The sequence below is a fragment of the Anoplolepis gracilipes genome, unplaced genomic scaffold (genome assembly GCF_047496725.1).
Source record: "Anoplolepis gracilipes unplaced genomic scaffold, ASM4749672v1 Contig24, whole genome shotgun sequence".
NCBI classification, from domain to species: domain Eukaryota; kingdom Metazoa; phylum Arthropoda; class Insecta; order Hymenoptera; family Formicidae; genus Anoplolepis; species Anoplolepis gracilipes.
In genome coordinates, this window is record NW_027328672.1 from 110,343 (window position 1) to 182,431 (window position 72,089).

The following is a 72,089-nucleotide window of genomic DNA, read 5'->3' on the forward strand; positions in this document are numbered from 1 at the left end:
GCCGGTGGCGACGATGACGGCGGCGGGTGCGGCATAAGTCGCACCAGCCGGACCGTCACCGGACGCAAGAGGGGCCCGGGTGGTAAGGGATGTTGGGGTCTCCTGCCAGGAGCTTTTCCTTTCGCCCGTCCCGGTCTACGCTCCCTCTCGGCGCTTTCTTTTTGGCCCATGATCGCCTCGCAAAAGGCGGCCACGGCTTTCCAGTTGTCCTCGCTTCCGAACATCTTGACGACGACGCTCGGCAGCGCCAAGTCGTCCCCGATAGTCCGGGTTAGGACATCGCGCTCGTCCCTCCAGGCTGGGCATGCCTGAAGGGTGTGTTGCGCGGTGTCCTTCTGATGGTCGCAATGGTGGCAGGCCTCGCTTGCCTCCCGTCCGATGCGTTGCAGGTACTCTCTGAAACACCCATGTCCAGAGAGCACCTGTGTCATCCTAAACGTACTGTTGCCTCACGCCCTGTCCAGCCACTCCTCCAGACAGGGCAGGACGGCCGATATAGTCCTCTCCCCGGATGTTGGGGGGCGCTCGTGCAGCGACGCGATCCATTGCTGCTCGAGGGACTTTTTTTCCTAGAGCTTCCAAGTGCCCAGTATCCGGGATCTTGGCGACTCTTCCCCTGCGTGCCGCGGATTTCCGGTTATACAAACGTCTGTATGAATCCGCGACCATATGCAGGGAGGGGAGTCCGGCCAGGATGGTGGCCGCCGCGTGCGACACCGTCCTGTAGCCTCGGACGAGACGAATGGCCAATCTACGCTGGACGCAACGCATCGCGTCCTGTATGCGTCTGGTGGCCATCGCCTCGCCCGCCCACACCGGTGCTGCATACATTATTATGCTAAGGACGGTGTGCGCGTAGACGCGGCGCACCCGACCGTCCGGCCCTCCGAGATTTGGCAGCAAGCGGCTAATCGCTGCCGCCGCCTTGTCCGTTCTCGGGACCAGGCGGTCAAAGTGACCCGCGAAGCTCCATCGGCCGTCGATGTGGAGCCTCAGGTATATAATCTGGAACCCCACGAGGACAACAGTGCCGTCCACATCTAGTCGGGAGGTGGGGGAAGGCTCCCCAGCGGCCCGGCGGTCGTAGAAGTAGACCGCCTCGGTCTTGCTGGGGGCCACCCTCAGGCCAGTCCGGCTTATGGCCCTCACGAGGCCTGCCACCCCTTCGTTGGCCCTGTTTAGGGCTTCCCCCCAGTTGTCCCCCTCGGCTACCAGCAGGGTATCGTCGGCATACCCGATGACCCGACAGTCGAGGGGGAGGGCGGTATGGAGGACCCCGTCGTACCCGAGGTTCCACAACAGCGGGCCCAGCACCGAGCCCTGTGGAACTCCGCAGTACACGCGACGGGTGTGACCCTGGCCGTCTTGGTCCTTGTATTCGAGCCTACGGTGACCGAATTAAGCCCGAATACCCCTCACGAAATATTCGGGGACGCGGTGGGTGATGAGAGCGTCCCCAATTGCCTTCCACGGGAGGGTTAAAGGCGTTGGACACGTCCAAAGCGACGGCCAACGCCTCCCGCGTTCCACAGCTGACTCCGTGAGGGCTCTGACGCGCAGTACGGCGTCCACCGTGGACCTGCCCTCACGGAAGCCGTATTGTTCCTCGTGAAGGGAAGGGACCTCATCGCGCGCCAGATGCTGGACGAGTCGGCGAACGAGAATCCTCTCGTATATTTTGCCGACCTCGTCCAGCAGGCAAATCGGCCGGTACGTTGATGGGTCACCCTCCTTCTTACCGCCCTTGTGGAGAAGAACCAACTTGGCTCTTTCCCACATTGGGGGGAATTTCTCCTCCGCGAGGCATCTATTGAAGATGCCTCTAATCCACCCGGATAGGTTTGCCTCCTCCAGGGCGAGCTTCCAAACACGCCCTGGGATGCCGTCCGGGCCAGGGGCCTTGTTGTTCTTGACCTTTCGGACGGCATCCCTCATCTCCTCCTCGGTGATTTCGAGATCCCTGGACCAGGCCTCGGCAGCGCCGGTGTTCGCGCTGCGCCAGTCGAGACCTCGAGGGTCGGGTTTAGTCGGGAACAAAGTCCCGACTATTTGGTCCAGGGATCCCGAGGGGAGGGTTTCCGTCACGGGGGGCGCCCAATGACGAAGTTTGTTCGTCACTATCTTGTATGGGCGCCCCCACCGGTCGGCGTCCAGAAACGCGATCAATTCGTCCCACGATTTCACCCTGGAGGAGCGAATGGCGACACTCAGAGCCACTCGAGCGGACCGGTAGTCGCTGAGTGCCTCGGCTTTCCAGGCCTCGTCGCCACGGCGCTGGGCGCGTTTGAGGGGTCTCCTGGCTGCGACGGAGGAGCTGCGAAGAGACGCGATCTCCTCCGTCCACCAATACGCAGCCCGGCGCGAGTGGGGCCTGCTTTTGAGCATGGAGAAGTCGCACGCCTGTGTGATCGAGTCTACCAGGCGCGCGACATCCTTCACTAAGTTCCCCACTCCCTCCTCTGGCGGATGGTGTTGCCAAAGGATGGCCTGGACGGCCGCCATTAACCTATCCGGGTCTAACTTTCTCAGATTTCATCGCGGCGGTGGCGCACCGCCGGTCGGGCTCCCGGGCTGGAGGGTGGTACAACCGAACTCGATATATCGGTGGTCCGATAGAGTCTTTTGGTCGACCACCCCCCACGACCAGTTTAGGCGTGCCGCGGAGGTGGTTATCATAGTGAGATCCACTATGGACGCCCCCCGCAGCAGCCGGTCGCACGTAGGCTCGTTGCCGGTGTTTAGCAGGCATAGCCCAAAAGCCCCCATCCAATCCAGTAGGACCTCTCCCTTGGGAGTGGTGAGCCGGTCTCCCCACGCTTGCGCTCTGGCGTTGAAGTCACCGGCCACCACCACCTCCTGGGGGAGCATGCTGCGTATGCAGTGCTCCAGCTCCTCCAGATACAGTTCAAATTGGGAGAGGCCCCAACTAGGCGGTGCGTAACACGCCACCACCGCGATGGAACCCCATTTCACCGCCACGTACCCCCTTCCTGACTTGAGTAAGGAACAGGGGGGGTTGTAATTGTCCGTGCCGCGTATGACTGCGACCGTGCCAGAGCCGTCCACCCTCCAATTAGGATGGTTTGATGGGGGTCGGTACGGCTCCAACACGATCGCCAGTCCTATACCACGCTCGGCGATAGTCTGCAGGAGTAAGTCCTGCGCCCGCCGAGCGTGGTTAATGTTTGCCTGTATGAATTTACATGCCCTCATTGATGTCGGTAGAGAGGGCCTCCGTCGACTCAGACCCCGCACCACGTGGCCGTGGAAGGGGGGCTCCATCCGCGTTCGATGGCGCATTACCCACGGGCTCAATTTCGCCCGGGGTAAGGGTGTCTCCTTTCACGTTACCACGCTTAGGGTCTAAGCGTGGCTTCCTTTGGGGCTTGGGGGAGTCGGAGCAGAGCTCTTTGCTCCCCGCACCCTCCTCGTTTCCTTCTCTGATCGAGTCCGCGCGCCGCTTGCGACACTCCGATGTGTCCATCGGCGCGGGCGCAGACTCGGCTGAAGCCGTTTGGTTCGCTTGTGGGATTTCTCCTACAACGACCTCCATCAGGGACGGAATTGGGCTCTTGTTTTCGATTCCCCCCTTCTCCCCTCCTACTGACGGGGTGGGTTTTTGGAGGGAGGAATCGATTTGGCCTTTTTCCTGTTGAATTTTTTCGGGGGGTGACAATTCATGCCCCCCATCCTGTGCCCCGCGGGTGCCCCGAAGTCAGCACAGAGTGCGCAGTGCACTCTTTGTTCTGTGCAAAAGTTGGCCTTATGGCCCTCTTTGCCGCATCGGAAGCACAGGTTGGCGCAGGATCGGTCGTTGCCGCATTGCTGCTGCACATGCCCCTCCTCCATGCACTTAAAGCATCGGAGGGGGAGCCACGGCAACAGCTTGATGGGTGATTTGTACCACGATATTGGTACCTTTCCCATCTGTGCCAGTTTGTTGGCCGCGTCTATCGGGCACTGCACCAACACCGTGTTAAGGCCGGTGTGGGGGGCCTTCACGAACGCTCCCACCTTGACGTCCGAGAACCCGCATTTGCCCTCCCCGGAGATTGCGGCAACAATCTCCGCCCGGGTAATGGAATCCTCCAGCCCCCGAATGCGGAGGTCGGCCATTTTCTGGGGGCACGTGACTCGCACTCCTTCGTTGTCCCCGGTCACCTCTCTTACACGCTCGGCGAGTTGCCCCGCCTTGCGTGCCTTGTTTTCGCCAGAAATTTCCAGGATTAAGGCTTCGGTAAGACCTTTTCTTATCTTGGGGTTTCCTTCCTCGATTCCCAGTTGGTCTAGTTTAACCTCTTTTCTGATGGCGGCCATGTTCTCGCCATATTTTCCTTCTGGGCAGGTTATCATGACCGCCGAGGTTTTGAAAACCTTCCTTCTACCGGGTTTCTCTCCCCCCGCTACCTGCCCCCGCTTCTGCTTACCCCGTTCACTGAACGGTGACCGGGCCACAGCAACGGGTACCGTTTTGGAGGGAAGGGGTGTCTGTCTTACCTTTCTCTTTCCTTTACGTCCGACCACCACGCTCCACGGAGTTTCGGTGGTCGGAGAGGGGCCATATGTCCCGGGGTCTGTCGACTTCTTGTCGAAGGGCCCCGGGCCTAATGGTCCTCCGTCAGAGGGTGGAGCCCCAGAGGGTTCCGCATCCTGGCGAGATTTCCTTCTAGGTATTCTCATCCAATGCGAATGTCGGCAGAGGAGGAAGGGGAGAGATCTTGGTGTTCGCACGAACCTGGCTTTCTCCCTTCTTCTTTCCCTTCTTAGCCACCTTGTTCCTTTGGCTGTTTTTGGGAACAATATCCTGTGTCTTGGGCTGAGTTGGTGAGGGGATCTCAGCCTCGGCCTTCTTCCCCATTGGCGACTGGGTGTGTGCGTTCAAGGGAGCAGATTGGACCGCCTCCCCCTGTCCGTTCGTTGCTTCGAAGAATCGCAGCATCCTCTCCCTCAAGTCAACACCGATTTGTAGGTGTTGGTTGAGAGCTTCATACAGGATTGCGAACTCATTTGGACTGGTGGGCAAGTGATTGGAAGAAGGGATCGAGGGGATCCACTTAAAAAGGGCCCCTGTGCCTCCGTTACGCTCGCGGCCTGCGGTTCTACCTCCATGCAGGGGTCACCAGCCAAGCCCGGGGACACGCATGCCGGAGATAGTCCGCCCCTCCTCAAGGCGGTCTTCTTAGGGGAGACATTTTGGGGCGTCCTCAGCCTGAGAGAATGCCATTCCCCGCTGTCGGAATCTGAATCCCGGTCAGATTCAATGCGGTTCCGTCCTCTCAGGTTCCTGCCCCCCTTCTCCTTTTCACTTTTTGTGATGCTTCCCTCTTCGATCAGGCGAGTACTGTGCTGGTTCGTCAGCACTTTTACCTGATCGGCGAGTTCCGCCATCTGCTTTTTGAGCTTGCTCGTCTCCTTTTCTCTCTCGGCTTTGAGGAGCTCCAATTGGTGCCAAAGTTCCTCCGCTTCAGCGTTGCTCGGAGAGGACTGTGTAGTCCTATCATGAAGGACTGCTGTGGCAGCCATGATGGACGCCACAGCCTTCTTCATCTCTTCTTCTAGTGGACCCTTAATGTTCTTTGAGACCTGCAGACTCTTGAAAATGGTCACGCAGTTTGCTATGGTATCCGACACCACAGCCGGTGTCGGAGAGTGGCGGAACATCTCCCTCGCTACCCTCTGGTTGTCCCGGCATCTCTCCCAGGCCTGTCCATCGGGCATTGAGGCACCCAGGGCCCAATCCGTGTCCTTTCTCTCTCTGGCTTCTTCCCTCGCTCTGGCCCTTGCCTCTCTTTTTTCCCTTGTCCCTTCACCCGTGGTGATGGGCCTTCCTCTGCCTCTTTTGGCGGGGGTGAGGTCGGACTGCTCGTCCTCCAAGCCAGCATAATACGAACCAGCGTGTGATCCTGCTTCGTATTCGTCAGGATCACCCGCCACGCTACTGGCGCGTGATCCCGCTGGAAACTCTAAGTCCTCGTCACTAGGAGCGGGAGTTATACCTGTAGCGGTATACTTGCTCCTTTTTCTGCTCACACGGCAGCTATGACATATATGCGTCGCGTCGTGGGGGCATTTGCTTGTCTTTCTGGCCATTGGAAATTGGAGGTATCTCTTTTCCAACGCCTCTCTCGCTGCCGTACCATCCTGAATGGCCGTGATGGTGGGTTTGCCGCCAGATGTCGATGGCCCTGGGTACGAAGGCATATCCTTCCCCGCAGGGCCCTCGGGTATTTCGGGGACCTTAAAGGTCTCCCCAGTCGCTCCGTCCGCAGACAATTCTGCGGTAGGTTCCGCCTTGGTCTTCTTATGTGTTTTTGTTTTTAGAGAATTCATTATTTTGAATAATCCCGCTCCCCGCTGCGACTCCGTCACCCAGGGTGTACTCTCATCTGCCGCAGAGTGTCCCGAAACATGACCGGCAACACTCCACGACAGGGCCCCAAGTTCCCCCTAAGGGGGTGACATACGACACGGGCCGGGGGATATTTCCCTTCCGAAGCGATGCACCGTCGGGGCCCTTTGACGGGAGGTAACTTCCGTCAAAGGCGCGTGCAAGCTGGCCGCCATGGCGGGTAAGACTGGGCCGGGAAGCGGCGACCCAGTCCCAACTGTCCATGGGGTCCCCCGGGTGGCACCACCCGCTGCGGTATCCCGGAGGTCGGAGGCCGGGAACCCCCGAAAGCCCATGGAGGCGTCAAAACCTCCATGGGTGAGTAAGGGGCTGGGGACCAGTACCGGGGATGTATATCCCCCGGCCCGTGTCGTATGTCACCCCCCCGGGGGAACTTGGGGCCCTGTCATGGAGTGTTGCCGGTCACGTTTTGGGACACTTCGCGACAGGTGAGGGTATACCCTGGGTGACGGAGCCGTAGCGGGGAGCGGGAATTATCAAAAAATGGAATCAACAAAAATAAATATAAATAAGGAGGTGGGCGTAACGGGAGGCACTGCGAGTCTCGCGGGAAGAAGAGGAAGGATAGCCTCGGTCGGGGCGGCCGCTAGTGTCCCTGTGGTCAGGGGACAGGTCTGCTCTGCCAGGGGAAAAGAATAAAGCCTGGAAAAAGCTAAAATCTCAAAAGAAGATTGAGGAGGAATTAAAAAACTCTCCGGCAGCTGATGTCTGCGCAGAGATTCTCACCGCAACACAGGCGGTGGAGACGGTGACGAAGGTCTCCAAGAATCTCAAAGGAGACCTCGTCAGGCTTCTTAAGGAAGCCGTGCTGGTGACCTCTGCGGGGGCGGTTACCCTAGCCAGTAGGGGAAGCATGTCCTCCGATGAAGTAAGGAGGCAATTGGAAGAGACCAAGGCTCAGTTTGGGGCCCTCATTAAGGAAAATACCAAACTGAGAAGGGACGTCGAAGAATTGAAGGGAGCGAGCGGTTCTCTTCAGCGCCAAATAGAGGAGTTAACGCGGAGAGAGACCGCGCTTAAAGAGGAGAATGTACTCCTAAGAAAAAGAGTGGAGGAAGGGACACCCATCAGGAGGAAAGAACCTCCCCTGGAGGTGGCTTCAAATACCCCTACCCCTGCCCCTCGTACAAGGAGCAAAGAGGGTATGGGGGTAATTAATTATGCGGAAGAAGGCTCCTGCGAGGAGATGGAAACCGAACCGCTCCTGGAGAAAAGGCCCCAGAAACTGACTCGGTGGCTCCCAAATCCATGGGGACAAACACATCCCCCGCGGGATCATCAAAGAGGGGAAGGTCTCAAATATAAAAGAGGAGGTAAGACTGGACAAAAGAAAGGAGGAGGAAAAAAAGGGTGCGGCGAGGAAACTGGAGGTACCGCAACCCCAAAGTAAAAAACCGCCAATCTCCCTCTCGCTCATGGAGGAGAGGGAGATAAGAATTAAGGCCAACCCCGAGGTGGGCTGGAATGTGGGGGAGGTCGTGTCCAAGGCCCTTAAGATCATCAAAGGGCGGAAGTATCTCGGAGAGGGAGACCTGATAGAGGTCAGGTATGCCGAAAACCTCGCCTCGGGATCGACCTATGTGAGAGAGGATCATGGCTCCTTCAGAGGACAAAAGGAAAGAGGAGCGGGAACTAAAGCCGCCCTGCTTAAAGGCGGGGGAGGACCCGTCCCAGGGCCGTCGCGGGCAGCCGACAAGGAGCGGCTCACATATGCGGCGGCACTGGGAAGGAAAGGGAAACTGAGGATCAGGAAGGAGACCGCATTCCTGGCACCCCCGACAGGCAAGGTGAAGGGAAAGGAGAAGGGGGAGAAGAAGAGACCACTGCCACCTGAACTCCATGATGGGGGGAAAAAGAGAGCTGGTGCCTCCAGGCCGATAAGGGTCCCCCGCACTGCGGCGGTTGTCCTGACATGCCCGGATGGGCAGTACAGCGAAATGGTCCGCCATGCGAGGGGCCAGATCGACCTGACTGAGCCCAATATTACAGAGATCAGGAACAGGAGGGCCCTGACAGTGGCGATTATATATGAAGTGGGAGGGGAGAGAGCCAGCCAAAAAGCTATGGCTCTTGCCTCCAAACTTAGGAAGGCGTTGGAGGGGGTGGAGGGAGTTAAAGTGTCCCTCCCTACCAAGACTGCGGAGCTCCTGTTCCGAGACCTGGACGACGTAGTCCAGACTTCGGAGGTAAGGGACGCAATCGCAGAAGTCGGTGGATGTGCTCACGGGGACATCAAGGTGGGGGCGATTCGAAGAGCCCCCAACGAGATGGGGTTGGCGTGGGCCAAATGCCCTGCAGCTGCCGCCAATTTGGTGGCGAAAGCTGGCAGAATCAGGGTTAGATGGGCCCACACCAGGGTTGAATTGCTGGAGGAGAGGCCCCTCCAGTGCTTTAAATGCCTGGGTAGGGAACACGTACAGTCTAGATGCACGGCAGCCGTGGAACGGAGATTCGGTTGCTTCCAGTGCGGGGAGGAGGGACACCGAGCGGACTGTAGGGCGGCGCCCAGATGTCCCATATGCGCGGATAGGGGGAAGCCGGCAAGACATAGGGCAGGGAATGCGGTCTGCCCCATAGCGCAGGGAGGCCGCATGTCTGGGCGAACTGCCGGGGCCCCTAGTGGGGAAACACGCAGGCCCGCAGGAGAGAGCCCTGGCGGAAAACCCTCCTCTATAAAGGGAGAAAGACCGGACGCGTCAAAGAGGGCAATGGATGTGGGAACTCCCACGCCTCACGGCGCGTCAACCCCTAGGTCGCAACCGAAGAGGAAAAAAGAGGGAGAATTGGAGAAAAAGGCCAAAGACCTTAACAATTCTTGCTCTTCACCCCCCAATAAGCAGCTAAAGGAGGGGGGGAGGAAATGGAGGGGAATGAGGAAACGAAGTGTGTCCCCGACATCAAAGAAGGGGAGAATACCCTGGAGGGGGTACCGCCGGTAACCGCCGGAGCAGCGGTAGCTGGGATGGTGGGTGAGACCGAGGCGAAGAAGAGAAACAAAGGGGAGGATGAGGATAAAATTTTCTTTCCCTTAGAGTACCCCCCTGAAGGAGAGGGTACAAAATGAGAAAGGGGCCCCGAAAGCCCCTTTTCTTTAAAGGAATCGGAGGCAGGCCCGAGTCAAAATTTAAATAATAAATAAATGGCGGCTTAGGTCCTGCAGGCAAATCTCAACCACGCCCGTCAGGCGCAAGATTTGTTTGTGCACACTCTGGCAGAGCGTAATTGTGGTTTGGGCATTGCTGCGGAGCCGTACCAGATCCCCGAGCACCCTTCGTGGGTGGGGAACGATTTGGGCTCCGTAGCAATTACATGGAGGGCGGATGCTCCGGCCTCACTTCCCGCCACACTGACGGGCAAGAGCAAAGGGTGGGTGGCGGTCAGGTGGGGACCCGTTTTGGTCGTCGGGGTCTACCTGCCGCCTAGCCTGGACCTCTCAGGATTTGCCGAGAGGTTGGACTCTCTTTCCGCTATCATCAGCGGGAGTGGAGTGGGACGGGTGGTAGTCTCGGGGGACTTTAACGCAAAATCGATGTCGTGGGGTTCCCCGAGAACGGACCGCCGAGGTGTCACGGTCGAGGAGTGGGCCGTGACACTGGATTTAAGGCTGCTCAATGAGAGAGAAATAAGCACCTGCATACGGGAAAGGGGAGAGTCGGTGGTGGACCTTACCTGGGCATCCCCAGCGACCCTCAACAAAGTGCTAGGGTGGAGAGTGGCCACTGAGGTCGAGACATTGTCGGACCATAGGTACATAGTCTACGGCCTCGTGGTCACACCTGAGCAGGTGCTCCAGCGTCGACAGCTGAGAGAGACGCGACCTCTCCTAGGCGCTGGAGCACAAAGAAAATGAACGAGGACGCCTTTATGGCCTCGATTTTCTCAGCCACATGGTTGGGGAAAGGAAAACCGAAAGAGGCCAGTAAAGACATCGACCAGGAGGTTGAGTGGATCCGGGGCGTCATGTCTGAAGCATGTGATGCGTCAATGCCCCGGATCAAGGCTGGTCGACAAGGCTGTAGAGCGGCGTACTGGTGGAACGGGGAGATCACGGAATTGCGACAATCCTCGGTCCACCAAAGGAGGATATACGCCCGGGCCAAGAAGAGGGATAGGCCGGTAGAGGTAGTGATAGGCCTCTACCAGGCGTACAGAGTGGCCTGGGACGCCCTACGCCTAGAGATCAAAAAGGCGAAAGCCAGGGCGTAGGACGAGCTCCTAGTGCAGTTAGAAGAGAACCCTTGGGCACGACCTTACCAGATGGTTCTCGGGAAGCTCCGCAATAGAGGGCCACCGGCTACGGAGACCCGGAAGCCCTGGACCGGGTGGTCGGAGGGCTCTTTCCCCCGTGCGAGAAGGAGGATACCCTCTCCCCCATCCTTACGGGGGAAGGACCCGAATGGTTGGAGGAGCTGAAGGTCTCGGGAGACTAAATGAAGAGGTGCAGGAGAAGACTCCGCGGCACCAAGGCCCCCGGACACGATGGCTTCCCTAGGAAAACGTGGAGTGGAGCCTTTGAGGTGATAGGTGGGCATCTCTCGCACCTGTATTCGGAGTGCCTCAGACTGGGAATCTTCCCTGAGAGGTGGAAAAGGGCCAATCTGGTCCTCTTGCACAAGGAAGGCAAAGACACGGAGACCTCCTCGTCGTTCAGGCCCATATGTCTGCTCGACGAGGCTGGCAAAATCCTGGAAAGGATAGTCGCCAATCGTTTCGTCAAGCACTTTGAAAGCATAGGGCCGAACTTGGATGACCGGCAGTACGGCTTCCGCGGTGGAAGATCAACCGTGGACGCAGTACTGAGGGTGCGCGCCTTTGCGGAGGCCGCGGTGCGGGAGGGCAGGGTGGCAATCGGCGTGTCTCTTGACATCTCGAACGCCTTTAACACCCTGTCCTGGAGGTGTATCCAAAGAGCCATGGCCTGCTTCGGCGTGCCGGGATACCTCCGCCGAATCATCCAATCGTACCTCAGCGACCGCTCCCTGCATTACACCAACAGGGATGCGGTAGAGGTTACGAGACGAGTGGGGTGTGGGGTTCCGCAGGGGTCGGTCATCGGACCACTCCTGTGGAACCTGGCCTTCGACGGGGTAATAAGGACGGCCATCCCCCCCGGCTGCACGGTCGTCTGCTACGCGGACGATACGATCGTGTTAGCCGAGGGAGAAAACGGAAGGGAGGCCTCGGCCCTAGCCACGGTAGCGACGGCGTGTATTACGCGGGCTATCAGGGAGTTGGGCCTGATGGTGGCGCCCCAGAAGACTGAGGCAATCATGTTCCGGCCAGGTGCCAGAGGTGTGCCGCCGAGCCTTCGGGTTATGGTGGAGGGAGTGGAGGTAAAGGTGGGAAATACCCTCAAATATCTGGGGCTACTCCTGGACAGTGGGTGGCGCTTCGCCGCGCACTTCGCCCAGTTAGCCCCCCGTCTGGAGAAAGCAGCTGCCGCGCTGGGCCGTCTACTTCCGAACCTGGGAGGTTCATACAGCCTCCTGACGGTCGAGTCAGGAGGCTGTATGAATGGATGGTCCACGCTATGATGCTGTACGGGGCACCCGTATGGGCCGAGGATATCAGCGACAACCAAAAGACTCTGGGCATTTTACACGGGGTCCAAAGGAAAATGGCATTACGGGTGGTACGTGCCTTCCGTACAGTGTCGTTTGAAGCGGCGACTTCTTTGGCGGGGATTCCTCTCGTGGAGCTTCTCGCGAGAATGTACACCGATGTGTACCGACGCATGCGAGGGCTCCGGGAGGCGGGGCGGAACATCGTCTGCCGGGCGAGGAGTGCGGTGGGGCGGCAACACCATAAGAAAATGCTGGAACGGTGGAAGCAGCAGTTGCTCTCTCCGTCTGGCAGAGCTGCGGGGCGTAGAGTGGTTGAGGCCATAGGGCCTCACTTAGAGGCCTAGATAGAAAAGAGAAAGGGAGGAATGACCTTCCGTATGACCCAGGTGTTTACGGGGCACGGCTGTTTCGGTGAATATCTGGGCCGTATTGGGAAGGAACTTACGGGCAAGTGTCACCACTGCACCGACCCCCTGGACTCGGCGCAGCACACCCTGGAGGTATGTCCTGCGTGGGTAAAAAGCCGGGCGGAATTGTCCTTGGCCGTGAAAGAGGATCTAGCCATAGTAAAGACTATGGTAGGGGGGAGGATAAATGAAAGGCGGTGGCCTCCTTCTGTGGAGTAGTCCTCAGGACAAAGGAGGAGGCGGAGCGAGAAAGAGAGCAAAAAAGACGAGAGAAACGCCGGGAAAGGGAATGTGAGACTCCTCCTCCATCTTCTGGAAATTCGGGCGAGAACCTCCAACACCAGAGCCCCACCCTTGGAAGTCAACCACTAGTAAGTGGGCAGACCTACGGGTTGAGGCAGGCAGTAGGGTGGGTATCGAAGTAGGACGAAGATGACGATAAAAGGGGCGACACGATCATCTTTCCCCCTAGGCATCTCTTGTGTGGGAGAGACGCAGAGACGGAGGTTGGGGTAAGAAACGGATATTCCACCTCCGTCAACTGCAATCTGAAAAAAAGAACGTGGGTGACGGAGCCGCAGCGGGGAGCGGGATTATTCGAAACAATAAATTCTCAAAAAATCAAATCCAATAAGAAGACCAAGGCGGAACCCACCGCAGAATTGTATGCGGACGGAGCGACTGAGGAGACCTTTAAAATCCCCGAAGTACCCGAGGGCTCTGAGAAGAAAGATATGCCTTCGTACCCAGGGCCATCGACATCTGGCGGCAAGCCTACCATCACGGCTATTCAGGATGGTAAGGCAGCGAGGGAGGCGTTAGAAAGGAGATACCTCCAATTTCCAATGGCCAAAAAGACGAGCAAGTGCCCTCATAGCGCAAGGCATGTATGCCATAGCTGCCGAGTGAGCGGGAAAAGAAGCAAGTATACCGCTACAGGTATAACTCCCGCTCCTAGTGATGAGGACTCGGCGTTCCCAGCGGGATCACGCGCCAGTAGCGTGGCGGGTGATCCTGACGAGTACGAAGCAGGATCACACGCTGGTTCGTACTATGCTGGCTCGGAGGACGAGCAGTCCGACATCAGCTCCGTCAAGAGAGGCAGAGGAAGGCCCATCACCACGGGTGAAGGGACCAAAGAAAAAAGGGAGGCAAAGGCCAGAGCGAGGGAAGAGGCCAGAGAGAGAAGGGACACAGATTGGGCCCTAAGTGCCTCAATGCCCGATGGACAGGCCTGGGAGAGATGCCAGGACAACCAGAGGGTGGCGATGGAGATGTTCCGCCACTCTCCGACACCGGCTGTGGTGTCCGACACGATAGCCAACTGCGTGACCATTTTTAAGAGTCTGAGGGCCCACTAGAAGGGGAGATGAAGAAGGCAGTGGCGTCCATCATGGCTGCCACAGCAGTCCTTCATGATAGGACTACACAGTCCTCTCCGAGCAACGCTGAAGCGGAGGAACTTCGGCACCAATTGGAGCTCCTCAAAGCCGAGAAAGAAAAGGAGACGAGCGAGCTCAAAAAGCAGATGGCGGAACTCGCCGATCAGGTAAAAGTGCTGACGAACCAGCTCAGTACTCGCCTGATCGAAGAGGGAAGCATCACAAAAAGTGAAAAGGAGAAGGGGGGCAGGAAACGGAAAAGACGGAACCGCATTGAATCTGACCGGGATTCATATTCCGACAGCGGGGAGTGGCATTCTCTCAGGCTGAGGACGCCCCAAAATGTCTCCCCAAAAAAGACCGCCTTGAGAAGGGGCGGACTATCTCCGGCATGCGTGTCCCCGGGCCTGGCTGGTGACCCCTGAATGGAGGTAGAACCGCAGGCCGCGAGCGTAACGGAGGCACAGGGGCCCCTTTTGAGTGGATTCTTTCGACCCCTTTCTCCAATCACTCGCCCTCCAGTCCAGGGCGAGTTTGCAATACTTTACGAAGCCCTCAATCAACACCTACAAATGGTGTTGACTTGAGGGAAAGAATGCTGCGATTCTTCGAAGCAACGAACGGGCAGGAGGAGGCGGTCCAATCTGCTTCCCTGAACGCACACACCCAGCCGCCAATGGGGAAGAAGGCCGAGGCTGAGATCCCCTCGCTAACTCAGCCCAAGAAGCAGGATACTGTTTCAGCCAAAAGCAGTCAAGAGAAGGAAAAAGCGTCCAAGAAAAGAAAGAAGGGAGAAAGCCAGGTTCGTAACACCAAGATCTCTCCCCTTCCTCCTCTGCCGACACCCGCAGCCGCTAAGAAACCTGGAAGGAAATCTCGCCAAGATGCGGAACCCTCTAAGGCTCCACCCTCTGACGGAGGACCATTAGGCCCGGGGCCCTTCGACAAGAAGTCGACAGACCCCGGGACATATGGCTCCTCTCCGACCACTGAAACTTCGTGGAGCGTGGTGGTCGGACGTAAGGGAAAGAGGAAGGTAGGACAGACTCCCCTCCCCTCCAAAACCGTACCCGTTGCTGTGGCCCGGTCACCGCCCAGTGAACAGGGTAAGCAGAGGCGGGGGCAGGTAAAGGGGGGAGAGAAACCCGGTAAAAGGAAGGTTCCCAAAACCTCGGCGGTTATGATAACTTGCCCAGAAGGGAAATATGGCGAGAACATGGCCGCCATCAGAAAGGAGGTTAAACTTGACCAACTGGGAATCAAGGAAGAAAGCCTCAAGATAAGGAAAGGCCTCACCGGAGCCTTAATCCTTGAGATTTCCGGTGAGGACAAGACACGCAAGGCGGGACAACTCGCCGAACGTGTGAGAGAGGTGACCGGGGACAACGAAGGGGTGCGAGTCACGTGCTTCCAGAAAATGGCCGACCTCCGCATTCGGGGACTGGAGGACTCCCTTACCCGGGCGGAGATTGTTGCCGCAATCTCCGGGGAGGGTAAATGCGGGTTCTCAGATGTCAGGGTGGGAGCGTTTGTTAAGGCCCCCCGCACCGGCCTCAATACTGTGTTGGTGCAGTGTCCGATAGACGCGGCAAACAAATTGGCACAGATGGGTAAGGTACCGATATCGTGGTACAAATTACCCATCGAGCTGTTGCCGCGGCTCCCCCTCCGATGCTTTAAGTGCATGGAGGAGGGGCATGTGCAGCAGCAATGCGGCAGCGACCGATCCTGCGCCAACATGTGCTTCCGCTGCGGCAAAGAGGGCCACAAGGCCAACTCCTGCACAGAACAAAGAGTGCACTGCGCACTCTGTGCTGACTTTGGGGCACCCGCGAGGCACAGGATGGGGGGCATGAATTGCCACCCTCCGAAAAAACCCAACAGGAAGAAGGTCAAACAGATTCCTCCCTCCAAAAAACCCACCCTTTCGGTGGGAGAGGTAAAGGGGGGAATCGACAACGGGAACTCAATTCCGTCCCTGATGGAGGTCGTTGTGGGAGAAGTCCCACAAGCAAAACAAACGGTCCCAGCCGAGTCTGTGCCCGCGCCAATGTACACATCGGAGTGTCGCAAGCGGAGCGCGAACTCGGTCAGGGAAGAAAACGAAGAGGGCGCGGGGGGCAAAGAGCTTCGCTCCGACTCCCCCAAGCCCCGAAAAGAGCCACGCTTAGACCCTAAGCGTAATAACGTAAAAGGAGACACCCTTACTCCGGGCGCAATTGAGCCAGTGGGTAATATGACATCGGACACGGATGGAGCCCCCTTCCACGGCCCTGTGGAGGGGAGACTAAAACGACGGGGGCCCATCCTACCGACATCAATAAGGGCCTGTAAATTTATACAGGCAAACATTAACCACGCTCGGCGGGCGCAGGACTTACTCCTGCAGACTATCGCCGAGCGTGGTATAGGAATGGCGATCGTGTCGGAGCCGTACCGACCCCCTTCAAAACACCCTAATTGGAGGGTGGACGGCTCTGGTACGGTCGCGGTCATACGCGGATCGGACAACCACAACCCGCCCTGTTCCTTACTCAAGGCAGGAAGGGGGTATGTGGCTGTAAAATGGGGATCCATCGCGGTAGTGGCGTGTTACGCACCGCCTAGTTGGGGCCTCTCCCAATTTGAGCTGTATCTGGGGGAGTTAGAGCACTGCATACGCAGCATACTCCCCCAGGAGGTGGTGGTGGCCGGTGACTTCAACGCCAGAGCGCAAGCCTGGGGAGACCGGCTCACCACCCCCAAGGGAGAGGTCCTACTGGATTGGATGGGGGCTTTCGGGCTATGCCTGCTAAACACCGGCAACGAGCCTACGTGCGACCGGCTGCTGCGGGGGGCGTCCATAGTGGATCTCACTATGATAACTCCCTCCGCGGCACGCCTAAATTGGTCGTGGGGGGTGGTCGACCAAGAGACTCTATCGGACCACCGATACATCGAGTTCGGTTGTACCACCCTCCAGCCCGGGAGCCCGACCGGCGGTGCGCCACCGCCGCGATGGAATCTAAAAAAGTTAGACCCGGATAGGTTAATGGCGGCCGTCCAGGCCATCCTCTGGCAACACCATCCGCCAGAGGAGGGAGTGGGGAGCCTGGTGGAGGATGTCGCGCGCCTGTTAGACTCGATCACACAGGCGTGCGACTTCTCCATGCCCAAGAGCAGGCCCAACTCGCGCCGGGCTGCGTACTGGTGGACGGAGGAGATCGCGTCTCTTCGACGCTCCTCAGTCGCAGCCAGAAGGGCCCTTAAACGCGCCCAGCGCCGTGGTGACGAGGCCTGGAAAGCCAAGGCACTCGGCGACTACCGGTCCGCTCGAGTGGCGCTGAGTGTCGCCATCTGCTCCTCCAGGGCGAGATCTTGGGACGAACTGATCGCGTCCCTAGACGCCGACCCGTGGGGGCGCCCGTACAAGTAAGTGACAGATAAACTACGTCACTGGGCGCCCCCCGTGACGGAAACCCTCCCTTCGGGATCCCTGGACCGAATTGTCGGGACCTTGTTCCCGCCGAAACCCGATCCCCGAGGTCTCAATTGGGGCAGCGCGAACACCGGCGCTGCCGAGGCCTGGTCCAGGGATCTCGAAATCACCGAGGAGGAGTTGAGGGATGCCGTCCGGGGGGTCAAGAACAACAAGGCCCCTGGCCCGGACGGCATCCCAGGGCGCGTTTGGAAGCTCGTCCTGGAGGAGTCAAACCTATCCGGGTGGCTAAGAGGCATCTTTAATAGATGCCTCGCGGAAGAGGAATTCCCCCCAATGTGGGGAAGAGCCAAGTTGGTTCTTCTCCACAAAGGCGGTAAGAAGGAAAGTGACCCGTCATCGTACCGGCCGATTTGCCTGCTGGACGAGGTCGGTAAAATATACGAAAGGATTCTCGTTCGCCGACTCGTCCAGCATCTGGCGCGCGATGAGGTCCCTTCTCTTCACGAGGAACAATACGGCTTCCGTGAGAGCAGGTCCACGGTGGACGCCGTACTGCGCGTCAGGGCCCTCACGGAGTCAGCTGTGGAACGCGGGAGGGTGGCGTTGGTCGTCGCTTTGGACGTGTCCAACGTTTTTAACACCCTCCCGTGGAAGGCAATCGGGGACGCGCTCAACACTCACCGCGTCCCCGACTACCTCGTGAAGGAAATTCGAGCCTACTTCGGTCACCGTAGGCTCGAATACAGGGACCAAGAAGGCCGGGGTCACACCCGTCGTGCGTACTGCGGGGTCCCACAGGGCTCGGTGTTGGGCCCGCTGCTGTGGAACCTCGGGTACGACGGGGTCCTCCATACCGCCCTCCCCCTCGACTGCCGGGTCATCGGGTATGCCGACGATACCCTGCTGGTAGCCGAGGGGGACAACTGGGGGAAAGCCCTAAACAGGGCTAACGAAGGGCAGGCCTAGTGAGGGCCATAAGCCGGATTGGCCTGAGGGTGGCCCCCAACAAGACCGAGGCGGTCTACTTCTACGACCGCCGGGCCGCTGGGGAGCCTCCCGACTAAATGTGGACGGTACTGTTGTCCCAGTGGGGTCCCAAATTAAATACCTGGGGCTCCACATCGACGGCCGATGGAACTTCGCGGGTCACTTTGACCGCCTGGTCCCGAGAGCGGAGAAGGCGGCGGCAGCGATTAGACGCTTGCTGCCGAATCTTGGAGGGCCGGACGGTCGGATGCGCCGCGTCTACGCGCACATCGTCCTTAGCATACTGATGTATGCAGCACCGGTGTGGGCGGGCGAGGCGATGGCCACTAGACGCATACAAGACGCGATGCGTCGCGTCCAACGCAGGTTGGCCATTCGTCTCGTCCGAGCCTATAGGACGGTGTCGCACGCGGCGGCCACCATCCTGGCCGGACTCCCCCCCCTGCATATGGTCGCGGATTCATACAGACGTTTGTATGACCGGAAATCCGCGGCACGCAGGGGAGGAGTCGCCAAGATCCCGGCCAGGATACTGGGCACTTGGAAGCTCCAGGAGAAAAAGTCCCTCGAGCAGCGATGGATCGCGTCGCTGCACGAACGCCCCCCAACATCCGGGGAGAGGACTATATCGGCCGTCCTGCCCTGTCTGAAGGAGTGGCTGGACAGAGCGTGGGACAACAGTACGTTTAGGATGACACAGGTGCTCTCCGGACATGGGTGTTTCGGAGAGTACCTGCACCACATCGGACTGGAGGCAAGCGAGGCCTGCCACCATTGCGGCCACGAGAAGGACACCGCGCAACACACCCTCCAAGCATGCCCAGCCTGGAGGGACGAGCGCGACGTCCTAACCTGGACTATCGGGGACGACTTGGCGCTGCCGAGCGTCGTCGTCAAGATGCTCGGCAGCGAGGACAACTGGAGAGCCGTGGCCGCCTTTTGCGAGGCGGTCATGGCCCAGAAAGAAAGCGCCGAGAGGGAGCGTAGACCGGGACGGGCGAGGGGAAGGGCTCCTGGCAGGAGACCCCAACCTCCCCCACCACCTGGGCCCCTTTTACGTCCGGAGACGGTCCGGCTAGTTCGACTCTCGCCGCACCTGCCGCCGTCATCGTCGCCACTGGCGACGGCGCACCCATCGACACCCATGGGAGCGCCGCCGAGATGACAGTAAGTGGGGGGAGGGAGCAGACTGGTTATGCTCGCCCGTCCCTCCCTTAATTACCCTTCTTTTTGCCCTCCCTTTTGAACCCCCCCCTTCCCAGATGAAATGAGGGTCGAGATCTCTAAAGTCTCGACTCTTTCCCCCCCCCCATCAGGGGGAAGAGAAGACACGACGGGAGGAGGTAGTGGCCTTCCCGTCGCTGAGTAAAAGTTTGATTCGGAGAGGAGGGGAGTATAAGATATATTTTTTTCTCCCCTCCCTCCCAGGAAGAACTCCAACTAAGGAGTGCGGCAAGGGGAGGCTCCTGAAGTATTGCATCGCTAGTTCCAGGAGTCTCCCCTACAATCGCCGAAAATGCCACTCGTGAGGTTTTTATTGGGTATGCCCTTAAATAGGGAGAGTCCCACCCGGATATCCACATTCCGGGGGGATGCGTAATGCATTTTCCTCACGTAAAAAAAAAAAAGGTTAGGTTAGGTTCCTCCTCAATAATGCGCCACCTTGACGTGGTGGGGAGGCTCTGTCCTGAAGCCCCGGGAAACCGGAGTGGAGGGAGCTAAGAGCGCATCTTTAGCCGGATTTTCTCTTGGACCCCGGCTCGGGCAGGATGCATAGCACCGGCATGCATACCTGGGTGTTGGACGCGTACGAATCGGTCCCTGCTACAGACGCGACGGTCGGATGCGGCGGAAATGATGGTGAGCGCCACATAGTACGCCGGGGGCGAAAGCCCTTAAACCGGAGCGTGGCTGGGCGGGGGTTGAGGAGTAACGAAGACACTACGCGAGGGCCTTAGCGCGCCCGCCTGAAGAGCGTCCTCCCTTCCGGAGGAGTCCTTATTATAGATGACACCGTATAAAACGTTACGTATATTTATATATAAATGGATTGATAGCTACAATTAGAATTATGTATATGTAAGCTTATACATACTTATACACAATGCCTGCAACATTTTATGTATAATTATTAATAATTATATATAAAATGGACAAATTTCGTATATTTTCGTATAAATTTGTATAATTAGATACGACTATTTTTGTCTGATTATATATAAAAATTTTTTACCGGGTTTATAACACAATATCAATATCTGATCGAATTCATGGTTTGTCACAAATGAACCAACGAGCATAACTGTAAATTTACAATACTTATATAAAAATGTAACTAATTTACGGAAGATAACGTTATGCTGCGTAATATTACAAAAATTTAGATATCTTCATAAAATTTTTTTAAATATTAATGATTAAATTATACATATATTAATATTAAATATTAATTTAAAGTAAATTAAAAACTCTATTTATTTTCTTTTTTTTTTATTTATTTTTATAAATACATATATATATTTTTATGTATAATTATATATAAAATATAAAATAAAAAATATATATATATATATATATGTTACGTCCAGGCCCGTAGAGAGGATGAGTCAGAGAAAGGGCGTAACAAGAACTGTTCCGATGTCAAAAGTCTTATCGACGAGTGACTCGGTCGAGCGAGCTGCAGGTTAGCAAACAGGTAAACGACGGGTGTCGTTATTACTCTGTTATGCGAACGCTCTCTCGGTGGTCCCTTTTTCGTAAGAGAATCGAATCTCTTTTACGCGGGACGGGACCTTATATGATCTTTCGCGTGGAGGGAGTGAGAGAGTTAAATAAGTTTACCGATCATTTTAATTTTTAGATTAATATTTATTCAATTAATTCTTACCATTTTACATATGATCTTATTAATATCGGCTTTAAAATTATTTGTATGAGTGTGTGCGTGTGTGTGTGTGTGTGTATGTGGATCGCGGGTGTTACATAAGTACGGAGGTCATCAACCAGAAAAGAGGAGGAAAGAGTGCGGTTCTAAAGATTTTATTCTGGTTGGTATTTGTTACAATGGTTTATAATAAGAGGAAAAAAAATAATAATAAAGATTTACGAAAATGTAATATGTGTTACGGCGCGATTTCGCACACGGTCGTGTCGTCCGATCTATGGTCTCGGTTGGCTCGCGAGAATCGGCGAGTCGGTGCGATTTTAGGCATACTTAGTAAAAGAACAGGGTTGAATAAAGGAGAAAGGAGACGATGAGAAAAAAAAACAAAACAAAAGAGAAGGAAATTAAACTTACTATTTAGGCAGATTTGTTGCGTTTTTTTTAGCTGCTGGTGTAGTTGTGGCTCCAGTTGTGGTCTTACTTGGCGGGTGGTCTTTGTTGAGCACTGACTCTAATAGATTTTAAGATGTAATCGGGACTCCCGCAGTGTAAAACGAATTGCTTGAATCAGCGAACGACCGAAAAATCTGTGCCGAATGAATCTGATGCTGTACTGTCGACTGATTTTAAATTTTTTGGTCTTCGTAAAGCGCGAGTCTTCCCTTTTTATATTAAATCTTGAGGGCGTGTTAACAATTTGGGCGGAAGTATTTTTGAGATCTTGATGTGTAAAAAGCTGTCGTTCGGTGAGATCCTTCTCCTCCTTATTTTTGATTGTTGCTGATTGGTGGGCTCTGTACGGCCTCTTAGGAAATTTGGAGATTCTTCATTTGGTTATCTCCTGGGATTATGCAGCTGTTTTTATCCATTTATTTATTTAGGGGATCTCGCTATCGATCCTTTTCGGTCATTTCTTTGAACATCGATTTCAATGTTTAAAACATTTTTTTCGTTCCGCGGCCCTTTTATGACTGGTCGGGCAATTATTGCTTTATCTTTATAGGAGGTAAAGACGTGGAGCCGACAGTGCGTAGCGGCGTTATTTGTTTCTTTCTTAAGATTATGCAGCTGTGTTTGTCGATTTATTCATTTAGAGGATCTCACTATCGACCCTTTCCGGTCGTTTCTTTTGACATCGTTTTCAATATTTTAAAATATTTTTCGTCGCGCGATCCTTTTTATGATTAGTCGGGCGATTATTGCTTCATTTTCGTGGGAGAAAAAACGTGGAGCCGACAGTGCGTAGCGGCATTATTTGTTTCTTTCTTAAGATTATGCAGCTGTGTTTGCCTGTTTCGTTGTTTAGAGGATTTCGTTATTGATCCCTTCCGGTATTTGTTTAGATATCGTTTTTAGTAGGTCTAAACATTATTTGATAATAACGGTTCTTTTCTATTGCGCGACCCGTTTTTTGTGACCGATCGGACGATTATTGTTCATTTCGTGGGAGGAAAAATGTGGAGCCGACAGGACGTAACATATATATATAGTGTTACGTCCGAAAGCAGACTCGTCTTCTTGCGACGCTCGTTTTTCTTTCAAACTTTTGACCGATCGATATATCGATTTCCTTATAGCTGACACGGACGTAACAGTATATATAAATCTATATAATTATATATATATTGTATATATATTATATATATATATATATAAAATGTTTTAAGAACCTGCCATTAAAATATTTACCAGTCATTTCGGGAAACCTTGTATGTATAATATATGTATGTATGTATGTATATATACATATATATAATATAAAAATAAAAAATAATTATTGACTTAATTATTACTATACTACTTAATAGCAACAGTAATGGTATTATTAGTGAATTATATAAAAGATTATTTTATTAACACATTTTTTTAATAATGGAAGTATATAATATTTAATTAATTATAAATGTAATTATATATATATATACATATGTGTCAAGAAATGACCAGCATCTCAGCTTTATAAGAAAATACCCGATTTTAGGGCAAAACAATTGTTTAAAAATTTGTTTAATTATTTTTATCATCAGAACTCTTTATGAAATTAATGTACATGACCAGAACTATACTAGACTGTCTTAAAATAAACAGAACTGTCGAAAATCGACCGGCATCTCACATTTATGTTCGAAAATATGAATTTTTTGGGTAAAATAATTGTTTAATCGTCAGAACTATTGACAGGACGTGTTTAGGCGATAGAACTCTTTTTATTCTTACTTCCCCGTAATCAGGTATTCGAAATATGGTGAGATGCTGTAAAGTGTTGTCAGAAGTTAGCATCTCATTTTTAAAAATTCGATTTTAATAATTAATTGGACGGAACTTTTGTTAAAACTTATCAGGAACTGTAGAACTATGCTGGATGCAAGTAAATATAAAGTTTATTTTTGAGATTCTAACATTTGAGATGCTAACTTCACACACCCAAGGACTGCCCGGCCAAGACCCCGAGCTGTTCGACTTGTGCAGGGCGCGGGCGGCCGTCCAACCATTTGATTGGACGGCAAGTCTGCCCCGTAACAAAACCTTAACCGAAAAAACCGGCAAAGGAAGGGGGAGGGGCCGTGAGGACCAAACCCCCTGCCGTCCCCCTTTCCCCCAAAAAGAAAGAGAATATTCCGTTTGGCTCGGCGTCCGCCCCTCCTCACCCCGCAACCCCTGAGGTAGCTGTGCTACCCAAGTATAGAGAGGAAGTTACGGACGTCGATGCCAGAACTGGGAAGGAAAAAAGAAAAAGGTATGCGAGGGAGGACCCCGTATCCTTGACACAGGGAAACGCTTAAGAGGCCCACCTGTGAAGGTTAAGGTAGTAGAGGGCCCACGGGAGGAGGGAGGAAGAGGAAAAACACTTCTTCTCCCCTCTGTCCCCCTTCACCTTCCAACCCTGGAATCTGTGACAGAAGCGGCAACCACGTCGCCCTCACCCTCCCCCACCTATTGTCTACTTACCGATCATCCCCTAGATGGGGAGGGTTGGGGGAATCTCCAGGTGGGGACAGAAGATTCCTTGAAGGACCTGATCGCCTTTAATAACCAAAATGAAGGCTAAAATCCTTCAGGCCAAACTGAACCACTGCCGCAAGGCGCAGGACGTTTTTGTCCACAGCCTCGCAGCAGAGGGTTATGGCCTGGGGGTGGCCGATTTGGGTGCGGGACGATCGGGGCTCCGTGTCCATAACATGGAGACCGAGGGCGGCGAATTCCGCTCTGGCCTCCATGTTAGAGAAAGAAGACGATTTGGTGGCCGTCCAGTGGGGGACCACCGTGGTGATGGGGTGTACCTTTTTTTTTTTTGACGCAGGAGAAATGCTTGATGCATACCACCACCCTCGGGAGAGGGATGGTGGTTATGTTGGACTCCCGGTGGTCCTGATCATATTGGACCACCGGACTACCAACTAAAACTCCTGCGGTGGCCTTCCGCGCGATGGAGGGGCAGGCAGGGACCCGGGACTCGCAGTTACATTACTTCGGTATCCCTGACTGTGGGTCCCCTCCGCGCTTAAGACTCGGCGACATTTGACTTTCGCTGAGTCTCCTTCCCAGATAGGACTGTTGATGTCCTACCTGATTTCTTCTATTTTTGTGAACGAGTGGGGCCACGCCGCCCGTCCACCTTCCTCTGGGACCCGACACAGGGCAATGCAGGCCCCCGCCTGCACTACCCAGGTCCCGAGGGAGAGACGCAACCGTCTCTAAAGCAGACGTCCGTCTCTGGTTGGGGGAACATCATTCCAGCCACCTTTCGTTGAGGTGTGGTTTTTATAGAGGGGCCTATTGGCCCCTCTCTTTTTTAATTTTCTCATTTGCGTTTAGCGACCATGAGGGGGGATCTTATTACCTCCTCGCCATCCTGTTTGTTACTAGGGGGGCTAATAAGGGGGAGGGGAGCACTTGGTGGAGACATCCAATCCCCAACCATGCCCCCCTCTAATGTCATCTTCTCCTTTGAGGAGAGGGCGACTGGATTGTCCCCCCTCAATTGCTCGTCAAGGCCTTAGCTTCATTGTCAGTAGGGGTAGCCGATGCAAGGAGGGACCCAAGCTCCCATCGGAGTCACTCTCCTTCTCCTGTTCCTCCTCGCTGCTGTCATCTACAACAGCCGCTGCAGCGCAATCGCCGCTTCTGCCGCCGCCTCTTCTTGTCGGCGTATGCGCTCGGCCGCCTCCTTCTGCGTCATAACTTGTTCGCAGAAGAAGACGATCGCCTTCCAGGATCTCTCATCACCCAACATCTTCGTAACCATGGTTGGCAACGAGAGGTCGTTGCCAACCACTGAACAGAGATCACGGCGCAGCGTGTCCCACGCCGGACACTTCTCCAGCGTGTGCCGCGCCGTGTCTCTTACCTCCTCACAATGGTGGCAGGCCGTGGTACCTTCCTTGCCGATTCGACACAGGTACTCACCAAAGCACCCATGCCCGGTGAGCACCTGTGTCATCCTAAAGGATACCTCACCTCGGGCCCTGTCTAACCATTCTTGTAGACAGGGCCGGACGGCCTCAACGCGGGTTCTTTAACCCGCAGTCTTCGGGTCAGATAGGTGGGCACTCCATCTCTCCACCATAGACCGCTGGGCGTGGATCTGGATGGTCTTCTTGACCCTGGCTGGTAGAGGGCTATGACCCCTCCTGAGCCCCCTTTCCCAATTATACCGCTCCGCGTACATTGCGGCCAGGAACTCCAAGGGGGGCGAACCCGCCAGGACCGTGGCCGCCGTATGGGACACCGTGCGGTAGGCCCTTATCACCCTCACGGCCATGCTGCGCTGTATGCGTCGGAACTTGTCCTTTGCATAACGCATGGCCGCGAGATCCGTCGCCCATATTGGGCATTCATACAGGGCTACTGCATTTACGGTGCCCATGTATATACGGCGGACTCGACCATCCGGTCCCCCAAGGTTTGGCAGTAGCCTACCCAACGCCGTGGAGAAGCGCTTCACCTTGGGGCAAGGACATTGAAGTGGTGTCCAAACTTCCACTCGCCGTCCAGTAAGAGACCGAGATATTTAAGCCGGTTCCCCACCGAGATAGAAGTACCTCCCACCCGGATATGAATCCTTGGCGGTTTCCCAGAGGATTTACTGTGAAAGTAAAGAGCCTCGGTTTTCTGAGCCGCCACTCTAAGACCCATACCAGTGATGCTTTGTACCACGGCTGCCACCGCTGTTTCGGCCTTGGCTGCTGTATCCCCCAGCTGCTCCCCACGGCCAGCACTAATGTGTCGTCTGCATAGCAGATGGCGTGGCAGCCACGAGGGAGAGGAAGGCAAAGGACTCGGTTGTATGTGAGATTCCACAGTAGGGGTCCTAAGACTGACCCCTGCGGAACCCCGCATCGAATTTCCCGTCGGCATTGGAGTCCGTCTTGTGTGACGAACTCCAGGCTCCTATCCCGGAAATATTGTCTGATGATCTCCACAAGGTAGGGAGGGACCCTGTATCGCAACAAGGCATCCATTACTCTATCCCAGGGCAGGGTGTTGAAGGCGTTTGCGACATCTAGTAATACCGCAAGTGCCACCCCGCCCCCTTCCACGGCTTCCTCCGTGAGGGACGTAACACGACTAATCGCATCCACAGTCGAACGTTCCTCGCGGAAGCCATATTGCTCCTCGTGGAGACCACCCTCTCGGGATATATGTCGAACAAGTCGGTTTGCAATGATCCTCTCAAAGATCTTGCTGACCTCGTCCAGCAGGCATATTGGTCTATATGCCGACGGGGTTCCTTCTTCCTTGCCTTCCTTGGGGAGCAGGACCAATTTAGCCTGCTTCCATTGCTGGGGGAAAGCGCCATGTCTGAGGCATTTATTAAATATGTACCTCAGATGTTCTCCCAGAAAGTCCAGTGCCCAGACCCATATCTTTCCAAGCACGCCGTCAGGGCCAGGAGCTTTTCTTGATCTTATTCTTTTGACGGCGCGCTGAAGTTCGTTGCTGGATATCTCCTCGTCCTCCTCTAGTTCATAAGGTCCCCCCAGGCCGGGACCCCAGTTGAGTGTGGACTCCTAAACCACTAGCGGGAAGAGGGTGTCCACAACATTCCTGAGGACGGGAGTATCCAGGGATTCCGTGACGGGGGGCGTGTCCAGTTCCTATACTTATTCAGAACTATTCTGTATGAACGCCCCCATGGGTCCGTGTTGAGGGATGACAGTAGCTCATCCCAACAACTGGCCCTGGACTTCCTGATAGTGGCGCTAAGGGCGCATCTTGCGGCCCTATAGGCAGCCAAGGCCTCCTCTCGGATCTCCGGGTTTCTTCTTCTGGGAATACGAAAGAGGGTGCGTCGCGCCTGGACAGAGGAGCGCCTTAATTGCGCTATTTCCTCCGTCCACCAATAGACGGCGTGACGTGGGCGGAGGACCCTGGCGCGTGGCATGGCTGCGTCGCAGACTTCGCGCATAACGCCCCGCAACCATTCCACATCCAGGTTAATGTCCCGCCTTTCCTCTCCCTCCGGGATACCCCACAAAATGGTCATTAAGGCCTCTTCTAGTTTCTTGGGGTCCAGCTTTGTGAGGGTCCACCTACCTGTGTCCCCGCCTCGAGGTGGGTGATGTACCCAGTAATGCACGGCGTCCAGGACAAATTCAATGTATTGGTGGTCCGAAAAGGTTTCCCCTCTCGAGTCACCCACCACGCGCCATCCCCGCACCATCCTCTTGGCCCCCTTGGAGCCGATCGTTATATCCACGATCGACTCCTCTTGGGGCCGGACACATGTGCTCACTCGGCCTTCGTTAATAACGTGAAGGCCGACCGAATTCACCCACCTCACCAGGGTAGTTCCCCTGGTGTCTTGCCTCGACTCACCCAGTGCCGGAGACTTGACGTTAAAGTCTCCAGCTATTATGAGTGGATCGGCAGGGAGTATGTTTCTGACAACATCCCCCACTTGTTCAAGGAGTGAGTCAAACTGGGCAGGACTTCAACTAGGGGGGACATAGCAACTAACTATTGTTGTGGACCCCCACTTTGCTGCAACATATCCGTTCCCCTTTCCAATACATTTGAGAGGGGGGGTGTTATTTGTTGCAGCACCGACCTTGATTGCCGCCGTGCCTCTTGCATTCCCCAGCCACGTAAGCTTTGCTGGGATCTTATAGGGCTCAGCAACAATGGCCAGCCCGATGCCACGCTCAGCCAGGCTCTGATAAAAGAGATTCTGTGCCTGACTGGCGTGGTTTAGGTTAGCTTGGAGGAACCTGACCGCCATTTATTTTGGGTGATCAAGCTCCTCCGGCTCTGCCTCTATCTGCGTACCCTCCCCATCATCTTTCGGCAGGGGGTATCCTCGGGCTTTTTTTTAGAGCCTTTCCTTGGTACCCTCTGCTCGAGGGGTTCCCCCTCTTATCACCCCCTCTTTATCCGCGAGGACCTCTCGCATTCGGCTCGCCAACGCATCCGCCTTCTTTTTGTTGTCCGGACCCCCAACCTCAAATAGTTGGACACCGGTAACTGCCTTTCTGGCCTTCAGGCCATTAATTTCGAGACTGGCGAGGTCTATACTGTCCATCGCCAGTCTCAGATTCTCCTTGTATTGGCCGGATGGGCATGTAAGCACCATCGCAGTTGTACGGGGAACTCTCCTACGTCCATTTTTCCCTCCCCTCTTTTTTGGTTGGGAGGGAGGATTGGACGTCGCAGGCTTAGGTTGAGGGCCCTGTGGTTTATTGCCTGGCTCCTTTGCCTTCGCCTTAACATTCGTGGTTGCCGGAGCCCGATTGTCATCTTCTTTGGTGGTTTTTTTGCGAGCTTTACGCTCTACCACCTCCGACCATTTGGTAAGGAAAAACATCCATCCGGATAAGCCTAGTCGCGAGGAATCCCCAGAAGCTTAGCTTCTGAAATACGCGACCGGTCAGGCGAAAGGTCCGACCACTCTTAGGAGCCGCGACCCCGTTTGACGTAACAATATATATAAGAAGAAAAGGAAAAAATTTTTATAGGCGCTTAACGCTTACTATGTCTACTTAACAGGTGGCCTATGGCGTCAACGGACGGCGGCTAGTGTCAAGCGGAGGCGCTGGACGTGACAAAGTCCTGCCCTTTAGAAAAAGCCCCTCTCTTCCACCTGATCCTGACTCTGACTCTGACGAATCTCTATTTTCAATGCCACAACCACCTGGCCAAACCTCCGTGGAAGTTATTCCCCATACTCTCCCACCTGTAATAACGCATCCCAATATGCCTATAAATAAACCAATTTCTGACTCAATGATTATTGAAGATTACAATAGTAATGAGAGCGTTATTAGTAATGAAGATTTAGAAACAAGCAGCGATGAAAGCGACACAGAGTTAATGCCAACTGATATTTTGCCATACGTAGAAGTATCCACTGACTCTAAAGCTAAAGTTTTAATAAGCCGCGACAGATTGTTAAAACATAATGATAATTACGTAATTTTTATAACTCTGAACGGTAAACCCCTTGATAACGGTGTAAAAGAGTTATAAGAAGCTAATCTCCTACCTACATACAAAGATATAACCTATGAAAGAGCTAAGAAAATAAATACATTACGCTCTAAGACCTTAATATCTTTACCACTAAAACTCAATCATCGCACGTTAATAGAGCCAGACAAGATTAAAAATTGTATTAAATCATTAACAGACGTTTTAAATGAATTACAATTAGAATCTATCTCAATTAAGAATACTAACTTTTTTGATAATATCCCTTGGGCTTATGTAGAAAAACAATTAATTAAACATGTAAATGACATTAATATTTGCGTAACTATATACAAAGAACTTATTCAAACACCAAATATAGAAAACAGATCAGCTCTTATCCGCGAATACCACGATTCAGCAATAGGTGGACATAAAGGAATAACTAAGACTTACAATCGATTACGAACCTTCTATTACTGGAATACAATGAAAAAGGATATTCAAATTTTTATCCGGAATTGTCGAACCCGTCAATTAAAAAAATTAACTAGAGTAAAAACTAAACAGCCTATGATAATCACCGACACTCCCGGATCGGCTTTCGACAAAGTATCAATGGACATTGTAGGTCCATTACCCATATCCGATAACGGAAACGTTTACATTCTCACTATGCAAGATTTACTAACAAAATATTCAGTCGCGGTACCATTAAAAGAAGCCACATCATTAATAATCGCCGACGCCTTTACTAAGAATTTCATATGTGTTTACGGTGCCCCACAAGCCATTTTAACCGATCAAGGATCTAATTTCTTAACGGTCTTAATGAGAAACTTAGCAAAAAAGTTTAGAATCAAACAATATCATACTACCGCGTATCATCCTCAATCTAACGGATCAATAGAAAGGTCTCATCACGTCCTAACAGAATATCTGAAAACACAAATTAACTATGACTCAAATTGGGATGATCATCTTACCCTAGCAATGTTTTCATACAATACGAACATACATGAAAGCACTAAATTCTCCCCTTTTAAATTAATTTTTGGAAGAATAGCACGATTACCTTCATCTAACACTATAGTGGAAGAAAATATAAACCCTACATATATCGAATGTTTAACAGATTTATTTAATCGATTGCGCGACACGCAAGAAGAAGCGCGGCAAAATTTAATTCAATCCAAAAACAGAAGCAAGCACTACTACGATAAACATATTCACGTACAAGAATTTAAATAGGGAGATTACGTATTCTTATTGAAAGAACCAACTAAAGGAAAATTCTCTGATCAATATATTGGACCCTTTGAAGTACTTGAAATATTGCCCAACAATAACGTTGTGACGTCCCGTCAAAAATTTCAAATTGAATTTTTCAAAATATAAACGTACCGCTAGAAATATGAACACAAGGTATGAGATATACATATATATCTCAAATTGAACTTAATACAATATTTAATCGAGCATAGTATTATATAGCTATTAAATTGGACACTGCTTACATAGAAGTATTAACAAAATAATACTGATCCTTATCAGTAAAGAAATAAAAAAAAACTGTAATCATTAGACTACTATATATTAATTTTCCAAATAAAAGTTAAAATTCTCTCTACTAAAATATATGGAAATAAAATACTACTGTAATATCAGAATCGTTGAAATTCAATAAATAAATTACGCGATCGTAACAGAAATACTTGCAAATTAATATAGTAAAATTAACAATCGCTTTATAAATCTTACATTTTCATAACTATAATGAAAAGGAAAATAATAAGAAAAAAAAAGAAATATTATTCAGTAAAGTACATTTCAAAAGATATACGCACACTAGCATTCAGAGATATATATATATATATGCAAATCCATATAAGTTAATATATTTAATAATATTAATAAGCTGATTTTATATATCAACATGTAAATCTACTTGGAAGACTTTCTCTTAATGTAATTGATGAAAAAGTAATATTCTAAAAAATAACGTATGACAAGTATTACTATATATATATACATATATATATGTTTATATATATATATATATATATATATATATACATATATATGTAAAGGAGTGCTAGTTTCCTATGCTAAAGTAAAACCATAAGGAATCACGATAGAAAGGAATTATAAATTAAAAATAACAGTATTAAATTGCATTAATTAAACCTTCCACATAGATACTATAATAAAAGCAGATATGTCAATATGAAATATGTGATACAACAAGAGAGAAAATTAAAGGAAATTCAAATATAAAAGCATAAATTAATAAGTGAAAAGAAAAATTAATGATGAGACATAATAACTTTGAGAATAAATATTAACTCTTGCTATAGTTAAATTAATAAGTCTCTCTTGCTGTAAAAGGAATTATAATATAAGAGTGCGAAATTATTTTATAATACAAAGAGCCTTTCATTCGCATGATGACGCAATAGACGACGGCGAGAAAGACTCAGTGAAATCGAATATTATTCTTATCTCTTGACGCAGAGACCCGATGAAACCGAATATTATTCTTATCTATTGATGCAGAGACTCAGCGAGACTAAATATTATGTCAACGCAGAGACCAGTGAAACCGAATATTATTCCTATCTCTCGACGCAGCGACTCGACGAAACTAAATATTATAACAACGTGCTTTTTGATATTCACCGCTGAATATCAACTTAAGATTAAGAAGAGCTCGCCGCTTCTGACGTCTTCGAAGGCGGAGAGTTCCCTCACCAAGATCAAGAATCCATCTCCACCGGACGAGTAGCCAACCCGGGAAGTCTTGGATCCACCGGACGCCTAGAGGAAGGTGACCCGAAAATGGGGACGGACCGCAGAACGTCAGTCGAGTTTGCGGACAGAGCCAGTCGCTCACCATCAGTTAAACAGTTCAGTCGCATTATAACATCCGGAATGACCAATCGCTAAAAAATCATCAACCTAATAAGTCGCTAAAAAATCATCAACCTAATAAGTCGTTTTTCAATTATCATCATAATAAGTCGCATTATAACATCCGAAGTGACCAGTCGAAAAATACCATCATAACCGTACAATCGCTAACAACTCGTCATCTTAATAAGTCACTTCAACATCTCTCCGAAACGTTAGTCCGAAGTCGTGAAAAGTCGTCTCTGTCTTTATACATTCACTGCGTCCTAAAATCAATTTTAACTTAATTTTCGTCAGCTACTTTGTGTCGTCAAGGTAGATCTTTAATAATACTTTACTTTCTCGTCTTCGCGACTCGTCTTATATTATAATTTAGAGCTTCGACTCACTCTACATTATAATTTAGAATTACTACTTTATTGTTAATTAATTTCTAATTTCTGGTACAGTGCGGTTGTACTTTTTACATTCGAATTGTGACCAACATTTGTAATCATTACTTGCAATCTCTGTAAAATCTTCAAGCTTTTAAAATACATAGTCGCTTATTTCAGAATATTCACAAGTTCATTATTTTAATATAGTGTTCCTTCATCCCCAACCAGTATTTACTATAATTAATTTAATATCGATAAAATATTTAACGTACGTCTGGATTTTGAGCGTTAGCGAGACCCGTGCCTGGGATAGAGCAGAGTGACGTGCCCCTCGTGTTAGTTCGAGCAGAGCTGAGACTTAGTCGATGAGCTGCTTGAATGTCGCTTGATCCAGATTGTCAAACTGAAATGAATAACTTTTCAAATTAAAATAAAATTTTGATTATAATTTATAGTAAATGCCTGGTTCTCGTCGCGCCGGTAAACGACATAGACAACTACGTGCCGCTTTACGCCGACAGAGACAAATTTCGAACAGTGATAACGGTCTCAGCCAAGTAGAAAAAAAAGACAAATTAACGTACCGGACAATCAAAGAATTGTCGTAGAACTTTTCGATCAGCTTCCTGCATCCGACTCAGTCGAAGTTCCCATTTTGCGAAGAACCTTCGAATTTATTGGCTGGCCTGGACCTTTGGTTGAAATCAAGCTGCATCCTGCCTCAACGTCTACCACTGACATCCCTGAGGGAGATCCACGAGTCCAGAGTACGAGGAAAAGGTCCAGGAAAATCAGCAAAACTAGTGACATTAATAGAGGTAAGTCACTATTTTAAATACATACACACACACGCACATATGATCAATCAAGAAGAATATTACTATTTTAATAAAAAAGAAAAACGTACTCATATTCCAACAAAATATAATAAAAAAGAAAAGAATTCCGAATTGAACCACTATTTATAACACATCGTGCTTAACATTTATATGACATCATATTACTCTAACAACTTTGATTTTGCAAAACAATTATAATTACATTCTAGACATATGCTTTTACGACTAATGCAATAAACTGTTCCACCTTCAAGCTCCGAAATAAAAATTTTATACAGTTAACTAGACATACATACAAGATATATATATATATATATATATATATATATATATATATATATCACTCTTTTGAATAACTCACAGTTCAGGCGATTGACACTTATAAAATTACAAATTGACTCACATTCTGATATTACTCTCAAGAATTATAAAGTTAAAATACTATATCAAGAAATTTGCAAATTTAGAATGAAATTAATTAATCGATCTATCAATGTAAGAGAATTAACTACTCGCTATACTTAATTTAATAATAAAAATAACGGAGCATCCCTTGCTTAATCTCTTCTTCCTATTTTCCATCGGAGACAGTGATTTTGAAACAGTAAATTATATCGCTGGCCTCCACCATATTCCAGTGTACATTTCTTTATATGACACCTCACCACACAGTGCTGAACCTGCAAAGAACCATACTCTTATTAACATATATATATATATATATATATATATATATATCTACATAAGAGCAATAACAATTTTAATAATCTTTTCTTATTACATGAATAGATGCATCAACGATATTTATGAAAAATAAAATATTACAACAGTTGACTTTCTCTTAAGGAAAGAGATATCTACATTCAATATAAATCCAAATCATTTAAATTTCACAATTTAACTTTGTTCTTCATATTAAAGCAGTCATTAATTAATGAGAAATTTGCTCTTACATTATACAAGTCGTAGATTAAAACTTTCAAAATCAGTATATATTTGGAATTGCTCCGACGGTGAATTCTACTATACAACAGTAAGTACGTAATCCCTCATAATTACTATCACGAACCACTATAATCCTTACCTCAATTCTAATATAATTGAAAATTTGTCAAATTAATCACAATCTATTTATAATTTCAAAATTGAAATTTTCTAATCATAATTATTGCTCCAACTTAAAATTGAATAAATTCAAAACTATTGCAGATATAATTTTAGAATTTTATTTTTTTTTTCTTTCATCTTTAATTGACTCAAGTGTCATTGTGCGTCACGTTCATTGCATACGCGATAATTGTCATGGTGTCATGGAGTTCCTAGAACTTCCTCAGCCTCTCGTTAGTCCCGAGTGAATTGCATTCTGACCACCAGACTATATCAAATATACAATAGCGGGATTCAACGCGTTTGCTTAACATTCTTAATCATTTTCAAATACATATGTCATAAATTTAATCGCTTTATTTCCAACTTTCTTAATTTTTTTCTTATCAAATAAAATAAAATAAATGAGGCCTCAGACAACTGATTCTAAAATTCAACAAAATCCCTTTGTTGACTCTGAAGTCATATTAGAAACTTTAATCCAATTTATAGAAGAAAATAAAGAAAACATTATTTACAATTTAGATAATATCATAAAAGAGTTTTTAAATCAAGTCTCTATTATCATCATTCCAGATTAGTAAAAAAATCCCCCGATTTGTTAGTTCCTAGTACATATTGATCCTGCTCTCGGCGGAGCCCTGGGTATAACCGATTTAGACAGATTACCCAAAAAACTAAATAGAGAGCAACCCTGTTATTGACACCTAGGTAGACGATAACAGCGGGTCACAGCACGTGACACACTATTCTTTTTCTCTTTATAGAATGAGCTTAAGAAACCATACTACTGGGCTACAATTCAACACAGCAATACAACCTAGCTTCGATCCATGTCAAATACTTTCAACCTCGCGGTGCTATAAATCTTTTGAATATAGACATCGCGTCAGGATTTGCTTACTGTACTCAGTGTTATCACATTTACCAACCACGATATCGAGATCAATATGAGTGGATAGTGTCACACCACTTGATCTCCGGCGAACACTTCCGTGTAATAATCTGCGCGCGGTGTAATACAGATATCACCATAGTCAAACCCGTAAATTAATGCGACCAATGTTTATTGAGGTTCTTAGAATTCATATTGTATTGCGATGAAAGACAAATAAATACTCTTCCTAATTCGCTCATATTACATGTAAACGGAGCTAGATACTACTAATTAAATTCAGGCAACAAGGTGCATCATTCAACGCACAATCAGCCAGGTCCCTCACCATTATCTTCCTCACACCCTTCCGTAGAAGCTCTTCAAAAATTATATACCGTACATTGTTTCAAAACTCGCTCCTATCAAAAAATATATGATGCACATGTCACTTTATGCGTCACATGTTATAATAAACTAATTCCTGAATCAGTAAAGTCATATTACCAGGAAACTAAGAGACATCAAGCGTAGATGGCACAAAATTCTACAGAAATAAATGTTATGCATGCGAAAATCACATGGGAACTATCCAACCTATAGCTCATTGCAATCCCTATATCAATAGGTATTTTGAATTCACTACTGAAATAGAGCAACTACACCGTACAATCCGCGATTATGAGGACCCTATAATATTAGCAGTCATCGACGACTAAAAGCAAAACACATATACACATGGGCATATAAAAATATTAGGTTAGATATAATCACAAGGTAGTAATACTAATATAAAAAAAAGAGAAAATATAACAAATAACACATAAAATACGAAAATAAAAAAAAAATAATAATATATAATGTATAATACAAATATATATATAAGAATAGATATAAAACAATAGACAATAGAGTTATGTATAAGTGCTCAGATTAAGAAATATATATATATATATATATACAAGTATCATCTTTTCAGTAGGAGAATCCATTCCTTGGAGACATTGGCGACCTGAGCCTGGCCTGGTCTATAATAATAATAATAGTAATAACTTTTGAATACATATAAAATAAATATATATATATATATTTCTACGTAGCAATAGTAATTCATAAAATGTGTAGACCTAAACCTTATAGATATAAGCCGCCTTATATTCTGACGCATTGTCCTGGAATATAATCGATATTGCGTCACTTGCTTCAGATTAATTCAACAAAATTTTCAAGCGTACGGACTTATACAATTCCATGGCATGTATAGTGGTATTTTTCAAGAAGAAAATTATTATATTTGCGGAAATGATATAATTACTTATACTTCCGTAAAAGAATGTTCTACTTTCTTCATGCATTATTTAGCGATATGTTGCGTACTCAGAGGAAGAGAATTAGACCTAAATAATGTAGAAGAGTTGTATGATTGCGACAATATGGAAGTAAAGATACTATTAATGTATGAACCAACAAATGAGATGGAAATACCATGAAATAAAGTAAATATATATATATATATATTATATTCATACAAATATACATGTATAAATAATAAATTGTATCTGCTTACTTACAGAAATGATGTATCATTTAGTATTATTATTCACTGCGCAAACCTCCCTCGCCCTTCTTGGTTTTGATTGCGGAGGGCGACATTTAAATATCATATCGGTTTCGTTGTTGGATGTGGGAGAATGCAATCTTCCGCATAAAACATCAAACTCTACGGATACTTATATCCAACTGCTTCAATTATCTGACTATAATCATGCATATATCATACAATGTAAGGTTGAAATTTCAAGAACTATATATTACTGTGGCATGCACTCACATGTTTCCATCGTGCATAACGGACGTGCTGACTATATACATGAAACCGGACACTCACAGTGCAAACGAATGTTTCGTGATGGTACTCTTTCGCTAGGAGCAAGAGTTTTAATCGACGGCATCCGAGTCAACCAAATCGCCTCCTACAGCATCACCATGGCTGGAAGCGTAGGCAACGATGGAAAATGCAAAAGCACGCAGTATTCCGACCATTATGGAACATGGGACGACGTTGTCGTGCAAGCTGTCGCCAGAATATTAAAATCAACCTATGTCCCCGTGAAACTAAATACTGGAAAAATAATGCTAAAATCAGGAACAATTTGTACGCTCAGTGAAGGATTTTGCATCGATTCAGAGGATGGATATACCTATTGGGAACCGATGCCTACCTCTTCATGTAATTTTCATCAATACGACGTTCTATATGAAGGACCTGCTATCAAAACTACGGACGATACCAGTGAAGGAAAATCACCTATTGTATACAGCCTGACAACACAAGACATAACCTTCACTCTGACAAGAACACGGGAACAGCCACTGTGCGGATACACGCTTCTTCGTACAGAGCATCCCAAACTCTTTATACTGGAAACTAAAAAGGGAGACGTCTTCGCCGAAAGAGGAACAATCCCAATTGATAATCTTGATATTTTTGCATATATGAACTCGAAGTTTGTATATGTAGAAAAACACATACGATATCAAATGACATCTCTTTACCACAATGTCATTCAACAGAAATGCGAGCTGGAAAAAGATGTAATAACTAACACCTTATCATTTGCCACCTTACAGCCTGACGAATTCGCCTATCGATTAATGAAAGGACCAGGATACATGGCTGTCACTGCAGGAGAGGCAATTCATGTAATAAAATGTATTCCCGTTGACGCCATAATTCGGAGAACAAAAGAATGTTATGCCGAGCTCCCTGAAACAGTAAGGAACGCTTCACTATTTCTAACGCCAAAATCAAGGATACTCACCAAATTCGGGACTCAGAAGAAATGTAGCTTTGAACTACCAATACTCTACCGCAGAGATGATACATGGATCCAGCTCACCCCTGATCCACAAGTCATACAATTACCTCCACAACGATTACATCCGATGATTTCTTTGAGTTGGAAATACCTCACCCCAGGTCCATTAGCCATTAGTGGAATATATACTGAAAAGGATATAGAAAAGTTACGAGATCATATTATGTTTCCTGCAGAGAAACCAGCACTTCTAAATTTCATAGCCCGTGGGATGACAGGACAAGCTGTCATACCCGGAGAAGTCTCTATATACAGTCTGCTAGACGAGGAATCACTCCAGAAAATAGCTTCGAATATCGTCTCAAGAATTTGGGGTAGATTTGTAACCTTCGGATCAGCAACGGCCGGAATTCTAGGAGTATTCCTAATTATACGACTCATTAAATTGACTATTGACACAGCAATCCATGGATACGCCCTTCACACCGTGTACGGATGCAGTCTGCACCTGCTAGCGCCGTATGGAGTTCTCTCACACATCTCCTACTTCACTTAGCACGAGGATCCGTGAATCAACGAAGAATAGAGCCAGAAGAAGATCAATCTCCCCTGGAGCCAATGAGTCCCTCACCAGTAACACCGACAGCATCCAAAATCGAGTCAACTATCGTTAATGCAACAGCGGTAAATACAACCACCCCTATTCCCATTGTTTACACTGACCTTCGAGAGCGATTGAACGATATTGAACAAATCCCTCCGATAACATCGGGAATTCGTTCTTAAATAAGGGGGGGATGTGACGTCCCGCCAAAAAATTTCAAATAAAAATTTTCAAAATATAAACGTACCGCTAGAAATACGAACACAAGGTATGAGATATACGTATATCTCTCAAATTCGCGCAATAAAATATTTAATCGAGCAAAATATTATATAGCTATTAAATTGGATATTGCTTGCTTACATAGTGTTAGCAAAATAATACTGACCATTATCAATAAAGGAAATCATATAATTGCAACCATTAGACTACTTTACCATTTAACTCTCTAAATAAGAATTGAAATTTTCTCTATTAAAATATATAGGAATATATGTTACTATAAAATCAGAATCGCTAAAATCTAATAAACAAATTATGCGAACGTAACAATAATACTTTTAAAACCATTATATTAGTATGTCAATACCAAATCATACTAAAAATCGCTTTATCAATTATAAATTTTGCATTTTCTTAATTATCATAATGAAAAAAAATTAGAAAAAAAAGAAAAATTATTTAGTAAAGCATACCTCAAGGGGAATGCACACATTATATATAAAAGGTTGGACAGGGTTAAAAAGGGTTGAGGCCTGCCCAAGCAGGGATCGTGCCGACTTCCCCCCCGATGGCACACCACCTTGACGTAGTGGGGGGACTCACCCGGATGGTGATCCCGGTGTGGTTGTCGGGTCTTAGGACCCACAACCCTCGGAAGATCCTGAAGGGTGCCAAGAGTGTGCCAAAACAAACATGGGATGAACCGACTGAACGGAAACACCACCACCGGATCGGATACGGTGGACCGGCGGAGGGGGGTTATTGTCCCTGACCCCCCTTCGTCGTCATCATACGAAGGGCTACCCGAGAGCTTACTGGCGAGGCCCTCGGGAGCAATGGCTATCGCCAGGGTTGAGATGATCCGCTCCGCTTGTCTAGAGCTGTTTAGGAAGCTGAAGAGGATCAGACTATCGGAGGAGTACAACACTGCTGAGGTGTGGTCGGAGAATGCCGCGGACATTATGTCCGACGTGTATGACTTGATCATAGAACACCTCGACAGTGTTGGGCTGATCCTGGAGGGTCACCGAGAGGAGAATGCTTCGGAGAGGATGAATCAGGGGATCCAGGTCCTCCCGAAGCGTAAGGGCAAGGCCCTTCAAGTCACTCCCGATAGCAAGAAGGTGGGCCTCCAGGCTGCTCTTGAAAGTGGGGAGGTGTACGTGTCCTGCGAGAGAAATCTTCGCGAAGAAGCGAAATCTGACTCGCAGGACACGATATTGATGGACTGCGAGGAGTTAATTGAGACTTCTCGCACTCCTAACGCAACCCCAGGGTCCACCCGCCAACCGCCGAGAGGACCACCGTCTGGTTTTAGTGGGTATACCTCGTTAAATAGGGGGAGTCCCACATACCCCCGGGGAGTTCCCGCCCCTCGGGGGATGCGTAACGCATTTCCAGACGAAAAAAAAAGGGATCGTGCCGACTTGGAAAGAGTGCTGAACGGGGTGGGACACGTCATTAGGCAATGCCGGTTCCGGTTTTGGTCGCCGGAGATCCCAACGCCAAATCGTGGGCTTGGGGTTCCTCGGTGACAATGCAAGAGGCACGATCCTAGAGGAGTGGGCCGAGGAGCTCGACCTGGTGATACTGAACCAGGGTCGGGTCCTCACATGCGTTCGCGGCAACGGGGGATCCATCATTGATGTAACGCTTGGATGCCCCGTGTCGCGCGCATGGGTGGCGCGTCATGTACTAGGCGGAGACAATGTCTAACCATAGATACATAAGGTTCAGTGTCTCCGACCCGTCCATGGGCGCCATGCCGGAGAGGCCCACCGAACGGAGGGGTACACCCCCACCAAGAGGATGGTGTGTGAAGAGGCTCGACACGGACCTCCTGATGGCTGCCGCAGTCACCAAGTCGGCGACGGAAGAGATGACCCGTCCCGTCGAGGATGTGGATGAAGGTGCGGCCCGACTCCGGGGGATGCTCACGGAAATGTGTGATGCGTCCATACCTCGGAGGAGGGTCGCTCCCCCCGAAGAGATGCGTGTACTGGTGGACGCCTGAGCTCGCTGAGCTTCGCTCGGCGTGCAACAGGGAACGCCGCCGGTACACGCGTCAAATGAGACGACGGGACGGGGCCCTAACGGCGGCACCGCTGCGGGAAGCATATCATGATGCTAAAAAATCCCTACAGCGGGCCATCAGAACGGCCAAGGCTAGCGCATGGAATGAGCTCGTCCAAACAGTTGACGGTGATTCGTGGGGGCGCCCGTACAAAATTGTGAGGAAAAAACTCAGTGCGGGCGGCCCACCGATCACTGAGGGGATGGACCCGCGGGTCCTGGAGGGGGTGGTATCCACTTTCTTCCCGGGGGGCGCGGGCCAGATGGACGATGTCTTTAGATATTCGAGGATCGGCCGCGTCCCCTGGACAGAAGACCTGCGGGTAAAAGAGGACGAGCTCATGCGGGAGATCAAGAAAATCCGGGGCAAAAAGACTGCCCCGGGACCGGATGGAATCCCCGCAAGAGTGCTGGCCTTGACTGCCGAGGTCACTTTAGAGCTAGTGTCGAGCCTCTTCAACGAGTGCTTGAAGCAGGGAAGTTCCCTAGTGTGTGGAAGTGCGCGCGAATGGTGCTGCTCCCGAAAGCAGGAAAGCCGGTGGGCTCTCCCTCTGCGTACCGTCCCATATGCCTCCTCGATGAGGCGAGCAAGCTCTTTGAAAGAGTAGCTGCCCGCCTAAGGAGGAGTTTGTCCCGGAATGGTCCCAACCTGGCAGAACGCCAGTTTGGGTTCCGTGAGGGCCTTTCAACGATTGACGCGATAATGCGGGTAAAGGCTCTCACGGAACGGGCAGTGGCCAGGGGAGGAGTGGCGGTGGCGGTGTCCCTGGACATCGCATTTAACACTCTCCCCTGGAAGAGTGTGCGCGGGGCCCTAAACTATCATAGGGTTTTCCACGTACATCCAAGAAATAATATGGGACTATTTCCGGGACAGAAATATAATGTACCCGGGACGGTACCGTAAAACACATAAGAGGGAGGTCCACCGTGGGGTTCCATAAGGGTCGGTCTTAGGACCACTCCTGTGGAACCTAGGATACGATTGGGTCCTGCGAGGGGCCCTCCTCCCGAGGCAGGAGCTTGTGTGTTACGCTGATGACACACTGGTCCTGTCCTGGGGGGATGACTGGAGCAGTGCCATCCGCCTCGCTGGAGTGGGAGCGAGGTACGTGGTCGGCCGTATTAGAAGGATGGGTCTCGGGGTGGCTCTACCAAAGACAGAGGTGATGTGATTCGCCCCTGTCGGCAAAAAGGGGCCGCCTCGGGACAAATCCAAAATTGAGATCGAGGGTGTCGTGGTCGAGGTTGGGACCCAGTTGAATTACCTGGGCCTCATCCTCGACAGTCGGTGGAGCTTCGGGCTTCACTTTGAGAAACTGGCTCCCCGAATGCGAGCGGTGTCTGCTGAGTTAAGCAGACTCATGCCCAATCTCGGGGGGCCGGGTGATGGGGCTCGCCGCCTGTATATGACGGCGGTCTAGTCCGTAGTAATGTACGGAGTCCCCGTATGGCACAATGTGGTAATGGCCAGCAGTAAGAATCTGCATGCTCTACGGAGTATGCAGAGGAGGCTGGCCATCCGCGTCATACGGGGGTATCGGACCGTCGCCTTTGAGGCGGCGTGCCTGGTGGCCGGGGTCATGTCCTAGATCTTCACGGCGGGCGCGTATACCGAGATGTATCGGATACGCGTAGCCCGCCGGGGGGATCCGGATTTAGGACCCCTGCCACCAAGGGCAGTTGCAAGGCTCAAGCTCCAGGCTCGGCGGCGCAAACTCTCAGAATGGGAAGAGGACCTGTCCAATGCCAGCGCTATACGCCGTCGAGGCTATCCGCCCATTCTTCTATGAATGGATGAACCGACGACACGGCGCCCTAAATTTCAGGACGGTGCAGGTGCTCACGGGGCACGGTTGCTACGAGGAGTACCTGCACCGAATAGGCAGAGAGCGGTCGGCCACGTGCCACCACTGTGGCGCCCCGGAGGACACCGCTGAGCACACCCTGGCTGAATGCCAGGCGTGGAGCAAACGGAGGGGTGTCCTCCGGGACGCCATAGGGGAGGAGGTCTCCCTGGCCGCCATGGTGAAAGCCATGGTGGTCGGGGAGGACCAATAGAAGGCGGCCGCCTCCTTCTGTGGGGACATCATGTCCCGGAAGGAGGCGGCCGAAAGAAAGAGGAAGGCGGATCCCAATGCCCCTCCCTCTCGGAGAAGGAGGGGGGAGCGAGGATGCGGACGTATAACGCCCGCGTCCTCTAATCCTCCTAAGTGTCCCTTCTCCAGGGTCGCGGGGGTGCAGGTGCGGCGGACACTTGCATCCCATTGCACCGCGACCCAGCGAAGAGGCGACGTTGCGTGGTGGTCCCACAACGTCGCCATCGGTGCGGCATTGAACGCCGCGGAAGAAGAGTCCTCCCTCCTTCAACCCTTGACGAGGCCGAAGGACGGAGGACCTAGCGGGGACGGGTCCCGGTCGAATGCGAAAGTGACCCAGGGGCCCGTCCATAACCGCAGCGTGGACCATCGTTGGGTTTTAGTGGGTATGCCCGACCATAACTAATTGGTCGGGTGAGTCCCACATACCCTCTGGGAGTCCCCGCTCCCAGAGGGATGCGTAAAGCATTTCCCAACGTAAAAATAAAAGAGTTGAGGCCTTCCTCAATCCCTTTTTCTCATAATAAATGTAAATCTACATGGAAGACTCTTTTCTCAGTGTAACTAATGAGGAACTAATAATTTGGAAGCATAATATGACAAGCATTACTATACACACACATATATATATGTATACCTATATATGTATATATATATATATGCATACATATATATATATATAACCCACAAAACAAAAAAATATATATATATATTTTATAAAATTTTTTTATTAACGATAATAATAATTTCATATAAGACCTTTAAGATAAATAAAAAATTATTCAAATTTTTAAGACAAACGTATAAGTACTTATGAAACAATAAATTTTATTCTTATCAATAAAATTAATATTAAATTATTAATTATTGATTTTTCTAATTATAATAAGGAAATAAACAAATAAAATATAATAAAAAGGAAGATTCATGATACTTATCTTAATAAATAACGATATGAATAAATAAGGAGCATCCTTCTTGTACTACCCATTTCCCTTTTCCATCGGAGACGGTGATTTTTAAATAAATAATATCGCCATCCTCCAATGAACTCTATTCCAGTGTGAATTTATTTATTTTGTATGAGACCTTCCCACTTAATATCAAATCTGCAAAGACATTTTATTTAGTAGATATATATTTAATCACAAGAATAATAATAATATTAATAATAATAATTGCTTTATTATAGAATAAGAAATTAATTCAAAGTATTCATGAACCATAAAATCTCTCATACAAATAAAATAATTGATTCCCTTATATTCGTTACTATACAGATATAACTTGTCCAAAACTTATAAATTAATTTACATCAATTTAATCAACAACTCATATTAAGTCAATTTTATCTTCCTCCAGAACAATAAATTAACAGATTGATCATCAATATCCATTATCCTTTCATATTTATGTTCTATCTAGTAATATTCTTTCTTTTTCCACCAGGCTCAATCACGAACATGCTCATACATACATAAATTTTATAAAATTATCATTTTCTTATTAGTTGCAAATCTTACTAAATAAAATATCAATTTTATCAATTATAAAAAAAAATATAATAAATTCTTAATAATAACAATTAATATAGTTAACCCATTTTCATATAATTCGTTAGTACATGCAACAATAATTGTTTAAACAACGAAATTTATATTCCATACGAAACTATTAATCACATACCTTACCCCCTTATCCGAAAATCCATAAATAACCACCGATTTCTTTGTTAAAATAATAAATACTTTCGACACGTCTTAGACCATATGTTCCTCCTTAAGCCATAAACTATATAACTTCCTAGAGTTACCACTCTTATACCATTTTGCATTAAGGGACCAAATTTGGTCCACCAATTGATTACGACCTGAGGAACTAGAACATAAATATTAAAATTCTGTGTACACCCATTAACACATATATATTAACTTATTGAAAACGACCTTTTAGATTTAAATTTATAAAAATTTACAAACAACAATTTATCTTTTCCATATAAAATTTAGTCAAGTCATTATAATTAAACTCCTGTATAATTATAAATATTATTTTTCCAACATAAGTTAATTAACAAGTTACTTATATAATTGAACAACTTAAGATTTATCGGGAATACGATATTAGAAATTTTTCTCATTTATTCTATTCTACTTGTAAATTAATAATTTCCAACAAATTTTTTCCTTATGATCAATTAAAAATAGTATTTTATAATAACAATAAAAAACATAAAATTTATTGCAAAATAAATAAAAAATTAACAAAAATTTCTAAATTGCCCGAAACTTCGAGGACATGCTTTTTAGCCTATTTTACACATTTTAGCTGCGATTTTTGATTTTTTGACTTAAGGATTCCAAATACCTTTAAATACCCTTACTACTATTAAACTAAGATTTATACAAAATTTCAACTAAATTGAGACAACTTTAGAATTCTACTATTCAATAGATCACAGTTTTGCGCCTGCAAAAATATAATTTGAAACGTCTATTTTATGCAATATCTCCTGACGACCTTATAGGCAAAATTTCGTAAACTTACCCCTAATAGGTTCCGAAATACTTCCATTTGTTTATAAGACGTCAGCCATCTTGATTTTACTGGTCCATCCTAAGAAGACCGGATCAATTCCATTGTAATAGACTCGAACCGACGATAATCAGTCCCTAATCTCGATTCTCCAAATCATTCCCTATAATAGTTAATTAAATAAATTAATTATATGAATTATAAAATTCCTTATTAACAAGTTATGATAATACCTAATACTCACTACTGAATAATAGAGACGATATCTTACTTTAAAGTCACCCTATATACATCTCTTGTATACCGGGTGTCAAAAAATCATTACTCGTTAAATTTTAAAATTCAAATATCTATAATATTCCCAACACTTACATGCTAAAGACATATAAATCTTATCCTTATCTCTTTTAATTAGCTCCAAATAAATTAAGAATAAATGAGACCTCAAACAACTGATACTGAAATTCAACAAGACACCTTTGTTGACCCTGAAATTATATTGGAGACCTTAATCCAATTTATAGAAAAAAATAAAGAAAATATTATTTACAATTTAGATAACATTATTAAAGAATTTTTAAATCAAGCTTCTATTATGATAATCCCAGATCAGTAAAAAAATCCCCTGATTTATTAGTTCTTAGATCACACTAATCCTGCTCTCGGCGAAGCCCTGGGTATAGCCGATTTAGACAGATTACCCAAAAACTTAAATAGAGAGCAACCCTGTTATTGACACCTCGGTAGATGATAACAGTGGGTTACTGCACGTGACAATAGACACATATATACAACTCCTACAACTTTCGGACTATAATTATGCCGAAGTTATTCAGTGTAAAGTGGAAATATCACGAACAATTTATCACTGTGGAGTGCACTCGCATATCTCTGTTGTTTACAATGGAAGAGCAGATTATGTGCACGAAACAGGATACACTCAATGCCTACGGATGTTTCAAGGCGGAACTCTAACCCTGGAAGCAGGAAGTCTCCTCACAGGCTTAAAGGTCAACCAGACTACGTATCGCAGCCTTACCATGGCCGGCCGAATACAAAACGACGGAGCCTGCAAAGGAACTCAATACTCCGATCCTTATGGAACCTGGGACAACGTTGTAGTCCAAGCTGTCGCCCAGATTACTCTCAAGTCTTCGTATGTACCTGTAAAATTAAATTCAGGAAAAATACGACTAAGATCTGGAACGATCTGTACACTCGCTGACACCTTCTGTCTCGACTCCGACGACGGATACACGTACTGGAAACCCATGCCTACGTCATCCTGCGACTTCAATCAATATGACGTCCTTTACGAGGGTCCAGCAACCAAAATGATAACCAATATCAATGAATCAACGTCTGCAGTTATCTACAGTTTAACAACTGAAGATATTACTTTAGCTCTTACAAAAACCAAGGAACAACCACTATGTGGATATACTCTCCTTCGTACAGAGCACCCGAAATTCTTCATTCTGGAAACTAAAAAGGGAGATACATTCGCTAGTCGAAGTACTATCCCAATCAACAATCTAGATATTTTCACATATATGAACTCCAAGTTCGTATACGTGGAAAAACACATACGACACCAGATGACATCTTTATATTACAACGTTATGCAGCAAAAATGTGAACTAGAAAGATAAGTTATAACAAACGCTTTGTCTTTCGCTACTCTTCAACCCGATAATTTCGCTTATCGACTCATAAAAGGACCTAGATACATGGCTGTCACCACCGGAGAAGCCGTTCAAATAATCAAATGTATTCCAGTCGACGTTACAGTAAGAAAGACTGAAGAATGTTACACAGAACTATCCGTCATAGTACGCAATAGTTCATACTTTCTCACCCCAAAATCAAGAATCATTACTAAAATTGGTAATGAAAAAGAATGTAGTTACGAACTACCCACTCTTTATCGAATTGAAAACACATGGGTTTAATTCACTCCGAAACTTCAGGTACGACAGTTACCTCCTCCGCAATTACGACCAATGGCATCCTTGTCATGGGAATACTTGACGCCTGGACCATTGGCTATCAGCGGAATCTATTCCGAAGTAGATATAGAAAAACTAAGGGATCATATCATGTTCCCTGCAGAAAAACCAGCCTTGTTGAATGCAGTCGCTAGAGGATTAACCGGACATTCCGTAAATCCTGACACTCTCTCCATGTATAATTTACTGGACGAAGAATCGCTCAACAAAATAGTCGAAGGTACCGTCTCCCGCGTATGGAAGGGATACCTAAATTTCGGCTCTGCAACCGCTGGAATTGTTGGAATATTAATGATAATCCGACTAATAAAATTCATCATCGATATCACAATCCACGGGATACGCTCTTCATACAGTCTATGGATGCAGTGTACATCTGATCGGAGCCCTATGGAGCTCACTCACCTACTGCTACATCTCGCTCGCGGACCAGTCGACAGACATGGAAACCATGAAGACGGCAACGATACACCAACACCCCCATCCGCACCACCTAATTCAATAGAGGACCCTGTAACCCGACAGCTACCTGCAGTTGCCCGAGACAGTGATCCTGACACATCGACAACCGTAAATATAACTGATTCCGATTCTCAATTTTATATAAATCTAAGGAATCAATTGCAAGGCATAGAACAAATTCCTACGAAAACATCGGAATTCGTTCTCAAATAGGGAGGGAGGTGTGACGTCCCGTCATTTTTTCGAATCCAAAAATTTAATTTCTTATATAATATAATAATCACAGCCCAAAATTGCATAAGAATAATTATCTCTCTATTATTATTACTTGCTTATTACATATATAATCACGCTCTTATTAATTATATTTAAATATTCAATATTACATTATCAATTATATTATAAAATATTAAAGAATAATAAATAACAGTAAAAGTAGATTACCGTATAGCATATAACGGACTATACTTGCAAACTATAACTTATGAGACAAGAATCCGATAAAAAAAGCAATGCGAAATAATAACAATTCTTTTCCTTATTAAAATAAGTATTCTTGAACTTTAATTTAATTAAAACTTGCCTAAGAAGCCAAATGGAAGCATCAGGATAGATCCATCCTTTATTAAAGTCATCAGTAATAATGATGCATATATAAAATTTATTTAAATATATACAAGAATTTGAAGTTATTAATATTATCCTAATGGTTTCAATTGCCAATATCGATTCAACTTACACTATCGTTCGTTAGACATCGTTATGTCTCCAACAATATAGTTATTCGAAAATTTACGAAATTATTATTAACAATTAATTTTAATAACAAATGAAGGAGACGACCTAGCACTCTGAAACATAGCTAACGTGATCACTATTTCAAGTAGAGTAAAAAGAAATTAATCTGGTTCCTCTAGGACCAACTAGTAAAAACAAAATGGTGGACCTTTTATAAACAAATAAAAACTTCTCTTAAACTAATGCACGAAATAAAACGAAATTTGAACGGCATCATATACAAAGGCCCCTTTTTAAGACCGGAGTAATTGCACGTTGATTTGTTAGCCCAGTAAAAACAAAATGGCCGTCACTTTGTTTAAATTAATTCCGATTTTCATGAAACTTTCCATAAATGTTATACTTAAAGATTTATACACGATTTAGCTAGTTTCGAATTTCTAAGTCTAAAGATAAAAAATCCAAAATGGCGATTTTTAAAGTTGCTCCAAATCAGCTGAGACTTTACACATATCTTAGTTTTGTTACTTTAAGGCCAGTCAACATATTTTCGATCCTCTAAGTCCAAAAACAAAAAAGAAAAATGGCAGCCAAAAATTTTAAAATTGCCTAAAACGCATACCCTCAAAGTTTCAATTCATTTGGAAGTATACAACTAAAACCCCTTAATTGTTAGTTAAAAATTAATAATTTTACTCTTAAATATTATTTTTACCAATATTAAGAATGAGCACCACTGATAAGTACATAATTACAATAATGCACCTATGATATTATAATAAATAATTAAGTAACAAACTCTCTTTGCAACCATTAAGAAGCCTATATTAATACATATTAATAAATAATTAATAATGGATAAATTTAAATTTAATTCCAAAGTCACTAAATAATTTTAGAATGAGAACCACTGGCATCAATAATTGTTGCAAACAGAAAAGGGCTTAAATAAAAATTATAACACATTATATCATAATCGAGAGTCTTAATATATAATTATTATATAAAATAATTATATATATTAAATAATTAAATATTTCATTAAATAATTTATTAGCATTTATATATGAAAATTTTACGTTCATTAAGATCTTTACAATTTTTACTAAAACTCTCCATTATAAAATAATGTAAAAATCGAACAATGTATTATTTAAATATTATTAATATTATATTCTAGCGAAAATATTATTTTATAATAACCTTTATTCATTATAAAATTAACAAAAACCAAATTGTACTTATAAAAAGATCGATTGTTAATTAATTAATTAACATAGAAGCATAATTTATTAATTACAAAAATAATGAGAATATTAACCATATTCAATTTGACTAAAGGATATATATATATATATATATACATATTTTGATCTTTTTATAAATTTTAATATGTGAATAAGCTATGCGAATTTATATTATTTCTCTTATAATAGCACGGAATCCAAAATATCAAAATAATTAATCAATTCTTATATCAAAAGGTAGAGTAAAAATTCCTGATTTCATACATATATATATGTTCAGGAAATAATTAACAATTACTTCAATATAAGAAAAAGAAAATTAGAGTTATAAAAGAAATTTATATGTTAAAATATTATACGCTTATAACAAATGACCTTTGAATAACCTTCATTATACTACAAGAAAATTAAATATTGGAATAATTATTTGATTTTTATATCAAAATGTAAAGCAAAAATTCCTGAATCGATACATATATATATATATATATATATATATATATATATATATATATATGTTTATAAAATTATTAACGGTTTCCCTGCAATTAATTAAAGAAAATTAGCGTTATAAAAGAATTCATGTATTAAATATTATAAGCCTTAGTGCAAGGAAAGTATCAAGTTTCATCTTGCACCTGCGTCATCTTGAAAGATTGTTTAAACGGCGGCATCTCTTTGTAAGCCGCCGCGCTCAATACCGAAAATTACCTCTGCATATACTGAGGGAGCCCACAAGCTCGAGATCCCCGATCCCCGCGGCCCACATTCAATCTGAATATAAGGCGCGTCCGCGGACGACTAGAGCATTCAGTCGGAAATTTTCAAGAGAACAACTACAAGGAAGAACTATTCAGTCGGAAATTTTCAAGCAAGCAACAACAAGAAAAGAAGAACTATTCAGTCGGAAATTTTTGAACAAGTAACATCAAGCAAAAACCATTCAGTCGGAAATTTTCAAGAGAACAACAACTAGAAGAACTATTCAGTCGGAAATTTTCAAGAGAGCTACAACAAGAAAGGAAGAGCCATCCAGTAACTACTAATCAGCAGTTAAATACTTGTAAGTAAAATTGTACTAAGGATTATACTGAATAAAGACTTATAAACTTTTCAATCTTCGAACTTAGAAATATTTTCCCACTCTTCGAACTTAGAATATTTTCACACTTAGAAATATTTTATGATCTTCGTACTTAGAATATTTTCATACATGTTAATACTTATACTATTTTATGCCGCTGAATCCATTGAATCTTATACTTATATTATTTCACTGACTCTTTTGATAGAATAATTCTGAGATAGAATTATTTCATAATACTTTAATTTTATAGATTCAATGTTACATTTTTACGATCAATACTTATATTTTATTTCGATACCGACACTTATATTATTTTATCTCTTATTTCATACTTGATAATATTTCGTCTTTCACTGATCTTTAATCGATACTTGTATTCCACACCCTTATCCTATATTACCTATTACCTTATAACATAATACTACCCCTTTTATTTTTCAGTCGTTATTTAATCTAATTTCAAATCATTACAGTTTACTTTAAATTATTTTATTGTTTGATATAATTCAATTGTTAAATTATTAAATTATTCCAACGATATCCTGTCATAAGATCACCTCTGTGCGTCACGTTCATTGCGCGATATTTGTCATGGTGTCATGGAGTTCCTAGAACTTCCTCAGCCTCTCGTTAGTGCCGAGTGAATTGTATTCTCACCACCAGACTATATCAAACATACAATAACAGGATTCAGCGTGCCTGCTTCCACCTGAACAATAAAAAGATGTCGTGTAGAGTAAGCTCCTACAGTGGCAGGTGCCATCGATACTGGCTTCTGAATCCGTTCACTGACTAACAGTGGCCTACGCCTTTCCTCATAGGGTCATCTTCCCTATTTGGAAAACAGAGTTTTATTGTAACACCGAGTGACAGTGATTTTTCTTTTTTTTTCTTAAATTTACTACAGCACGTATTTGTTAAATAATTGAATATTCGATTTATATTTATACGAGTTTATCCAACTCTTTCAAGATTAATTAAAGTCATTCGACTTGAATTATGCAGTGAGTTCAGATGCTGGATAAGGATACTCTCCAGGCCGCACGATCTCACGGCAGATTCAGTCTTATTAATTATCGATATTAAACCGGATTTGTGTGGTGAGTTCAGATGCTGGATAAGAATACTCTCCAGGCCGCACGATCTCACAACTCACAATCCCCGGTGATAGGTTCGATTTACGATTGCCGAAGCCAACCTCGTACATAGAGATTAGTGAAAGCAACCTAAACCGAAATAGAATAAATAACTGCAACAGAGTATTCAAGTCTTAAAATCTACCCAGTATACTCAGTTTATCAAATCAAATTTATACAGCAATATTAAACCGGATTTGTGCAAATAAGTTCAGATGCTGGATAAGGATACTCTCCAAGCCGCACGATCTTATGACACACGATCCCCGGTAATAAATTCAGCTTGACTGCCGATACGAATCTTATGCGAAGGATTCGTGGAAGCAACATAAACTGAAATTGAGTATGCCAAAAACCCGACGTGCTGGTAGGAAATTTATACTAAGGCGATTGAAAGCTCGTCTTCTTAAAGCTATAAACGACTGTCTTTCTAATTCCACAACCGATTCCGAACAAATTCCTCTTATCGAACCTTCCTCTTCCAATCAAGAATCTTCTTCTTATATTATAGATTGTAAAAACAATTCCATACATCCTATCGATACCGATATAGGTCCCCGTCCTTTAATAATAAATCCTGCTACCATCGGAGAATTAATAAATAAAAGATTTATCGCCAATCCCTCTGACCTTAAGTCATCTTGTAACAAAGAAAGTTAAGATATTTATAGATTTTGCAAAGCAACACGCCGCTATTCAGCTTGTAATCTGAAGGCGACGCGTCATTATTCAAACTCAGAATTGTTCCATCAACTTTATTCCGATTTTATTCTTATTTTCAAAGAATTCAATAATTTATTAATAGACAACCGTTTACTTAATTACGATTATACTTAACAACATTTTTCCAACAAAGTAAGTTCTTCATTAATTATTTTGTAACTATTCTTTATTTCTGAAGTCTTGTCAAGTACGCAGACTCTATAATATCACTCACAAGGAATATACACACAAGAATTATTATAACCATCTTTATTCTTTTTTTTCAACAAATATACAGGCTTATGTACTACTCATAATAAAAATATAATATTAATAAATCAATAAATACTTCATTTCACCTTGTGTCAATCCGTTTCTACCTGTACTGAAATAAAAGATCCTAGCTCTCGGCGTCCCTGGGTATAGCCGGTGCATTGCAGGTTGCCCATAAAAATAGAGAGCACCCTTCGTTGGTCTTCTCCGAGGAAAGATCGACAAGGAACGTCACTGGAGAATATCGCTCATCCATGACTAAAACCAGGATGTCTTCTTGTAAAGACGGGGATGGTTGATTCCATTTGTACATTGAGAGATACCGTTGAAGATATCCTTTAGACCATAACTTCCAGAAACTATCAAACATTTGTCTTGAGAGTTGCCATCGAGATAAATGTGAAATTTTTACATTTTCGAGTGATGGTTTGAGGACTGTCGCCAAAGAGCTACCAATGAGAAAATGAGCCGGAGTGAGAACGTTCAAATCGTCAGGATCATCAGTGAGTGCGCAGAGTGGTCGAGAATTGAGTATGGCTTCAACCTGCGTTAGAAAGGTGGTCATCTTTTCGTAAGTTAATATTTGATTTCCTATTACTCTCCTCAGGTGGTATTTCACCGACTTCACTCCGGCTTCCCATTTTTCTCCGAAATGGGGTGTGACTGGAGGGATAAACTTCCATAGAGTGCCATTCTTTGATAATAATGAAAAAGGCGGTCGAGTTCCTTTGAACTTGAAAAAAACAAACTGGAGCTCCTTGTCAGCTCCCTTGAGGTTGATGCCGCAGTCACTAGTTAGAGTAGCACAAATACCTCTCCTTGACACAAATCGTTTATAGGCTGATATGAATGCTTCAGTCGAATAATCAGTAACCAATTCTACGTGAATAGCAAAGGTTGATAAATACACAAATAGGGCGATGTAACCTTTGTATGTTCTTGAATTTTTTCCTTTCCAGTTTTTCAAAATGATCGGTCCAGCATAATCAATGCCAGAGTGAAGGAAAGGACGAGATGGGGTTACTCTTTCCGCAGGTAGTTGTCTCATTATTTGATGAACTCGTCTTTGGCGATATTGAGCACACTATACATTTTAAAATAAAAGATCGAACAGGTGCTCGTCCTCCAATGATCCAGAACTCGCTTCTAATCAAAGAAAGAGTTAACTGGGTTCCTCCATGTAGCGTTTTAATGTGAGCATCTGAAATGATTAAGGAGGTTAGTGCAGAATTGCGAGGCAAAATTAATGGATGTTTTGAAATGCGGATTTTGAAAGGCGGATAAGGGTGCTGACTGAAGTCGACCGCCTACTCGTATAAGTCCTTGAGAATCAATCCATGGAGTAAGACGTAGAAGTTGATTTAATCGAGGAAGCAGTTGTTGATTAGAGATAAGTTTGATTTCCTGTTGAAAAGCACATTGCTGAATTTCTTTTACCCAGTAGAGTTTGGCGTTTTCCAGTTCTTGAGTTGTGATCGGTTGATTTAATAGATTCGTTCGATTTCCTTTGAAACGAGATAAGGCGCGTGTACATAGAACAGTTATTCTTAATAATCGGTTAAGACTTGAATATTTATATAAATAATATTCCAGAGATTGGTGTTTGGACAATTAGTAACAAGTATTTGAATTGGTTTTTCTTCAAGGTTTTCTCGTTGATTCAACAATGTCGGTCCTTTCGGCCAAGTTGTAGATTTTTCAGAAAGCCAGAGAGGTCCTATCCACCATGAGGTTTGCTGAATGAGTTATGCGGGCGTTAATCCTCGAGTTCTACAGTCAGCAGGGTTTTGGTGTTTGGGGATAAATCTCCAGATTGCTTGAGGAAGTGTTTCGTGGATATGACAAACCCGATTGTGTACGAATTCCTTCCATCTTGAAGGATGACTATTAATCCAAGTGTGAACAATCGCGGAGTCTGTCCACATTACAACAGGAATTCGTTTTATGTTTAAAATGTTCAAAACTTTGGAGATTAGCCTGATTAAGAGAGTAGCTGCCATGAGTTCCAAGCGAAGAATGGTCATTTTCTTTAGTGGTGCGACCTTCGTCTTAGCACAAACTAAATGAGTATGATAATTATCTGCTTGCTTGGTTCTAATATAAACAGCAGCGCACATGGCTAGTTGCGATGCGTCACAAAATCCATGGATTTCGACATCCTGATGTTGTTTGAGCTTGATCCATCTGGGAAAAGAAAGTTTAGCTATATCATGGATATGTTCTTGAAAACAAGTCCATTTTCTTACAACTGGCGAAGGCAGCGGATCATCCTAACCAAGCTTGATTGCCCAGAGTTCTTGGATTAAAATCTTTGCTGTAATTATAACCGGAGCGAGAAAACCGAGCGGATCAAGTATTTTAGCAATTGTGGAGAGTATAATGCGTTTTGTTGTGCCTGATCGTTGAATAGAATTGTTGTAACTGAAAAGAATCGGTGACAGATTTCCAGCATAGACCCAAAATGGATACAGTTGTTGTTTCCTCAAACTTTATGGATGTAGGATTACCATGTGATTGAGCGAAATGGATTTGAGAATTCTTGTGTCATTATTCGTCCATTTTTGAAGCGGAAATCCGCCCGCCATGCACAAGGAAATGATTTGCTGGAGGATATCTCTAGTTTGCTCGACAGAATCAGCGCCTCCGAAAATATCGTCTACATACTTCCCTTGAGTAAGTGGAGAAATTGCGAGAGGAAACTGTCTCCCCTCATCTTCCACTAATTGAGCAATCGTTCGTAGGGCTAAATAGAGAGCACAAACTAAACCGTAGGTTACGATTGTTAACTGATATGTTGAAATTTCGTGATTTTGATTCTTCCACGAATACGCTGATAGTTCCAATCTTCTTGGTGAACATTGATCTGTCGATACATCTTCTCTATATCGCATGAGAAGACATATCGAAATTGACGGAACCAGATGAGTACCTCAAAGACATCCGTTTGTAGTTTAGGTCCCGTATGAAGTAAGTCATTCAGTGAGATTCCGCTACTGGTTCGGCTTGATCCATTAAATACGACTCTAAGTTTCGTTGTTGAACTATTCTCCCTGAAAACTCCGCGAGGAGGAAGATAATAAGCCGATTTCGGTTTTGGTTGAGCAGGAGGAACTTGCACCATATGCCCAAAATTTTCGTAGGTTTGTAAAAATTCATAGTAAGCTTGAGCATAATCTTGATTGGTTGATAATTGATTAGATAATCGATGAAGCATCCGCATTGCCTTTAGGCGAGACTCTCCTAAAGAATTAATCGATTTTTTTAATGGTAAGCGAACCGTGTAGCGTCCTTGATTATCGCGGGAATGCATGGATTTAAAATATTGTTCGCACTCTTGATCCTCCTTAGATAATGATGATGAGGATGCCATTGGGATTTCATTAACTCGCCAGAATAGTTGAAGAACGTCATGAAGTTCTTTGTCAATCATGACGTGGTATCCGTGCAATTCATTCGGAGGATGATTGACTACAGGTCCAGAAATAATCCATTCAAACTTAATCAATTGTGCTATTGGGGAATTTTCGTCTTCTTTGATAAATCCGTTATCGATAATTTTATGGAAAACATTGGATCCTAAAATGATGTCAATAAAAGCTCCTGGAGATTTATAATTGTAATCCGCAAGAGTAATTCCGTCGAGGTGAGGCCAATGTATTTGTTTAAAGTTAATTGATGGAAGAGAGGAAGTCAACTTCGGAAGGATATATGCTGATACATTAATTTCGAAATTATTGCTATGAGATTGATTTAACTGTGAAGTGAGTTAGACCTTTGGTAGTGTTTGACCGTTGTGCGCCAATTCCAGTGAGAGGAATATTGGAGGATATTCTTGGGAGATGAAGCATTTGAACCAGCCGTTCCGTAACAAGAGATATTTCTGACTCTTGGTCGATAAGGTCACAAGCCTTGATGAATTCTCCATTCGATGATATTGCCAAAACCTGAGCGGTTGCAAGAAGAACACCTGAATTAGTTGATTGAGTTTGACATGATACTTGAAGGACGTGAGTTTTTAGCTGATGCCGAGGGTGTTGTCGAGGTTGAGTCAGAGGGAGGGTTTAGCGGCTTCCTTTTGATGGATTGTGGTATGGTGTTTTGACCACATTTCAGGCATCGCTTTGTTATGCGGTAGGCTGATGCTCGATGAGATCCGAGGTAGTTAAAGCAAAGATTATAATTTTTGAGGATTTCCTTTCTTTGTATTGCGGACAACTTGCTATGTAGTGATTGGAGGAGCACAACGTACACAAGCTAGGTTTTTTTGAATGTTTATCTTTTGATTTTCCCTGAAAGTGAAATTTAAATGATTGTTGGCCAGATGCTGTGTTTGACTTACCAGTTCGAGATTTTTCAAAAGCTTGAAGTGATAATAATCTCGTAATTAGGAAATCGCTGAACTGTGTCCACGTGGGGGGCTCTTTTGACGAGCCTAAGTGATGCTATCATGATTTTACGGATTCCGCATTCAAACGGTGTACCGCAATAAACACAAAAAAATCGTCCCACTGATGTATCGGGCGTTTCAGTGTTTCAAGAGTGCAATGGATTTGCATGATGTTTGTGTAGAGTTGCTCCATCTCACTGGCGGACTCCTTTGTCATACGTTTTAATGTTAAAAGGGAGTGTAATGCGGAATTTACTAGGAGTCGTTTATTTTCATAAAAGGCAATCAGTGCTTCCCAGGCCTTTTGGAAATTCTCCGCAGTGAGAGTCGTATTTTTTAATAGATGGGCAGCGGATCCAATGAGACTTGTTTTAAGATATTGCAGTTTTTCTACGGCTGATAAAGTTGGGTTAGCGAGAATTAAAGAACTAAACAGATCCTTAAACGATAACCAATCTGAGGGAGTGCCGTTAAACTTTGGTATATCGATTCGAGGCAGTCGCGCATGATGAAAATATACAGGGATACTAGAAGTATGAGATGTAGACGGAATGTGATTGTTACTTACAGAGTCATGATCGAGCAAGGAATTCATTTTGTCGACTGCCACGAGGTAAGAATCGTATGTAGCTGAGAAAATATTGTCTGAGAAATAAATATGAGTTTTTATTTGAACTGTCATTAGAAGTGAGTTTCGTAATTGAGAGATTAATCGCATCATGTATTAAGGAGAATTTTTCCCAATTCTCTTTGAGAGCTGACAATCGAGCATGTACGCGTTGAGACGTGATGTTTGATGTTGAGGATCCGACTTTCGTTAGATTATCCACTGAGTTTACGATAAAGTCTCGCAATGTGAGCTGTTGCTCGAGTCGGTTTTCAATGTGGTTGACTTTCATTTTGTTTTTTTACCGCCCGATATCCGGCTCGAAGGACCAAATATATAATGTAGAGTTATCAACGATAAACAAATGGTTAAAAGAATATATTTTAATAATCAAATACAAAATCAAGAGTGATTAAAACAATGAACATTAATACACTTTAAACGATATTACATTTATTCAAATATGTTAATCTAACTTAATTAATTAATGAATAAGTAACGTAAAACAAAATTATTATCGTAATGCTCTTAGAAAGCATAAGAAAAGAAAAGAATATTAATAAAACTATTCGCATATCACATCTCCACGATACATCGAATTTTCTGTAGACTCGAACAAATATTATCTTAATAAAACTATTCGCATATCACGTCTCCACGATACATAGAATTTTCTGTAGACTCGAACAAATATTATCTCAAAGTGACGTCTCACAGAAATCTCGAATGATCTTTGAAAATATCAGTATGGTCTAGAAAATATAAAAGAAAAAAGTATGAGAGGGTGTCCGTCAGATAAAAATTCAGCAGGCGTAGCCTGACCTGGGAGAGACTATTATATAACCTGCGGTCGAACAAACCCTGAATTTGCCAAATGAAAGAAAGTCTTTAAATGGGCTTTTCGTAAAAATCGCCTAAAGCGTCCTTTAGGCGATCGAGATCTTTCCAGCCAAGAATGAATATCCTCTATAGGATTCCAGAGATTTGCTGCGCAGCTTTTCGTCAAAAGATATCGTCAAAAAGATATATACGTATCCGAGAAAAGGATCAAGCGGAAGAGGAAGCAAGAGAGAGAGAGCTTTTATTGAAAAAAGAGGAAATCGACTCAAAGCGCCTCGATTCAACAAGCGCTAACACCATGGTTACCACGCTTGACTCTTACCGGAGGAGGCGCGGAATTCAAACAACTTTAAAGTGGTGTTCTATGATTAAATATTATTTAATATCATTGAGTATTTTACACGTTACATCAATATAATAAAACTTGCAAATAAGTCAATGAACTCATTTTGAACTACTATTTGATTTTGATCATTTTCTTTTTTTTGCCACTTCTATCAATAAAATGTGCTGGATGGAATAGGAATATTAACGTGCCGCAGGTACTGCTTATAAGGTCCTCTTCGCATTCTCGAACGTTTTTTTGACATTCTCAAATGTTATTTTTATATAGAAATGTAATAGCAGAGAGAAGCCTGAGAGTAGTCATGTCCTCGATTTAGGTGCGACCTAGAGAGCCTCTAATAAGAGTCTCGCATATGATATCCAATTTTGATTGGTCCTCTATATCTGGGCAATTCCCGCTCATATTTGAATCATATTAACCTTACTATTAGCATAAACATTATATTTCAGTAACATAAATAAAAAATAAATGTTTTAGAACTAAATTTTATAATCTTTTTATGTTAAACATCAAAATAATATATATAATAAAAAACTGTTTATATTTAATTTTTAGTAATTAAATAAAATCCTTAATTAAATTGAAGGTAAATATTGACAATAACGGACCCAGCCCCGATCACTTTGACCTTGACATATGTTGTCAAGAACACTCTCTTGACTGACCCGCAGAAGGTTTTAGCCGTCGCTCGTTATTTATTAAAAAGTTATTAATAAAAAAAGTATAGAAAATATAGCAACTATTTTGAATATTAAGAGAGATAAACAAGTAATATTGATATAAAACTGATACATATATGAACAAAAATAAATTTGGAGCAGTGAATCGTTGCTATATAGAAGTTTTTTATTATAAATACAAAATTTTCTTTACTTTAATACAAACACAAAGAATTAAATATAATTAGTTTCATAACACACACACACACACACACACACGGAGGGGTGCAAGGATGGCCTCCGGCCCTCCCCCTCCCGCACCCACCCCGTCCACCACGCTTCTCGTATAAGGTTGCAAACCCAAGTGAACTTTGCTTTGTCTTGCAACATACATTGCACGTACGTTGCACGTACGTTACAAGATAAAGCAAAGTTCACTTGGGTTTGCAATTTTCTACGCGAAGCGAGGTGGACGAGGTGGATGCGGGAAGGAGAGGACGGGAGGCCCCCCTTGCACCCCCCCCCGTGCGTGCATGCGTGCGTGTGTGTGTGGCCACAGCAAAAAAGTGAGTTAAGTGTACTTGTCGATCATATAGTATGCGGACACAATGTATCCTTGCTAATGTAAATACAGAGACGATTCATACGAAAACATAAACACGCAGATATCACGAGATATATTTCTCAGTTATTTTTCTATATAATAACATATGTACTATAATAAATATATTTCATTATATATGTTTGCTTTTCTGATTATTTATATTTGTATAATTTTTAAAACTTTTTTGTTAATAACTTTTTAATAAAAAACGAACGACGGCTAAAATCTTCTGAAGATTACTCAGGAAGGTGATCTTGACAACATATATCAAGGTCAAGGTGATTAAAACTGGGTCCGTTATTGTCAATATTTACCAAATTTAATCCTTATTAATTGCAACAAAATAAAATAAAAAAATAAAAAAATGAACATATAAAGCATGAAATAATAAATTGCTTTATTTTCATGAGAAAACAAACTGTTATCACAAGCATTATAAAAACCTAAAATATATAATATTTGTGTATCTCATGAGAAAACATAAACTACTATCACAAATATTATAATATATATTTAAAAATATATATATTATCAAAAAATAATAAAATAAAATTATAAAAAAAATAAAAAATAAATAAATAATAATAAAATTAATATTATCACAAAAATAAAATATCATCAAATATATCACTAAAATACAGCATGCATTGTCATAGATTTACTATCATATCCCTTTCTGCATACAATTCTTTTTTTATTATAAATTTTTAATCTCTAAACTATAAATCTTTTTATAATTTTAGAATATAAATTATGACAATTTAAAATATAACTATCATTAATAACTTTTATAAATTGAGCATTTAGATACAATGTCCAATTAAGATTTATTAATTTATTTTGAAAATCTTTAAAAAAAGTAGAGTAATAACGAAACATTTGTTCCAATTTTACAAATACTTTAAATGTTTCAACGTTAACAAAATATAAGGAATGTGTTTTATAACATTTTAGATGTACAAACTTTGTAAATGAAAAATTTAATGGAGTTGACGACTTTACTGACAATAAGTAAAACAATTATGTACCATTTTCCAATTTTCGCAATAGTTAATGAGATATTAATTATAAGAGATCAGCCAATCGGCACCCGACAGGAGCGCGTGGCTCGAAGAAGCCTTCCACTGTTACTTGATACTAGGCGCGCCGACGATGTGTCTATGTGACTGTGTGTGACTCTTCAGGTTATCAATGTAGAACGTTCCTCCCACCGCTTCGTCGGCGCGCCTAGTATCAAGTAACAGTGGGAGGCTTCTTCGTGCCACGCGCTCCTGCCGGGCGCCGATTGGCTGATCTCTTATAATTAATATCTCATTAACTATTGCGAAAATTGCAAAATGGTAAATAATTTTTTTACTCAGTTTAACCTACTCTATACTCATACACCTGACGGGTGGGGAGTCTATTGACCACGTCGTCAATTGGCCAGTTTAAAATGAAGCTCTCTGATTGATTAATCGTTGCTGATGACCACGTCGTCAATTGGCCAGTTTAAAATGAAGCTCTCTGATTGATTAATCGTTGCTGATGACTCTAAGCATTGGTCGATATAAGTGGCTGTGGTCAATCGTGACGTGGTCAAACGGGACGCTCCCCACCTGACGGATGGTTCAAATTATGGGACACCCTGTATATGTATATACAGAGTGTCCCGAAAATACCAGTAAATATTTTAATGGCAGGTTCTTTAGAACATTTTAAGACGAAAAGTTTAATACAAAAATGTCGAGGCTACAATAGTTTTCAAACTAAGAGCAATTATATTTCATGAATGATAGGGCTGAGATTTCGCAATCTCAGGTATGGAAAAATAATAAGTGATAACATAATATTTATAATATCGTGAAAAGAGCGCTATTTATAGGAGCACTTTTTATCACTTGTTATTTTGCCGCACCTGAGAGCGCGAAATCTCAGCCCTATCATTTGTGAAATATAATTGCTTTCAGTTTGAAAACTATTGTAGCCTCGACATTTTTGTATTAAACTTTGCGTCTTAAAATATTCTAAAGAACCTGCCATTAAAATATTTACTGGCATTTTTGGGACACCCTGTTTATATATGTATACATGTAGATGTAATAGATACAAACTAAAAAACAAGAAATTAATATTAATTAGGTAAGAAATTTATATTAATTAATAGAACTGACAAGTTTTTCTATTATTTTATTGACATGGAAATGAAAGAAAAAAATATATCCTACATTGAACAATAAAAAGCATGTGTTGATATATGTTAAACAAAATATAATAGGTCAATAAATAATAATTTTGTAATTTTCAAAGAAACGAAATTATGGACGTAAAATAATTACAGGATATAAAATCTCTTGAATCTCTTGAATTATATATTTATTATGTTATTTTCATAAAATTTAAAGTTTAATATTGTATATGATTCTGAATATCTATTACTAATTATTATATAGAATATTTAAATATAAAGGGCATTATTTTTATTATTACGTGGATATCAAACAGGATTAGTAAATGTTCCATTAGTGTTATGAATATGATAATGACGGAATATCGCAATAATTTTTTAACAACATATGATATTTGAAAAAATTTTATTATTATTATATCAGGTATTTTATGCGATATAAAAATTTTATACATGAAAAAAAATATTGTTATACATTAGATAATTCTAACACAAATATATGTATGCAAAAATATAACGTCGCTTTTATCAGTTTAATCTTTGATACTTTCAAGCAGAGTCTGACTATTACTTTCCTCCTTGATTCATAAACGAAATTGTTTGTCTTAAATATGTCACTCACAAAATGGATGCAGATTGTGTATGCCAATTTGTTCTGTAAATCACAAAACATATCAGGTTAAAATATACTAAAATAAAGCATCAACAAATCTTATACAGACCTCTGTATCTTATACAGACCTCTAATCCTTTTTGCACCACGTTATATGTATTCTAATTCACTATTCATATTCTTACACAATCAATATCCATTTTATGAGAATGACATGACAAACAATTTCCTTTATGAATCAAGGAAGTAAGTAATAGCGTAGACTCTGCCTGACGATTGAATTAATTATATACAGGGTGTCCCCGAATTGCCAGATCAACTCTCGTGAGTAGATAGAACGTGTTAAACTGAAAATAAAAGTCTTATATTATTTTGCTAAATTCGCAATAATTAATGAGATATAAATTAATAAAGATCGGCCAATCCGTGCCAGTATAAGCGCGCGAAGAAACCTCCCAGTTGTTACTTGATACTAGGCGCGCGGCAAGACATAAACGCAGCGCGCACTGTACGTGTCTCTTTTAGTACGCCCTTTGTAGATTGCTCCGCTTACTGTCTCGTCGCGCATCTAGTATCAAGTAACAAGTAGGAGGCTTCTTCGCGCCGCGCGCTTATACTGGCACGGATTGACCGATCTTTATTAAGTTATATCTCATTAATTATTGCGAATTTAGCAAAATGATATAAGACTTTTGTTTTCAGTTTAACACGTTCTATCTACCCACGAGTGTTGATCTGGCAATTCGGGGACATCCTGTATGTGTATATGTTTAGTGAATTATATTTTTGCATATAAATAGTAAATTAGAAAACTTACATATATGGTACGAAAAAGATTACGGAGGCTTGTATAAAATTGTTGACAGTTTTATTGCTGGTTTATTTTAACATATTTCACTGATATTAATATTTTGTAGTTAACAGGCAAGACAAATTGACATACACAATCTGCATCCATTTTATAAGAGTGACATATTTCAGACAAACAATTTTGTTTATAACTCAAGGAGGAAAATAATAGTACAGACTATCTAAATATTGAACTGGAAAAAAGCGACGTTATATTTTTGCGTATGAATGCAAATTGTGTATGTCAATTTGTTTTGCCATAAACCACAAAATATTAATATCTGTAAAATATGTTAAAGTGAAACAACAACTAAATTGTCAACAATCTTATACAGATCTCTGAAATCCTTTTCATATCACATTATATGTAAATTATCTAATTCACTATTCATATGCAAAACTATAAAGTCGCTTTTTTCCAGTTCAATCTTCAGGCAGAATCATAGAGATATTAGATATAGAGCACGGGAAGGGGCCGAGAACGCGATAGCGAAATAGAAAGAGAACGCTGCACATGGGCTCCTACTGTCCTTGTCTATCGCGTATACGCGTTATAAAAATGTTACTCTTGTTATTCTGTGAGCAAAAGAGAGGGGCACTTGTATCAGCTTGCGCATGCGCGATAGACAAGGACAGCAGGGGCCCATATGCAGCGTTCTCCTTCTATTTCGCTATCGCATCCACTCATGAGCTAGCATAGCACTCCCGTGCTCTATACATATATAATATCTCTATTGGCAGAATCTGCACTATTATTTTCCTCCTTATTAACAAAAGAAGTTTGACTAATAGAATATAATTATTCGTTCGTAGTTTAAAATTTTGCATGGAATAATATAAATATGGACCAGGGAATATTTTCATAACACACACACACGCACGCATGCACGCACGCACACGCACACGGGGGGGGGTGCAAAGGGGCCTTTAGCCCCCCTCCCGCACCCACCTCGTCCACCTCGCTTTGCGTGAAAAGCTACAAACTTATGTAAACTTTGCTTTGTCTTGCAACGTACATGCGAAACGAGGTGGACGGGGTAGGTGCGGGAGGGGGGCCAAAGGCCCCCCTTGCTCCCCCTCCGTGTATGTGTGTGTGTATTATGAAAATATTGAAGATATATATGAAGATAAAGCAATAAATATGGCATTTTGAAATGAAACATTTTTTATTTATAACTTTCTAACAAAGAACGAGCGATGGCTAAAACCTTTTAAACGTTACTCAGGACAGTGATCTTGATAATATATGTCAAGGTCATTAATTTCTGAAAGGGTTGACCTTATGTGAATATTTACCTTATATCCTATTTTTATAACTTGTTATTCAATAACTTCTTAAGACTTGCCCCTCCTTAAAAGCATTTCTACATTCCATTTCCATAATAGCTTTGTTGATTGGTATTGAAAAAAATTGATTTTTTGCTCCAGTAGCTATTTTAGACATTTACCATTATTTTCTGTTTATAAAATTATTTTTTGGTTACTTCAAATTTTAGAATACCTATTTTAATATTTTGTGGTTTCTCTATCATCACAACACACACAAAATACAAAATTATTATTATGTTTTAATAGCTTAATTTATTTTGCCTTATTATATTTTTACAAGAGAAAGTAAGACATGACATAACTATCATAAAAAGACAATTTTATTAATTACGAAATGTATTATTTTTTATATATAATGAAAGTTTGAGATATATATTTAATTTTAATATTTCAGAATGGTGCAGTTAAATCCATACAACGTAATGCTTTTACTTTTTGGAACTTTTACTGCTTTGAATTATCAACAAACTCCGATAACTTTGCAAGAAAGAGAAATAAAAAAAAATTGAACGTATGCTGTTAGAAATAAAAGGTGAAAAACTTCATTTAAAAGAGGAAGAAACATTAGATTTTTACGATAAATATGAGGTTCCAGAAGCGGAAGAAGTTGATTTATTAGAGGCAAATGAAGAGAAAATCTATCTCCCAGAAAAAGTTATTTGTAATGTTATGTCCTGTCGGCTCCACGTTTCTTCCTCTCATAAGAATTAATTGATAAGCGATAAAGAGAAGTCACTCGACAAACAGACCGTTCTTGTCAAATAACACTTTAAACATTACACGATTTTCGAACAAATACAGAAGGGATCGATGATGAAACACATTACGGTTCGTCACTACGTAGATTAAATGATGACCGCCCAATTAGTAATAAGGAAAAGTTGCACGATAAATAGACCGTTCTTGCCACACCGTAACTCAAATATTTAGACACGATTTCTAAACGAGTACAGAAGGGACCAACGACAAATTATCAATCTCTTATGTAACCGAACAATAAACACAGCTGAGTAAATTCTAAGATTTCCTAATTTTCACGAGCTCAGCAACGACCAAAACAAGGCGGAGAAAAAATACCTTCGGACCAATCTCAATACGTGGTCCCGCCCAACACGCCTCAGGAAAATTATATAAAAAGAAAGAAATTCGAGAACGCTTAGAAACATTATTCTTAACACTCTTCAAGCACTTAGAACTTTTCAAGTCAATCATCTCAGAAATTCGGTGTCGATAGTCAGTAGTGTTGTACCAGTAATTTCCCTCGGAAACTTAACTTTCGTTCGGGCTCTCCTTTTAACGCAAATTCGAGTGGGAGTCATTTGACCACATTACATTTGACCACGTTACGATTGACCACGCGTTGCATTTGACCACATTATGATTGACCACGCGTTGCATTTGACCACGTTGCGATTGATCACGCGTCGCAATTGACCACGTTGCAATTGACCACACGTCGCAATTGACCATGTTGCGATTGACCACGCGTTGCGATTGACCACGTCGCGATTGACCACATAAATATTGACCAGCTACGTAGTCAAATGCAACGCGTGGTCAATCGTAACGTGGTTAAATGCAACGTGGTCAAAAGCAAAGTGGTCAAATGCAACGTGGTCAAAAGCAACGTGGTCAAAAGTATCTGTGGTCAATAACAACGTGGTCAATTGAGACGCTCCTCGCAAATTCAGTGTATGATCCACGAGCACAACCCTCAACGCTCAGCTGCAGAACAACACCGAGACGAAGAGAACACCACGAAACTACCGAACGTAAAACTTCACCAAAATAGTAAGGCGAACTTAATTAGATAGAATCAGAAAAACACGCACACAGTTTTTTTTCTTATTACAACAAAAATAAAATATGTAATCTTTCCACCCAGAACATAAAACTTTAGACTCTCACTCTCCCTTTCATTATTCTGGGTGATGACCTCCGTACTTATGTAACACCCGCAATTAACACACACACGTACTCACGCAAACACAAATTAGAGAATAATTATAATTCAATTACAAACACATGTATACACATATTATATACACACATTTATAACCAAACTTAGCAATAATTTGATGTAATATACTTTCAAAACTATGAATAAATTTATGTAATATTAAAATTCAATTCTCTCCGTGACTTCTAATCCCTCTATCAGTTGAAAGCATCGGTTGAAAGATCGCACTTGATCCTATCCGCATAATAAAGATTAATTTCCTTTACCAAAAAAAGACCTTTTGACGAATGTCCAAAATAATAAGTAGATAGATAGATAGATAAATAGATAAGTTTGTTTATTGAGAGAGAGAGATTCCCTTTGGGGTTTTCAACTCTTACAAAATTACCTTAAAACTAGCTTAACCTAACTTATCACTAACTTAACCTATCTCCTGGGGGGCCTGCGACCGTGGGCAACCCTCTTGGCTCCCTCCTGCTCGCACCTCCCCTTATACACACACACACACATCTCCCCCCACCGGACTTCTGCTTCCTTCCTCTTGCTTATTTCTTTCATCTTTCTTTCTTAACTATTCTCATCCCCTCGAACCATTCTCTCCCTTCTTCTACTATTCATTCTCATTCTTTCCTCTTTTTTCATTCTTTTTCATTCCACCATCCCCCCTATACCCCTCTCCTTTTCAATTTCCCTCATTCATCCCTCTCCCTCTCCTTCCTCTCCTAAAACTCATCTCACATTATCCTGTCAACTTCCCTCTCCCACCTTCCACTCCTTGCATCCCTCCCACACATGCTCCCATGTCTCAGTCTCCCCTCCGCATATTCTGCATCGTCTTTTCGCCTCCTCTTCCCAGTATTTACTCTCCTTTATCTTGCTCTCCAATCTAAACCTCACCACCCTTTTCCATCTGCTCTGCTCCCATCCTTTTTTCAGATACCCCGGTATCCCTTCCCCCTTCACCTCCTTGTACCATCTGTTAAATTTTGCCTCCTCCATCTTTCCCCTTCTTTCCTTCCTCTGTTCATCTCTATCCCTGTCCTCTATTCTTTTATACTAATCCTCCCCCTCTCCTCCTTCTCCTCCATCACTCTTATCCCTCTATCCTTAAAAAAACCCTCTCTTTCCTCTTCCCACTTTGAGCCCACTTCCCCTGTCTTACTCCTATCCTTCATCTCCTCCATGCATCTCCTCGCCAGCTCCCCTCCCTTTCCCTCCCTCAACCTCTTCTCAAAATCCCATGCTCTTCTTTCCGCTCTCACCCTTAGTTTCTCCCTCTGCAATTCTTTTCTCATCATATATCCCGGCGTCCTGATATCTACTCCAAGAACCCATCTTAGATATCTCTCTTGTATCCTCTCCATCCCCTTCCTCTCTTTCTATCCCCATATCTCCACCCCGTACCCTAACACTGCCCAAATCAACCTATAGAAAAGCCATATCCTCCTTTCCCAGTTCCCTCCGAACCTCCTCTTTCCTATCCCCCATACCTGTCCCATTAACACTGCCGCCCTCCTAATTCTATTTCTCACCTGTGCCTCCTGACTACTGTTTTTCTGTAGCGTGTACCCTAAATACTTGTACTCTTTCACCTCCTCCCCTTCCACCTCCAACTTATCTTTGTCATTCTTCTTCCCCTCTTCTCCTAAATCTCATAACTTTCGTCTTCCCTATGTTTACGTCCAGCCCCTTTCTATCCAGCCTTTTTTTTCCAGCCTGTTCATCATACTTCTCATCCCTTCCTCCTCCTCCGCAATCAACACCAAATCGTCCGCATATGCTAATGTGTACACCCTCTTTCCCCCTAGCATTACTCCTCCCCACTTTACTTTCCCCATTTCTTCCTCCAAGTCCGCAATCAAGATATTAAACAACATTGGACTCAGAGAGCATCCCTGTCTTACTCCCTTCCCAGTCCAAAAACTCTTCCCCATCGCCTGTCCCACTCTGCTCTTTGTCTCTCCCATTATCTTCTCTATTCTCCTTACCAGTTTTTCTCTTACCTCTCGTCCTCTCATCGATTCCAACAAAACCTCCCTATTCACTGAATCAAACGCCGCCTTTAAATCTACAAATATTGCCACCATCCTTCCCTTCCTTCCTTCCAGTTGCCTTCCTATCAGATAATTCAACACATACGCATTGTCCATCGTTCCCATCCCCTTCCTAAATCCCGTCTGATTTGGAGACACTATCTCCTTCTTCTCTACCTCTTCCCTTAGCCTTTCCGCCAACACTGTCGCATAGACTTTATACAGCGTTGGCATCAACGTCACCCCCTGTAGTCCCCCACCCTATCTCCCTCCCCCTTCTTTAATAATGGTATCACCACCCTCTCTCCCCATTCCTCTGGCCATCCCTCCCCTTCCCACACCTTATTACAGAATCTTCATGCTCATCTCTCTAATTCTCCTCCCCTGTACTTCCACACTTCCCCTGGTATCCCATCTATCCCTGCCACTTTTCCATTTTTTATTCTCCCTATTATCCCCCTAATCTCTTCTATCCCAATCTTTTCCTCATCCCATTCCCCCTCCCTCCTAACCCTGTACCCTTTGATCACTCTACTCTCTACTCCTCCTTGCAACCGCATAAAATACTTTCTCCATTCCTCCATCCCGATCTCCTCATTCACTCTCCTCTTTTCCCTCTTCCTCTCCCATATTCACTAGCTCCCACACCTCGCCTTCTTTCTTAACCTTTCTTGCCTTCTTCTCCCATCTTTCATTCTCTTCTTTTTCCTCTCACACAACTCATTATACTCCCTCTTCTTACTCTTGTATCTCTCGCCCCCTTCCCTACGCCACTCCCTCAACTTTTTCTTCACCTCTTTTTTCTTCTCCTTACATTCCTCATCCCACTATCCTTCCTGCTTTCTCTCTCTTCTTCCTCTTCTCTCCTCCGTTTCTTTTATCGCCTCTTTTATTCTGTCTTCCATTTCGTCTCCCATCCTCTCCCTTCTCCTCCCTGTTCTAACTCCCCCGACCTCTCCAACACTTTTCTAAACCTGTTCCTTCCATCTTCATCCCATATCCCCTTCCCGCTCCTCCCTCCTTCTTTTTTCCTTTCCTTTTGTCTTGATTCTCCTCATCCATATTTCTAAAGGGTGATGATCTGAATCTATCTTATCCCCCACTTTTAATTTCTTAACTTTTTCCTCCACCTCCCCGTCCCCTATCACGTAATCAATTACTGTATCTCCCTTCCCCCCGTAAATGTAAACTCCCCTCTCTCATCCCCTCTTACCCTCCCGTTAAGTATTCCCATTCCCCATTCTTCCAGAAATTCTATCAACTGTCTGCATTCCTTATTCCTCTTCTTATCTTTCGATCGCCTTCCCCTCTCCTCTTCCTCTCCCCCGTCCACTCTTCCTCCTCCTCTGCTGTTCTCGCATTGAAACTCCTCCCTATTAGCGTTTTCACTTCCTCCTCTTCCTTTCTTATCCACTTTTCCAATTCCCGTCATCTTCCCCACGCCCTCCCCCACGTACACTCCTAGCACCCTCCATTTCTCTTCCCCCTATTTCAACCTGCCCATCATCATACCCTTCGTTCTCTCCTCTATCTTATTTTCTTTCTCTAGTCACTCTCTATTTATACCCATCAACATATCCCCCTTTAGTCTTCCCCACCCTCTTTGCTACTTGTATCTCCCATTTTAACTCTCTTGATAATTTCCTCTTCACCCCCTCCCAGCCCTTCTCGTCTATCCATGTCTCCGATAACACTACTAACATCCCATATTCTCAAACCTCTCCAGAAATCCTCGTCTTTCTTTCTCAATCCAGCCACATTCCAAAACACCGCTCTCCATCCCCCCTCCTCTCTTTATCATCCTTCCCATTCTCCCTTCTCTTCCCCTTCCTTCTCCCTCCTGTTCCCCTCTTTGTCTACCCTGCACCCTAATTTTCTCTTGATCCTCTCTTCTACTCTTCCCCTTTTCATCTACCAACCTTCCCTCCTCCTCTTCCCATGTCCACCACTTGTCCTCTATCATTATCCTCCCCTACCCCCATCTTATCTTCTTCCCCGCATTCTCCTCCTTTCTCGCAATCTCCTCCAGTTTCCACCTCATCCTCCTTTCCTTCCATGTCCAATCATCTAATATTCTCTCCTTCCTCCTCCTCCATTCTTCTTCCTCCATATCTTCCTTCTC

General features: G+C 44.4%; 6 protein-coding genes across 6 annotated transcripts; 2 read left to right on the top strand and 4 right to left on the bottom strand.

Moving 5' to 3' along the window:
* Positions 1-2,532: 2,532 nt before the first annotated feature.
* Positions 2,533-3,553, bottom strand: LOC140675874 (uncharacterized). The gene is made up of 2 exons (XM_072910502.1): positions 3,308-3,553; positions 2,533-3,189 (listed from the first exon to the last, which is right to left on the bottom strand). The coding sequence occupies exons 1-2, from the start codon at positions 3,551-3,553 to the stop codon at positions 2,533-2,535; spliced, it is 903 nt and encodes a 300-aa protein (XP_072766603.1).
* Positions 3,554-11,942: 8,389 nt separating this feature from the next.
* On the top strand, positions 11,943-12,317 carry LOC140675875 (uncharacterized). The gene has a single exon (XM_072910503.1). It carries the CDS (start codon positions 11,943-11,945, stop codon positions 12,315-12,317), a length of 375 nt encoding a protein of 124 aa, XP_072766604.1.
* A 12,830-nt stretch (positions 12,318-25,147) lies between these two features.
* Positions 25,148-25,495, bottom strand: LOC140675876 (uncharacterized). Its single transcript, XM_072910504.1, has one exon. It carries the CDS (start codon positions 25,493-25,495, stop codon positions 25,148-25,150), a length of 348 nt encoding a protein of 115 aa, XP_072766605.1.
* Positions 25,496-25,570: 75 nt separating this feature from the next.
* On the bottom strand, positions 25,571-25,921 carry LOC140675877 (uncharacterized). Its single transcript, XM_072910505.1, has one exon. The coding sequence runs from the start codon at positions 25,919-25,921 to the stop codon at positions 25,571-25,573; it is 351 nt and encodes a 116-aa protein (XP_072766606.1).
* Positions 25,922-33,205: 7,284 nt separating this feature from the next.
* LOC140675878 (uncharacterized) lies at positions 33,206-39,172 on the top strand. Its single transcript, XM_072910506.1, is given in 4 exon segments — positions 33,206-33,304; positions 33,356-33,565; positions 37,356-38,898; positions 38,901-39,172. Coding segments are annotated over 4 exon segments (2,124 nt in total).
* A 14,528-nt stretch (positions 39,173-53,700) lies between these two features.
* LOC140675879 (uncharacterized) lies at positions 53,701-54,621 on the bottom strand. Its single transcript, XM_072910507.1, has one exon. The coding sequence runs from the start codon at positions 54,619-54,621 to the stop codon at positions 53,701-53,703; it is 921 nt and encodes a 306-aa protein (XP_072766608.1).
* Between the last annotated feature and the right edge of the window lie 17,468 nt (positions 54,622-72,089).

What these genes read in the sequence shown, in the direction of transcription:
- LOC140675877 (XM_072910505.1), bottom strand. Translation starts at nt 25,921, where the DNA reads ATGGGCACCGTAAATGCAGTAGCCCTGTATGAATGCCCAATATGGGCG.
- LOC140675875 (XM_072910503.1), top strand. Translation starts at nt 11,943, where the DNA reads ATGCTGTACGGGGCACCCGTATGGGCCGAGGATATCAGCGACAACCAA.
- LOC140675876 (XM_072910504.1), bottom strand. Translation starts at nt 25,495, where the DNA reads ATGACACAGGTGCTCACCGGGCATGGGTGCTTTGGTGAGTACCTGTGT.
- LOC140675874 (XM_072910502.1), bottom strand. Translation starts at nt 3,553, where the DNA reads ATGGAGGTCGTTGTAGGAGAAATCCCACAAGCGAACCAAACGGCTTCA. An exon ending in CCCCGGGCGAAATTGAGCCC is followed by an intron (nt 3,190 to 3,307) that starts GTGGGTAATGCG and finishes AAATTCATACAG; the next exon opens with GCAAACATTAACCACGCTCG.
- LOC140675879 (XM_072910507.1), bottom strand. Translation starts at nt 54,621, where the DNA reads ATGAGACAACTACCTGCGGAAAGAGTAACCCCATCTCGTCCTTTCCTT.